At 34.7% G+C, this 72,089-nt stretch overlaps 2 protein-coding genes and 1 non-coding gene across 13 annotated transcripts; all 3 read left to right on the top strand.

The window, feature by feature from the left end:
* Positions 1–5,205: 5,205 nt before the first annotated feature.
* Positions 5,206–7,625, top strand: LOC107930127 (glycerol-3-phosphate 2-O-acyltransferase 6). The gene is made up of 2 exons (XM_041111389.1): positions 5,206–6,028; positions 6,577–7,625. Exons 1-2 carry the CDS (start codon positions 5,411–5,413, stop codon positions 7,462–7,464), a joined length of 1,506 nt encoding a protein of 501 aa, XP_040967323.1. The 5' UTR covers positions 5,206–5,410; the 3' UTR covers positions 7,465–7,625.
* A 26,887-nt stretch (positions 7,626–34,512) lies between these two features.
* Positions 34,513–39,021, top strand: LOC107930151 (formin-like protein 17). Of its 11 annotated transcripts, none has more exons than XR_005925693.1 (8): positions 34,538–34,690; positions 34,778–35,111; positions 35,300–35,355; positions 35,522–36,546; positions 36,897–37,186; positions 37,326–37,376; positions 37,451–37,532; positions 38,786–38,991. XR_005925693.1 is itself a non-coding variant. In XM_016861724.2 (6 exons), the coding sequence occupies exons 3-6, from the start codon at positions 37,103–37,105 to the stop codon at positions 39,010–39,012; spliced, it is 444 nt and encodes a 147-aa protein (XP_016717213.1). In that variant the 5' UTR covers positions 34,513–34,690; positions 34,778–36,546; positions 36,897–37,102; the 3' UTR covers positions 39,013–39,021. The 11 variants fall into 11 exon arrangements, 1 of the variants encoding a protein (XP_016717213.1); XR_001692979.2 differs by having other exon boundaries at positions 35,482–36,546; XR_005925692.1 differs by having other exon boundaries at positions 35,269–35,355.
* A 26,899-nt stretch (positions 39,022–65,920) lies between these two features.
* On the top strand, positions 65,921–66,027 carry LOC121228807 (small nucleolar RNA R71). The gene has a single exon (XR_005926382.1). It is a non-coding gene; the product is annotated as a small nucleolar RNA R71 (small nucleolar RNA).
* The last annotated feature ends 6,062 nt before the right edge of the window (positions 66,028–72,089 follow it).

Genomic DNA, 72,089 nt, shown 5'->3' with positions numbered 1-72,089 from the left:
GAATTAGAGGAGGATAGATCTAATGTTGCTGCTCTAATAATAAAGGAGATTAAAGAGAGTTAAAGGAAGTTTGCGGAAATTATAGTTAGATTTGCACCTAGATTGGCAAATCGGATGGCACATGCAATGACGGAAGAGGGAAGAGAGTTTTCGGTGCTCGCTTATTGGATTGAGGAGGTGCCGATTAGAGTTGAGGAAGAAGTTGCAAAGGATCGAAGGGAGTATAGTGTTTGCACTGATGGGGAAGGTGGAAGGGGGGTAATGGAATTATCTGAAAGGTGAAAGGTTTAGGAATTCGTTGTCTCTTTTGATGGGATAAATCTTAGGGAAGCAGGACGATCAATTGGACTGTTTTTGGTAACTGACGATCAGTTTTCTTGGCAATGGAGGCTGCTATTTAGGGATTTGAATCGTTTCTTTTTCTAATTTTTTTTTTTTTTTTTGCTTTTGCTTTGGCTTCATCGGTGTGTTTGACTGTAATTTTTTTTTTATTTCCTTTGCATTTGTTTAAGGCTTTAATTAGGGGCAGCCATTGTTTCTCTTTTCTAGTAGAAAAGAGACGGTGTACATGCATTTCAAGAATTAATTGAATAAGAAACCGCCAGTTTATGGTAAAAGAAAACATAGAATTTATCTTGTAATAATATTTGATGCATTAATAGTGTATACATTCTATATATTATTAGTAAATAATAGTATAATACTTTATTATTAAATGAAAAAAATAAAATACTTAAAAGTAATTACTAATAATTTTATTTAAACATAATTAAATATTACTTGTAACTATTATAAATAAATATTTAAGATATCTCAAATTTAATGTCCTTAAGTTTAAGGCTTAGGATATTTGATTTAATAGTTTAGGGCTTACCGTCTAGAGTTTAGGGTTATAACATTTATTTATAATGAATTGTTATTTAATGTTCAAATAAAATTATTAAGAATTATTTATATGTCCTCCACTATTTTTTATTTTATTTAGTGATAAAAATATCGTGTTATTATTTACTAATAATACATAAAACTTAAGTATTGATGGTGCATCAAATATAGACTTGATCATGAGTGGGGCCAATTGTCTAAGCCTGAAGGTTTACCTAAAATGTGGAAGGGTTTGGCAAAAATATAGGCTTGGACAAAAAATATGGCCCGTTTTCTAAACGAGTCAGACCTCGAGTAAGAATTTTTTGCCTGGGCCTGGCTCGAGTTTGGCTAAATTTTTTTTTCTGTTGTTGTTTTGCTATTATTTATTGTTGTTTTACTATTATTTTGCTATTATATTATTGTTATTGTTTGGACATTGTATAATTCATATTTTATTGTACTATTTTAGAGATCTCTGTTTGCTAAGTTACAACTATTGTATAATTATTTTTTAAATGTATTTTCAATTTACTGAGAAACATTTATTTTAATCTTTTTAATGTATTATATTTTTTAAATTTATTTTTATATGAAAAATAATATTAAAAAATTAATGAGGGCAGAATTAAACTTGACCCTACCCATCATGCAATTTAGTTATATGTACAGTAATTCTATGTTGGACAGCATTACAATTGACAATACTTGTACAATTATAATGTTTGGATCTCTTTTAGTCATTCCTTCAATTATTTATTTCACCTTTTATTTTCATAAGGCAGAAAAATGAAGATTGATCATATTTCCAAACTTCTAAGAACTTTCGTATATCATATTTCCAATTGATGAAAATAGTGGAAAAAGACAGAATAATTAAGTAGAGTTGGTTAGAGAGGTTATCGGAGATGCCAAAAAGTTTCCAACCTTTCAACAACAAAAATCCTGCCACACTCTTTGCTAATGTGGTTTTACTTGCCTTTCTTAGCTGCCAACAAGACTTTGGATTTTGGTTGATATATGCCTTCACAAATTTTTATTTTTTATTTTTATAAATTTCCTTAACTCTTTAGTTATTTATATATCCACCTTCTCATCACAAACTTTACTTAATGCTTTATATTATATTAAATTTTATAAAACTAAACCAAACATATTGTATACTCTTATATAAATTTAAGGAATTATAATAAAAATATACAAAAGATATTTATAAAATTATAATAAAATGTATAAAATAATTATGAAATTTTAAGAAATAGTCCTTAATTATACTTGAATAGCATTTGAGATTTAGTTTATGTATTTAAAATTTTTAAATTTAATTTTTTATTTTTTCAATTTAAGAATTCTTACTCAAATCATTGTTACTCTTCATCTATATAATCGCGCACTCATGCCAACTTTAAAGCAAATCATTATGAATTTAGTAAGCTCATGCACAATTGTTAAGACCGCTAAAATTAAATTTTTACTAAAAATTAAACTTGTAGATAGCAATGAGTAGGGTCAAATCTACAGTTACCAAACATAATTTTATTTTTTAATTTACAAGAAAAATAAAAATAAAGTAAGAGGGTTTAAATTTGAAAAAAAAAGGGTAAAAAGAGATTGTAAAATAAAGGATAAGAAAATTAATGTAACAAAGCTCCAACTAAAAGTAAAATATCTGTTTAATTCAAGAGTTTGATCATCATTGTAAAGATGAATTTTAGTGTTTTTTGAGTTTGGGTTGTGAAATTGGTATATTATAGGCCCAAAATGGAGTTTTATAGTTTAAGTTATGATCAAAATACCGTAGTAGTTGTGTTGAAAGTCTAATCCGTAAAAACTTATCAAAATAAATTTTAAGTTCACTTTTCTCCAATTATTCACCTAAATCAATAATAAAATAAAATATAAGTTTAAATACTATAATTAATAGCTTAAATAGCATAATTGAAGGAAAAATATTACACATAATTAAGAACTTACGCACTTATCAACACATCTCATAGTCAACAAATTGTGATAAAAATTATTACCGTTATTAGTGAATGATCTAAAATTTTTATATAAAAATGTAAAAAAAAAGGGTAATCTACAAAAATAGTCACTTTTGTTTGCCCTAGGTTACATTTTAGTCACTTATGTTTGAAATGTTACATTTTAGTCCCTTATGTTATTATTTTGTTACGAAGTGATCACTCTACCATTAAGTTCCGTTATCTCTCTAACGGTAATCCTATGTGGCAGTCCAACTAGATCTTAGGTGCTAACTTGGATTTCTAAATGAGATGAAAATAGATTTTTAATTAAAAAAATTAATTAATTAAAATTTTTAAACCTAAACTTAACTAAAAAAATTGTTCAATCTCCTATTTTTTATTTTTCTTCCGTCTCTTCTTTTTTTTAATAGTTTTTTTATTTGACTAGAAAAACTATTATTAAGATCAAAATAGTTGAAATTAAATTGACCTCTTCATAAAAATGGATTCAATGGAGGGTTCAGGTATGTCTTCTTTGCATTCCTCTATCTCTTTTATTCAATACTGAAAAACAAAAGATTAAATTTTTTATTGTTTAATGAAATCCCTAAATTAAAATTCTTGAAATTAAAAAACAATTTCTTAGATTTTTTGGTAATCCACTTGAATGCCTTCAAAAATTTTAATTTAGGGTTTTTATTAAACAATAAAAAAAACTATTCTTTTGTTTTTCAGTATTGAATAAAAGAGATACAGGAATGCAAAGAAGACATGCCTGAACCTTCCATTGAATCCATCTTTATGAAGCAGTCAATTTGATTTCAACTATTTTGAACTTAATAATAATTTTTCCAGTCAAATAAAAAAAATCATTGAAAAAAGAAGAGACGAAAGAAAAATAGAAAAGATGAGATGAACAGTTTTTTTAGTTAAGGTTTAGGTTTAAAAATTTTAATTAATTAAATTTTTTAATTAAAAATCTATTTTCATCTAGAAATCTAAGTTGGCACCTAAAATCTAGTTGGACTGCCACGTGGGATTACCGTTAGAGAGATAACGGAACTTGACGGTAGAGTGATCACTTCGTAACAAAATAATAACATAAGTGACTAAAACGTAACATTTCAAACATAAGTGACTAAAATGTAACCTGGGACAAACAAAAGTGACTATTTTTGTAGATTACCCAAAAAAATTAACTTTTTAATTGCAAAAACTATACTTTATTATTTTTATACATGTTTTAGTATATAAATTAGCAATAAATTAATTCAATTAGTAATATTTAGTCACTATTGTGCCTTAATTTTATCAAAGAGAAAGAAATAATTTATTTTAAAAAAGTCATATTTTTTACTAGAATTTTTATTTATTTTCAAAATTTAAATTTAAATTTATAATAAGCAAACTAGGCATAAATATTTACAAAAATACAAAAAGTGACATTCTATTAAATATAAGGGGAGGGGTGGGATAAAGCCGCTCAAGAATCTGATTCAAATAATAATAATAATAATAATAATAATAATAATAATAGCCTATTAAGATTAAGGCAGAAGCCAATAATTTTGGATATTTTGCCATCCTACTACAAAAGTTGCGGAAAGTGAAGCCAAAATATAAAGCCCTTGAGCTACCTCCACCTGGTTCAACTGCATTACCCTTATCCCACCCGTTTTGAATTCAATGTTTTACACTCAAAATTAGCTATATATTAGTATACTTTTTCTTTTATCCTTACAGGCCTGGTTCCTTTTTTTTTTTTTTTTAGGATTAATGGCCACATGCTACCTATTTTTTGGTCACTTTCACTAGACAAAACTCTCATGCTAAATCAACAAATAATTATCATTGAATTAAATATTATATGACCCAAAAATTCGACGACAGACGGCTATCTTTCTAACCTAATTTCGGTAGAATTTATGCTTGGATTAAGCAATTGGGAATTTTTTTTATAGACTTGTCTGCGCAAGTAAAACAAGTAATTTACAACAAATTTGGCTGCTTCTTGTTGAAGTTATAGTAAAATACTAATACCCAAGAAATATGTAACAGGATACATTTTATTTTTGAGGTCGATTGAATGAAAAGTAAAAAGTGATATTTACATATCATTTATTAAATAAAATTGTTGATAAAACTTAAATCTTGATATTTATCGAATTTATCGGGACTTTTTACTCTTGAGAAAAAAAGAGAGGGTGTTTTAATAAGCGGCGTGGCCGGCGCCTGGAAACTAAAAAAGTAGGCTAATTGAATGAAATGATGGTGTTGGTGTCCACCTCCAACTACTCCGACCCCTCTTCACAACTGCCCAGGTTTATACGCAAAATACATGTATATATTTGTGTTGGTAAACGTTAATTACTCTATTTATTGATAACGTTTTTTTTTTATCAATGAGAAACTATTGGTTTTCCTTATGCTTTTCTTGGTCTCGACCACGGTTTTCTCATGCTACATAAAGCCAGCGAATCGCTTCAACAATATCATTGCCATTGTCTCTTACACTCCTTTATTTCTAAAAGGGAAAAAACCATTAACCCTCTTCTTCCTGCTTTGCTCTTCCCATAGTCATGGGGGCTCACCCTTGTTTTCAACCTGTTTCGAAATGTATCAGCGAGGGAAGATCAAATCAGACGGTGGCTGCTGATTTAGATGGAACCCTTCTTGTGTCACGTAGTGCTTTCCCTTACTACATGCTTATTGCCCTCGAAGCTGGCAGCCTGTTAAGAGCACTGCTTCTCTTACTATCCGTTCCAGTCGTGTATTTTACCTACTTGTTCATCTCTGAATCTTTCGCCATTAATACCTTCATTTTCATCTCCTTTGCCGGGTTAAAGATAAGAGACATTGAGCTGGTTTCCAGGTCTGTGTTGCCAAAGTTTTATGCAGACGATGTTCACCCCGAGACTTGGAGAGTTTTCAGCTCCTTTGGTAAAAGATACATTATTACCGCAAATCCTAGAATAATGGTGGAACCTTTTGCCAAGATATTTCTAGGAGCTGACAAGGTTATTGGAACGGAGCTGCAAGTGACAAAAACAGGCAGGGCAACTGGGTTTACAATTAAACCAGGAGTTCTCGTCGGAGAACACAAAAGGGCTGCCATCTTGAAGGAATTTGGCACTGAATTACCAGATTTAGGCCTGGGAGACAGAGAAACTGACCATTATTTCATGTCATTATGCAAGGTTCTTAATCACATAACAAACCCTTCCCTTTTCTTTACCGTCATAATAATTGAACTTTTCAAGCTGTTTCCTAAATTAGTATAGGTTCTTAAAACAGATTCCTCAAACATAATTATTAACTATGTGTTTACAAAAAGGTTGGTGAGAGTATTTATGCTCCATAAAGTTTTGTTTGATATTTCTCCTGATGTCTTTCTCAGCCTTTAGATAGCTGCTGGCTTTTTATAGTTACAACTTAAATTTCTAATGGTCCACATGGTCCCCTACTAATCTCTTCAATTTCGTTATACCATGATTAATGACTCGTGAAACTGAGATTGTCAACTTCAACATGCAATTTAATTTTCACATTTTCAGGCCATTGTTACTCCAATCCTATCCTTGTGATGTTCAATATGTAGTTGTAGCCATAGATATTGAAACTAATGATTCTAATCTTCGATTTAACTCTGTTTTTGTTATAAAACAAACTACCCCATATACATGACGCTAGCTAGTTTTAATTATGCATGGTCTAGCTCTTAAGTTGATGTGTTGTGTGTGTGCAGGAAGGATACATGGTGCCAAGAAGCAAATGCGAGCCATTACCAAAAACCAAGCTTCTAAGCTCTGTTATATTTCATGAAGGACGGCTGGTCCAAAGACCAACCCCATTGGCTGCCCTCTTGACCTTCCTATGGCTTCCTATTGGCTTCATCCTCTCCCTACTAAGGGTCTATCTCAACATCCCTTTGCCTGAGAGAATTGCTCGGTACAATTACATGATCCTAGGAATCAAATTGATTGTTAAGGGTACCCCACCACCTGCACCTAAGAAAGGCCAAAGTGGAGTCCTCTTTGTTTGCAACCATAGAACAGTTTTAGACCCAGTTGTGACAGCCGTTGCCCTAGGCCGAAAAATTAGTTGCGTTACTTATAGTATTAGCAAATTCACTGAAATTATTTCCCCGATTAAAGCTGTTGCTTTATCAAGGGAAAGAGAGAAAGATGCAGCTGACATCAAGCGCCTTCTCGAAGAAGGTGACTTGGTCATATGCCCCGAAGGGACTACCTGCCGAGAACCGTTTCTGCTGAGATTCAGCGCATTGTTTGCTGAACTCACTGACAGAATCGTGCCGGTGGCGATCAATGCAAGACAAACAGTTTTTCACGGAACAACGGTTAGGGGATACAAATTGTTGGATCCTTACTTCGTTTTCATGAATCCAATGCCAACTTATGAGATCACCTTCTTGAACCAGCTGCCTGCAGAGCTCACTTGCAATGGTGGAAAGCCAGCCATTGAAGTTGCAAACTACATACAAAGGGTGCTGGCTGGAACATTGGGGTTCGAATGCACTAACTTGACAAGGAAGGACAAGTATGTTATGCTTGCAGGAACAGATGGTCGTGTTCCATCCAAGAAGGAAAAAGAACAAGAAAAGCAAAAGGCTTAAGGGGATAAATAAAAAGGAGGATCAGTATTCAGAGCTAAATTAATTTATATTGTTTTGTCTATTGTTTTCCATTATGTTAAAAACTGTCTTGACAAATAAAAAATGATTGTGATGCTAATTATAAATAGAATAGCAATGTATAATTTGCTTCTGTTTTGATACATACAAATGTTGAATGTGTTAAGCCAAATGCCTAACAATATGACACCGGTATATGCGACCCTATCTGCATTCTGATTCTTTCAGGATTTGGGATATCACCATTGTTTCAAAAGAAAGGAAATTGAATGATGATCATTAAGTTAAAGATGAACAGTCATTAATAACTTCTTTAAAATTAGCTCAGTGTCGGTGATTTTTGTGGAAATCTTCCCATTTCTTCTTAATATCTCCCATTGAATTTAACAAATGAGCAATATGACCAAGGCTACAACCTACAAGCAATCTGGATTTGGTTAACTTCAAAGCAGTAAAGAACATAAGCAATTCACGAAACAATAAATCCACCATAATTGTATCTAATAAAGTATTAGAAAATTCAGTGGACTGGTTAGGATTTGAGTGGTCCATCTTGGCAAAGGTGACCATTGACCATTGACCATTGACCAATGACCGATCCCCATCTTCCTTCCTTGAAACAGCTGGATTTCTTACATCCCAGCCTCACAATTCAACTTATACTCCTGGCTGTGGAAGAAAGAGCATTGAAGTTGATACAACACTCTGTAGTTGCTTCAAATGCGGCAGTATGTTAAACACCCTGTCGGGTGTCAGACAGCCCCACAATTGCAGCACCTCTTAAATTTTGTCTGTTTAATGTAAGGGCCGAGCATTTATTATATTGTTATCTTAGTAAAACTCTGATATTTTCTTACTGATCAGTATATTGTTCAGTCTTAGAATATCCTTTTTGACGTGTGTATGGATGTGTGATCCTACTTATATTCTATTAAAAACATTTGATAGGCAAAAAGGGTTGCTTCAAACTTCCAAGTTCCATTACTTGGTCGTAAAGAAAGAAAATTGGAGGTTGCAATGTATACAACTCATGGAATCCAATCCAACTACTTCACCATTAGGCTATGGACAAGTTGCGATCCTTGTAGGAAAGCTTATGGGCCAGTTTGTCAACATGAGACACCTAAACGTGATATGGATTCAGATTCCATTCATCCAATAAAATATAAAAAGAGACCATGGCAAAGACAGCACCCCCAACAAAGGAAAAAATGGTCCATTTGATAGAACTGTTCGTGGGTTATTATAGCCCAATGGGCAAGCCTCGTTTAAGGATGCCAATATTTGAACTGGGTACATTTTTCGCCATAAATTCACCATGTTGATTGATGTTATCTTTAAACAACTTTTAGCTTCCATATATTATATATGCTGACTATTGTTGTTGGTTGTTATCCCCGTTAATGCATGGTATAGCTCTTACCTTCTCCGGTGCGTATAATTCTTATGTTATATGGCAGATGATGCCATACCTCATTGATGTGTGGAAGCTTAATTTCACGTATGTTGCTGCAATCGGCAATGTTTGGCTGTGTTTGATGTCCACGCTGCCAATTTGAATGTTATATATTTCTGATACTGTGCAGGCAAGTTTTGGAAGATCTTGCTGTCTAGTGTGGCCTGTAGTACATTAAGATGTTACTTAACATGAATGTTTAAATTTACATTTAGACATTTTTTTATATAGTGATACAACAAGTGAGGGATACAGAGGAGAGGAGAGTGATTGTTGTGGGTGCCGGTTCACCCTATCCAACGGAGAGCTAGAGGTTATGAAAAGTGATGATGGAGAGAACTTGAAGGTTTAGGGCTAAAAGGGTGTTCGCAGGATGTAAGCTTAGTACTCTTGAAGGATTTATCTCTCTTCATCATTTTTTGAGGTATTTATATGCAAGGATCTTGTGTGATATGGTGTTAACGTGTTAGACTTCCCATCTAGCCATCATTACAGAGTGCGTGGTAGGGATGTGTTCGATAGGACGAGGATATCTGTGATAGGATAGACCTTGTTATTCATTCTAACTCTGATGGGATAAAGCAATTTAGCCCACTTGATTTTTGATAACCAACAATTTCATGTTTCCAATGAAGATTAGGCCATCCATTGCTCGAGTAGTCATCTAGGGAGGGTTGTTGGATTTGGTGCATTGATTGTAGTATATTCATTTGTAAACTTGTAATTTTTTCGAATATATTGGTTAATAAAACAAATTCATTGATTACATTAATATACTTTGTATAATTGTACTCAAATGTTTTTTGCATGCAAAGCAAAATGGAAGCAAATTTTGTTCGTTGGTTTTCTAATTGTTTAACTAATACTAAGTGGTATTACGTGGTTAGATCGTAGTACGAAGAGACAACTTGTATTATTAGACGAACCTAAACATGTCATTAGTCTAATCCGAAATAAGTAAATTGATTAAAAGACTAATATGTCATCTATCAAGTCCAATTAAGAAGATTTCTTGTCTTGGGAGAGCGGATAACTCCCAGAAGATAGAGTCATAGATGTGACTAACTAGATTGACAGTACATCGGATATGACCCAAGCAAAATAGATCTTGAGCTGTTTATGAATTTATTCACTTGTGAAATTCATAGTGTGACATATCTAAATTCTGAGTGGATGTGGACTATGTAAGCGTGACTCGTATACTTTGATGTAAGTAAAAGCCTGAGTTTAAATAGATAAGGAACCAAAAGCTAGTGTGTTGTGTGTATGGCTTCTGTAATATGTAGCATTATTCACAACAGTAGAATTCATAGCCCAAAACATTAGTAAATAATATTCTCTCATTTGCATTACATGGTTGATGAAAAGTAAGCATGGCCACGAGATGTCTGTCTTTGTGATGAATGGCTTGATCACTATTTGATAATGATTGACTTTTCATGAAGGAAGATATAATGGTTACTATGAGTTAAAATAGGATCATATTGGGAGGACATATATTATCCCAAAGAGATCAAGGATGTCCTATAAAGGCAACGCATTGATGACAAGGTCAATAGACGAGTACTGAGTAGTTGCGTTCGTAATGGTATGTCGTTGGGGAGAGCTCAGTCACAATACTATAGTGGAATGACTTTGTGATTAAATGAGTTTATGATTAATAGGTGAAAAACCAGAACTTAATTATAAATCATTTGAACCTCAACTACATATGTCTAATCCATCCTTTCGCTAGCTTGTTGAAACTAGAAATGAATTGCGTGTTTGAATAGAAATGAACAGAATGAATAGAAAAAAAGAAATGAGAAACATTCAGTAATGATTATAGTTTTCATTGAAATGGAGAAATAGAATCATTTGGAAATGAATTTAGGTTTCCAAAAATCGAAATGGAAATGATTCATTTGCAATCCTATATAGATTACTTAAAAAATGATCGAAAGAATGAGTTTATGTTTTTGGATTGTTTTGAAGCCCGAAAATGAAAATAAATCATTCGTTTATAGTGAACATGTTAAGTTGTGAAATATTGAATATATTTTCTTAAAATTTTACCAGGAGTAAAATTGTCAAAATTTCATCAATGGTAAAATAGGGATGAGAAAATTGTTTAATATATAAATATTAAAGTTTATTTTGGAAAATATAAAAATAGAATCAGGTTGAATCACATTTTAGAGTTCTGGGCTAAAAAGGCCTAGAAAGTACTGGTAATTAGACCCGATGTGAGAGAGATGCAAAAACCCCTTATGGACGTGAAGGGGGCCAACAACTTTAGTAGGAATGGTAGGGTGTGTCGTCCACCTTAGTCCTATTCTAAGTAGGATGTTATTTTTCTAATTTAAATAAACCATTACAACTCAATAACAGTTCTATCTTCTCTTTCTATAAATAGTTGGCACTGATATAGCTATTAACACAATTTTGAAAGATTGTTATTTTGCCGAAAAATAGAGAGAATTTATTCTCAACTATTACATATATTTTTTCGGAATAACAATTCTACAGGTTTCTATTAAAAAGAGAGAATTTTTGTTTTCACCGAAAAAAAGATTTTTTTTTTAAATTTTGTGTTTCGATTCAATTGGTTCGAGCCCACACTCGAAGTAGTTCGTGGTACTATAATAGTGGAGAAGATTGTTTGGTTTGAAAGCCAGGAACAACGAAGGTCCATTAAGCCAAAAACACATGAACGTATTCGATTAAGGTTTATTGCTATAAATATCACAAACTGGGTCGATTTTTAAAATTTTTATTTTTCGTTGTGCGAGAAAATCATTTTCAAATCGGGATTTTTCCAATAATTGGTATCAAAACGCTAGGTTGTGCTATATTTATGGTGTAAACTAAGACCAAAGCTCTCTTCTTATCTTGTTTGATTAATATTTGATAAGATGTGACATTCTTATAATTATTCGAATATTTAGGGGATGTATGTGAATGAATGCAATATTATATATTTGTTATATAATTATTATTTTTCCAAGGTTGTGGTTCTTAGGAAATAGACTATGGACTATTATCTCCACGTAGGATTAATTTTTATTTATAGAATTCTTATGAGCCGGAAACAGACATAGAACATAAATTTAATTTTTTTCAAAAAGGAGTCCATGATGAGGAGAAAATGGAGCGAAGACAGTCGAAGACACAAGGAATTCCTTGTGGCAAAAAACTATATAATTTTTTTTTTCATTTACTTTCTTGAAATAGAACCATCAAAACCTTGACTGACAATTTAATTTTATTACCTATCACTTTATATGTTATTTAATAATTTATGATATAATTGTGATATATATGTATGAGATTATCCACGGTTGATCTATTAAAGATAAGATGTGTGGTAATGAGAAAATATATGTGTTGTATTGTTCCATTCACTTGTTTAGGTTATTTTGTAATTATGATAAGTGTATGTCTATTGGATCTAACAAGGAAAGACTTGGTTTTTAAGTGGTCAAATATGAGTCACCTTACTTTCCTAGGAACCTAACTGGTGCACGGTTCATATTTACTTTTTCGATTTTTCTCTTAAAAGAAAAACTATGGAGAATCAAAATTGTTTGATTGATTTTGTAAATAATTGAATGTGAATATCATAAAATTGCAATAGCATGTCATGCATATATGAGATAAGCATGCCATATAGTTTAGGAAAGAATGTTGCATGTACTTGTCTTGCATATATTGATTATACATGATTGAAACAAAAAAAATTATAAAAACCTTGCATGGAGAAGGTCCCTAAACAAGACCTATGACCTCCATCAATGGTCTCTTATGATGGTATGACAAGTGCACTACCCTATGGTAGGATTGTTATGTGGATTTTACAGAGAAAATTTCCTAAAAGTAAGAAGAATTCTCTTGTGATCAAATGATAATTAGATTGGTCATTGTGGGAGGCATTATAATGTAACAAGTCACGAAATTCTATCTTCAAAAGAGGACAACTAGTCAAAGCATGCTACTCGGTGAGATTATCCCATGATGACTCATTTGTGGTACATGATGTGATAGGTGTTGAGTTGATGGTTATACACTCAAGATTTTCTAGTTAAGCAACTTCCTACAGAGCTCTATTTAAGTTAAAATGATGGCCAAACATTACATGATTATTGGTACATGTGAATGTTTAAGGAATTAGGTTCATGTATTAATTGGATGAAAATCCATGTTCTTACTAGTTAATCATGATCACCCCACGGTGGCTTGATTCAATGGGTGTGGGAATTATCGTTGCAACGACTTACAAATGTTTTCAAGGTTTAATGTAAGACGTATACATCATATTAATGCATATTGTAATGTTGCAAAACGTTTTCAAACATTTTCTTAATTCAAAGATATTAACATATGAATGTTTTTATTTTTAGTTCGAAAATGGAACCAACTCCCTTATGAACATACTCATTGAAAATAAACTGAACGCAAACAACGATAAGCAACTAGAGAGCTGTAAGACTACTAAAGAAATTCTAGATAAGCTAGAAGACATGTTTGAAGGCCAAGTTGCATTGGCTCGATAGTTTGCTATAACTAGCTTAATGAATGCCCAACAAAAACCCGAAACTTCAATCAAAGACCATATGATCACTCTTATGGGCTTCTTTGCCGAGGCTGCGGACAATGTGGCTAATTTGGACCAAAACACCCAAATAGATATGGTGTTCAAAAGCTTGTTCAATGATTTTGCTGGTTTTCAAGCCACATATAACCTTAGCAATAAAAACCTGACACTTATACAACTCATAAAGGAGTTACAATCCTATGAGTTGATGTTGAATGGCAGTTAGCTGGTCTAAAGAGTAGAAGTGAATATAGTGGCTGCTTTTTCCTTAAAAGGGGAGGGAAAGTGCACTAGAAAAGGTAAAACTAAGGTCTATGGGTCATCACAAGTGGAAATAAATAAAACCAGAAAGCCAAAAGACTTATCTAAGTTAAAATGCTTCTTCTGTAGCAAGAAAGGGCACTTCAAGGCAAACTATAAAGAGTGAAAAAAACACCTAGATACTAAAGGAAAATGTATGGAATTCTTGATGATAAAAGCTTGTTTAGTGGAAGACTCAATAGACCACTAGATCATTAATTCAGGAGCTACTAATCATGTATTTATTTCTCTACAAGGTTTTGATGAGATGAAAGATCTTAGAGATAAAAGCTTTTCGTTGCGAACTAGGAACAAGACAAGTGTGGCAGCTAAAGTTGGGAGAGATGTACATATTTATTTAGATAATTTTAGGAAGATTATTTTAAAAGACGTTTTATATGTACCAAGTTTCAAAAGAAACTTAATTTTTGTTGCATGTTTATACGGAGATGACTTAATCGTGACTTTTAATAATGGAATTGTAATATTTAGAAATTGCAATCTTATCAGTAATGGATGAATGTCAAATAATCTCTATTTTATCAAACCAAAGATGTATACACTGCTTGAGACTAAAATATCTAATAAAAGGCTTAAAACTTCTCACTCTAATGTGGCATACTTTGGCATTTGAGACTTGGTCATATTAATAAAGAAAGAATTATTAGACTTATGAAAGACAACATCTTAAGTTTGCTTAATAAAGTTGATCTTCTACAATGTGAATCGTACTTGGAGGGTAAGATGACTAAGTGTTCTTTTAATGCAAAAAGAACGAGGGCTAAAAAACCCTTAGAACTTGTGCACACTGACATATGTGGCCCAATGAGCGTTAGTGCAAAAGGTAGTTACGAGTATTATGTAACCTTTATTGATGATTATTCCATATATGAGTATGTATACCCGATGCATCGAAAAAGTGAAACCTTTCACAAAATCAAAGAGTTTCATGTGGAAGTGGAGAAACAACTAGGATTACCCATAAAGGCATTTTGGTCTAATCGAGGTAGAGAATATTTATTTGATGAGTTCTTAGGGTACCTAACAGAGAATGTGATTCTATCCTAGTTAACCACACTGAGCATTTCACAACAAAATGGCACGGCAGAGAGAAGAAATTAAATGTTGTTAGACATGGTTCATTCGATATTAAGTTATTCGAAGCTATCAATCTCTTTTTGATGATACGTTGTCCAAATAACTTGTTATATTTTGAATAATGTGCCAACTAAGGCAGTATTAAAAACCCCATATGAATTGGGGCATGGTAGGAAGTTGAATCTTAATCATTTTAGGATTTGGGGATGCCTAACCCACATATTGGATAAAGATGGAAGGAAGTTGGACTCATGGACAGAATTATGCTTGCTTGTAAGATATCCAAAAGGAATAAAGGGTGGTTTGTTTTATTACCTGAAAGAGAAAACTGTTATAGTCTCAACTCATGCTGCTTTCCTTAAATAAAGTTATATGAATGACTTCAAACCTTGGAGTAAAGAGGTACTCGAGGAGCTTTCGAGAAATATAGAAAACCTTATGGAAACAGTTCCAGAACCAACTCCTAATAGTAGATCTGTAAATGATCAGCAGCATAGGGAGCTTCGTCGTAGTGGGAGGGTCTTTTGTAGGCCTGAGTTCTTCCAATCTGGTGGAAGTGTTTTTAACACTGAATTTGGTGAACAGGAAGATGATGACCCACTCACATATGACGAAGTAATGTAGAGTGTTGATTCCAAGCTTTGGGAGATAACTATGAAAGCTGAGATGAACTCTATGTATTCCAACTCAGTGTGGGAACTTGTAGACTTAATGAAAGGGATAAGACCCATAGGATGTAAGTGGATCTACAAGAAGAAAAGAAATAAGGATGGAAAAGTGGAAACTTATAATATCAGACTTGTAACAAAAGGTTATACTCAAAAAGAAAGTATCAATTATGAAGAAACCTGCTCTTTAGTTGTCATGAAAAAGTCAATCCGCATATTACTATCCATTGTGATGACTCTCAATTAAGAGATCTGAAAAATGGATGTCAAGATAATACTTTTGAATGATTGTCTTGAAGAGAGCATCTACATGATGCAACCTACTAGATATATAGCTAAAGTAAATGAGCATAAAGTTTGCAAACTGCTTAGATCCATATATGAACTTAAGCAAGCGTCCTGCTCATGGAATCTAAGATTCGATCAAGTGATAAAGACTTTTGGATTTGAGCAAAACGTAGATGAGGCTTATGTTTATAAACGTTTAGGGGATGGAAAGGTGGTTTTTCTCGTTCTATATATTGATGATATCCTACTTGTTGGGAATGATGTAGGGAAATCAACCCTCCATATCGGGATTTCATCTCTCTTTAGAAGCCTATCTTGAGATAGTGGAAGAAAGTAAAAAAATGGGAAATGTTCATTATGCTTTGGCAGTAGGAAGTCTCATGTATGTTAAGTTATTCACAAGCCCAAATATCTATTTTGTAGTGGGTTTGGTAAGTCAATATCAGGAGAATCCAAGACTAAGGCACTGGTAAGCAGTTAAGCATATACCTAAGTATTTATGGAGAACAATGGATTATATGCGTGTGTATTCCAAAGAGACCTTACTTCTATTAGATGTATTCAATAGAATAGCTTAGCCAAGATTTTTCTTTATATGTCGAACTACTCGAAAAGTAACTTCTAAATGATATTTCTTTGGTCTGTGCATGAATTGGCTTAAGTGTTGAACCGCAAAAGATATGTCTGGTCGTGTGTTGGTCAAATAGAGGAATCTTTCTAGAAGTCATTGATATACTGTAATATCTGAAACCAGCTCATCACCATTGATAGTTGGTTGTATAGTTTCATCATATTCAATTGAAGTAAGTTTTTGATTTTGTTCAAGAGGTGTACTTGTTGGTTTTGCTTCTCCTAACTGAACATCGACTATCAATTCCAACGCATACTTCCTTTGGCTTAACACAATACCTTTACTTGACCTCATAACCTCTATACCAAGAAAATTTTTTAGTGCACTTAAGTCCTTCATCTTAAAGTTCTGATGTAGAACCATTTTAAGCTCATTGATCATACCAACGTCACTTCCTATGATTAACAGATCATCAACATAGACAAGTAGTATGACTATATTACCTCCTTGCCTTTTTGAAAATAAAGAATATTCATGTTTGCTTTGTGTGTAACCTCCTTGCAACAATGTCTCAATAAGCTTCAAATTCCACTATCGAAAAGCTTGCTCCAACTCGTACAATGATTTGAGTAAATGACACACCTTATACTCCCCCTGTTTGCGAAAACCTTTTGAGATATCCATATAAACCTCCTCATGTAGATTACCTTACAAGACAGCATTGTAGAAATCCATTTGGAAAAGAGGTCAGTCACTCATGGTAGCCACACTAATGACTGTCCTAACAGTAACATATTGACCATAAGAGAAAAAGATTCCTGAAAATCAATACCAGCTTGCTGGTTGTATCCTTTCCCCACCACCTGAGCTTTAAATCGCTTAACAAAACCATCAGAATTGTATTTGATCTTATCAACCCATTTGTACTCGATAGGAACCACACCAAATGGTAAAGAAACAACCTCTCACGTACCATTGTCTTCCAAAGCACAAATTTCTTGTTGTATGTCATTGACCCATCATGGATATAAGACAGCCTTGGTATATGTTTGGGGTTTAAACATGGAAGAAATATGGGTTGCAAATGAATGAATATGAACAGGGAAATGCAAAGTAGAATACACATGAGAAATGTGGTATGTACCTGAAGCAAAGGAAGTGGAAGATTGGTTGGAGCAAACATAATTCCTCATCCATGCGGGTTGTTTGATAGACTATATGGTGCATCGTAATGGGATTGAAGTGGAAGAGGTTAGTTGAACAAACGGGGAAAATGATGGCTTAGGAAAAGTATAAGACTGACTCGGTGAAATATTATCAGGTGTTAGGATTGGTGAGGAAGAGCCTGCTGGTAAAATGGATGATGTCGGAAGTATATGAATGGAAGGCATGGGCTCAAGATCAAGGAAATGAGAACTATTTGTAACAGCCCGATTTTGGGCTTAGTTGGAATAGTGGTTTTGAAACCACTAACATGAGGTCGGAGAAATTATTTTTAATATTATTTTATGTGTTATAGCATGTTTATATGAATGCATGAAAATTTTGGTGAAATAATTTTAGCGATTGCATGCTCAATTGCGAAAAGGGACTAAATCGCATAAAGAGGAAAAAAATAGTTCTTCTAACAAATGGTGTTAAATAGCTAAAGAATCATACTTAGGGGTCTTTAAAGGGTAAATAGACCCATTTCAATAGGGTGGCCGGCCATACAGACAAATAGGAGTAGAAAAGTCAAAATTAGGTGAAGTTAGTAACTTAATTTTGACTAGATTTAAACAAAAAGAAAAGGGTTGTCATCTTTTTCATCTCTTGTCCATACCACCAAAAATATCAGGCATTTTAGGGGTTTTGGAGCTTCAAAATTTCAGCCACTCTTTACCTTTATAAGTAAGTGATTTTGATGGCCTTTATTGATAATTTTTGTACTTTTAGGACCCTTGTAGCATAATCTAGCTATTGAGGGGATTATTTTGCAAAATTTTTGAAAGTCTAGGGTTTTACCATGAGAGTTTTCATGTTGTTTGTTGAATTTTTTATGGAAGAAAATAAATCTTAGTTTTAAAACAAAGAACTTTTGTGAAGTAGTTTTCATGAAAACCCTAATTAAGGACCATTTTACATAAGTTATAAATCATGTGGTAAATGTGTGAAATAATGAGAATTGTGGGCTTCTTCTAGTATAAAAAGAATTTGGCTAGGCTTGGTTAGTGAGAAAATTTGATAAAAATCAATTTACGAGCCTAGGGGTAAAATAGTAATTTTATGAAAGTCTACGGGCAAAATGGTCATTTTGCCAAAATATGATTTTATGAAATGCATTGATTAATATGATGATTAAATTAATGAATTTTTATCATTTTAGATCAAGAAATACAAAATCCGGACCTAGACCATGGGAAAGCCAAACAAGTAGATTAAATCCAATTAGTCGCCACTTTTTGTATACCGAGGTTAGTTGTACGTAAGTAAGGAAACTTTATTGTTATTATGTGTTGAATGATTAATTTTGCGTAATATGGTTGAAATTTTCTTATGAATAATGCATGATGAAATTTAATATAGTAAAGTCCCGATTGAACCTAAGAATAGATTGGATATCCATGCCATGACATTTGGGTGATATGTGTGCTAGTGTAAGACCATGTCTGGGACATGAAATCGAACACGATATGAGAGCCAGTGTAAGACCATGTTTGGAACATGGCATCGGCAATGTAACGAGAGCTAGTGCAAGACCATGTCTAGGACATGGCATCGGCATTGATATGTGCGCTAGTGTAAGACCATGTCTGGGACATGACATCGGCCACGATATGAAAGCCAGTGTAAGACCATGTTTGGAAAATGGCATCGGCTTTAATATGAGAGCTAGTGTAAGACCATGTATGGGATATGTCATCGGCCTCGACAAGTGAGCTAGTGTAAGACCATGTTTGGAACATGGCATTGGCAATTCAGCCTCTTGTGCAAAGCTTGTCAGATATCCTTTAGTTTTCCAAATGGTTTCACGGGTTATTTTAAAGCTTATGACAATGATATGGAATGATATAATTGTGTTGTGAGTGACACAGGTTCTTATTCGAAACTCAAGAGATATGAGTCTAGTTATGTTGCCTTGATTGTAAGAATGACATGAGTAAGCTCTAACTATAAAAATGATTTTGGGACGATATTGTAATTGTTAGCCTAAACTTGTGATATTAAGTATGTAGTGATATTTACCTTTATTCATTCAAGAATGTTGTGTTGAATTATAATATGCATGATTGATGTTGTTACTCATTTATATGCAACTTACTAAGCTTTATGCTTACTCCTTCTCTTTTCTATCTTCTTATAGTGCTGCCAAGCTAGTATCGAGGATCCAGGGACATCGGAGGCATTGATCACACTATCACCTGAAGCTTTTGGTATAGCTAGTTTAAATGTTTTGATTGTGACATGTATAAGGACTTGAATCTTTTATTTAGTGTTTTGTTAGTTTAGCCACAAGTGTTGGCTCATATGATGGATGTGATATTCATTTTGTATAGGCCATTAATGTTGGCTAATATTGATTACTATTAAATACATTGATGCAAATTTCTCATGGTTGTGGTTGATTTGGTTATATATGTTATGCTTGGATTGATTTTGGTTGATATTTTGTAGATTGGTACAAGTAAGGGTAGCAAAGAGGCTTGGTAAATAGCTTTATTTTATTCACACGGGCATGTGTCTAGGCTATGTGTGACACACAATTTACCCCACGGGCATGTAGTCCGGCTGTGTATCCCATGAACCTCAATTTTACAAGTTAGTATGCATGGTAGTAAACACACGGGTAGAGACACGACCACGTGTCTCAGCCGTGTGGAGGATACGACCTAACACACAGGCGTATGCCTTGGCCGTGTGCCCTTAAGGAGTTGTTGACGTCAGAAACAGAATGTCAAGGATTTTGTACCTGGGCTGAGACATAAGCGTGTCTTGGCCATGTGTGGGACATGGGCGTATGTCAAGCTGTGTGAAAACCTCTGTAGGTTCGGATCGAAAAATAAAGTCGCATGGGCTAGGGACATAGGCGTGTCCCGATATGCTCTGGCCGTGCGAGTCATACGGGCCTTCAACATGGCCATGTTAAATAGGCACATGGGCGTGTCGCCCTTCCACACGGGCGTGTGCCCCTGTCTGCTTGAAATTTTACAAAGATTTCTAGAGTGCACAGATTAGTCCCGAATCAATTCCAAAGTGTGTTTGGGGCTTCGAAGGCCCATGGTAAGGACATTAAAGTATTGTGAAAAGTTTTAAATTGGAGCAAAATTTCATAACTAAGAAATGTATGTTTATATGTGTTTAAGTCCGGTAACACCTCGTATTCCTGTTCCAGTGTCAAACTCGGGTAAGGGGTGTTACATTTAGTGGTATCATTGCTATGGTTTAGTCGATTCTCAGACTAACTTAGCATGAGTACGAGTCTAGCTATCCATGCCATAAATATATTGTGATAGTGTGACGACTCCTGACAAATTTAAATTGTGTTTTCATTTAGTAAATAGATCCCGACAGATCAATGGCGGACTATGTAGAGAGTAACACACCTGCTCCTGCTAAAGGGACCGTGCCACTAGAGAGTGGGCTCGTAATAATGAGTCACGGCTGAGGGGCTAGAGAAGCCTACTCCATATGATGGATGCTTGGTACTCGGAGTTCGTTCATGCAAATCCGAACACTCTTCCTCCCCCACCTCCTCCGATTTCTCAGCCTGCCCATATGGCTCCCCAAGGAGTAGAATTGGTTAGGAGAGAAAAACCTTCAGTAGATAGAATTAGGAAGCAAGGGGCCGAAGAATTTAGAGCGAACATAGATGATGACCTCGAGAGGGCAGAGTTCTGGCTAAAAAATACCATTAGGATATTCGATGAGTTATCTTGCACACCTGAAGAGTGCATGAAATGTATTGTGTCACTTCTGCGATACTCGGCCTACCAGTGGTGGAACACCTTTGTGTCGGTTATGCCCAGGGAAAGGATTACATGGGAGTTCTTCCAAGAGGAATTCTGAAAGAAGTAAATTAGTCAGAGGTTTATAGATCAGAAGAGGAAGGAATTTCTAGAATTAAAACAAGGCTGAATGACAGTAACAGAATATGAGCGTGAGTTCGTAAGGCTCAATAAATACGCTAGGGAGTGTATATCTACCGAAGCCATCATGTGCAATAGATTTGAAGACGAATTGAACTAAGACATCCGATTATTGGTTGGCATCTTAGAGTTAAGGGAGTTTGTGATGCTGGTTGAAAGAGCTTGCAAGGCACAAGAATTGACCAAAGAAAAGAGAAAAGTTTATATTGAGTCTCGTGACTTAAGGAAAAGATAGATGGGGAAATCACACCAGTCCTCATCTAAGAGATCGAGAGAATTTATTACTCGATTGAATACTTCAATGGGATTTTTGAGTAGAAATAAGAATAAGCAGTACACAGTGTCTAAGGCTCAGACCACTTCTATCGCGAGTGTTGGTAGTGCTCGACCGAACAGACCAGAGTGTTCACAGTATGGTAGTTGCCATTTTGGTGAGTGTCAAGGGAATTAAAGAAGCTGTTTCAAATGTAGGTCGTTCGACCATTTCATCTGGAACTGCCCTAAAATGGGTGAGAAAGATGAAAAGCAAGAGGTGAGAGCGAGTAATGCTCCTTCGAGGGGTAGACCATAGAAGAATTTGGGAAGAGGGACTACCAGCAGAGGTGCGCCTAGAGATTCCGCCGTGAGGTTCGAGGGCCGAGCACCTGTAAGAAATTATGCCATTCATGCTCACGAAGAGGCATCATCACCGGAAGTGATTACAGGTACTTTTTCTCTTCATGATATTTCTGTTGTTGCTTTGATAGATCCAAGGTCTACCTATTCGTATGCTTGTGTGAAATTGGTGTCTAGCATGAATATGCCTGTCGAGTCTATAGAATTTGTGGTAAATGTGTCAAACCCATTAGGCAAGCATGTATTAGTTGACCAAGTATATAGAAATTGTCCCTTGACAATTAGAGGTCATTGTTTTCCGGCTAACCCCATGTTATTGCCGTTTGATGAATTTGACATTATCCTTGGTATGGACTGGTTGTCTACCCATGATGTCATAGTAAATTGTGGGAAGAAATTCATTGAACTTCTTCGGGTTGAATTAGGTGAACCGGATAGCTTACCTGTAGTGATTTCTTCTTTGACTGCTGAAAAATATATGAGAAAGGGGTATGAGTCTTATCTGGCATTTTTGTTGAATACCCAAGCGTCGGAACTGAAGATTGAATCAGTGCCAGTGGTATGTGAGTTTTCGGATGTGTTTCTAGAGGAGTTGCCTGGACTGCCTTCAGTTAGAGAAGTCAAATTTGGTATTGAGTTAGTCCCTAGTATTGCACCTATATTGATTGCCCCGTATAGGATGGCACCGTTGGAGTTAAAAGAGTTAAAGGCTCAGCTACAAGAATTAACGGGTAAGGGTTTTGCTAGACCGAGCTATTCTCCGTGGGGTGCTCCGGTACTTTTTGTGAAAAAGAAAAACGGGTCGATGAGGCTGTGTATAGACTACAGACAGCTCAACAAGGTGAGGTGAAGAACAAGTATCCCTTGCCAAGGATCAACAATTTATTTGACCAATTGAAAGGAGCCACAGTGTTCTCTAAGATAGACTTAAGATCTAGCTACTACCAACTAAGAGTTAAGGAATAAGATGTACCGAAAATCGCATTTCAGACAAGGTATGGGCACTATGAATTCCTTGTCATGCCCTTTGGCTTAACAAATGCTCCCACCGTGTTTATGGACTTGATGAACCGTATTTTCCGGTCATACTTGGATAAATTTGTTGTAGTTTTTATCAATGATATATTAATTTATTCTCGTGATGAGAGTGATCATGCGAAGCATTTGAGAACTGTTTTGCAGACTTTAAGAGATAAGCAGTTGTATGCCAAGTTTAGTAAAAGTGAGTTTTGGCTCCGAGAGGTTGGATTACTAGGACACATCATGTTGGGTGATGGGATTAGAGTTGACCCAAGTAAGATCTCGACTATTGTTGAGTGGAAACTGCCGAAGAATATATCAGAGATTAGAAGCTTTCTAAGCTTAGTGGGCTACTACAGACTATTCGTTAAAGGATTCTCCATGATTGCTACTCCGATGACAAGGTTGCTGTAGAAAGATGTCAAGGTCGAATGGACAGAAAAATGCCAACAGAGTTTTGAGAAACTAAAGACGTTGTTGACTGAAGCTCCAATTTTAGTACAACCAGAACCGGGAAAAGAATTCGTAGTGTATAGTGATGCATCCTTGAATGGATTAAGATGCGTGCTCATGCAAGAAGGTAAGGTGATAGAGTATGCCTCGACACAGCTAAAGCCGCATGAGAAAAACTATCTGACTCACGACTTAGAGTTAGCCGCCATAGTGTTTGCACTGAAGATTTGGAGACACCATTTATATGGCGAGAAATGCAGGGTATACACTGACCATGAAAGCCTAAAATACTTGATGACTCAAAAGGATTTAAATCTATGACAACAAAGGTGGCTAGAGTTGATTAAAGATTATGAGTTAGTAATCGACTATCACCCGAGAAAGGCGAACGTGGTCATTGATGCATTAAGTAGGAAGTCATTGTTTGCTTTGAGAGCTATGAATACTTAGTTTTCCATAATTGAGGATGATTCGATTCTAGCAGAGTTAAGAGCTAGACCTATGTTTCTTCAAGATATTTGTGAAGCTTAGAAGAGTGATAAAGATTTGCAAGCCAAGATGACTCAGTGTGAGACAATTGACGAATCAGATTTTTAGATTAGTATCGATGATTGTTTGATGTTCCGAGATAGGGTCTGTGTACCTAAAAATGATGAGCTTATTGAGAAAATTTTTCACGAGGCACATAGTAGTTGTATGTCAATCCATCCGGGTAGTACTAAGATGTATAGTGACTTGAAGAGATTTTATTGGTGGCCGGGTATGAAAAGAGACATCTCAGAGTTTGTAACGAGATGTTTGATTTGTCAGCAAGTGAAAGCCGAGCACCAAGTACCTTTGGGTATACTTCATCTTGTGATGGTTCCCTAGTGGAAATATGACCAGATTACTATAGACTTCGTGACGGGATTGCCGTTGTCACCAAGGAAGAAAGATGTTGTTTGAGTCACAGTCGATCGGCTAACGAAATCCGCTCATTTTATTCCGGTGCGTACCGACTATTCGCTTAATAAACTAGCCGAGTTGTATGTTTCTAAAATTGTAAGACTTCACGGAGTACCCTTGTTGATTATTTCAGATAGAGATCCAAGGTTTACTTCACGGTTTTAGAAAAAGTTACAAAAAGCTTTGGGGACAAAGTTAAATTTTAGCACGGTTTTCCATTTGCAAACTGACGGCCAGTCGGAGAGAGTAATTCAGATTCTTAAAGACATGTTGCGGTGTTGTGTTCTTGAATTCCGATGTAGCTGGGAAAAGTATTTACCTCTTGTAGAGTTTGCCTGCAACAATAGCTATCAGTCGAGTTTGAAAATGGCGCCTTACAAGGCTTTATACGGGCGTAATTGCCGAACACCCTTGTTTTGGGCTGAACTCAGAGAAAGTCAGATTCACGGGGTTGGCTTAGTCAAAGAAATGGAAGAGAAAGTGAAGGTAATTTGTGATTGTTTGAAGGCCTCTTCGAATAGACAGAAATCCTATGCGGATTTGAAACGAAAGGAAATTGAGTTTCAAGTGGGTGATAAGGTGTTTTTGAAAGTGTCCTCGTGGAAGAAAGTTCTCAGATTCGGTAAGAAAGGAAAATTAAGTCCCCGTTTTATTGGACCTTATGAGGTGACTGAGAAAATTGGACCGATAGCTTATTGATTAGCCTTGCCATCAGAGTTAGAGAAGATCCACAATGTTTCCCATGTGTTGATGTTGTGTCGTTACCGTTCTGACCTTTCACACGTTCTTTCGCCAATAGAGGTTGAGATTCGATCAGACATGACTTATGGCAAAGAGCCGGTTAAAATCTTAGCCTGAGAGGTCAAGCAATTGAGAAATAAAAGTATAGCACTCGTGAAAGTACTGTGGCATCGACATGGGGTTGAAGAGGCCACATGGGAACCCGAGAAGATTACGAGAGATCAATACCCTAACCTTTTTATTGGTAAGATTTTCGAGGACGAAAATCCCTAAGGGGGGAGAATTGTAACAACCCGATTTTGGGCTTAGTTGGAATAGTGGTTTTGAAACCACTAACATGGGGTCGAAGAAATTATTTTTAATATTATTTTATGTGTTATAGCATGTTTATTGAATGCATGAAAATTTTGGTGAAATAATTTTAGCGATTGCATGCTCAATTGCGAAAAAGGACTAAATCGCATAAAGGGGAAAAAATTATTCTTCTAACAAATGGTGTTAAATAGCTAAAGAATCATACTTAGGGGTCTTTAAAGGGTAAATAGACCAATTTCAATAGGGTGGCTGGCCATAGAGACAAATAGGAGTAGAAAAGTCAAAATTAGGTAAAGTTAGTAACTTAATTTTGACTAGAAATAAACAAAAAGAAAAGGGTTGTCATCTTTTTCATCTTTTGTCCATACCACCGAAAATATCAGCCATTTTAGGGGTTTTGGAGCTTCAAAATTTCAGTCACTCTTTACCTTTACAAGTAAGTGATTTTGATGGCCTTTCTTGATAATTTTTGTACTTTTAGGACCATTGTAGCATAATCTAGCTAATAAGGGGATTATTTTGCAAAATTGTTGAAAGTCTAGGGTTTTACCATGAGAGTTTTCATGTTGTTTGCTGAATTTTTTATGGAAGAAAATAAATCTTGGTTTTAAAACAAAGAACTTTTGTGAAGTAGTTTTCATGAAAACCCTAATTAAGGACCATTTTACATAAGTTATAAATCATGTGGTAAATGTGTGAAATAATGAGAATTGTGGGCTTATTCTAGTATAAAAATAATTTGGCTAGGCTTGGTTAGTGAGACAATTTGATAAAAATCGATTTACGAGCCTAGGGGTAAAATAGTAATTTTGTGAAAGTCTAGGGGCAAAATGGTCATTTTGCCAAAATATGATTTATGAAATGCATTGATTAATATGATGATTAAATTAGTGAATTTTTATCATTTTAGATCAAGAAATACAAAATTCGGACCTAGACTAGAGGAAGGCCAAACAAGTAGATTAAATCCAATTAGTCGCTACTTTTTGTATATCGAGGTAAGTTGTACGTAAGAAAGACAACTTTATTGTTATTATGTGTTGAATGATTAATTTTGCGTAATATGGTTGAAATTTGCTTATGAATAATGCACGATGAAATTTAATGTAGTGGAGTCCCGATTGAACCTAGGAATAGATTGGATATCCATGCCATGACATTTGGGTGATATGTGTGCTAGTGTAAGACCATGTCTGGGACATGGTATCAACCATGATATGAAAGCCAGTGTAAGACCATGTTTGGAACATGGCATCAGCAATATAATAAGAGCTAGTGCAAGACCATGTCTGGGACATGGCATCGGCATTGATATGTGCGCTAGTGTAAGACCATGTCTGGGACATGGCATCGACCACGATATGAAAGCCAGTGTAAGACCATGTTTGGAACATGGCATTGACATTGAGACGAGAGCTAGTGTAAGACCATGTATGGGACATGGCATCTGTCTCGACATGTAAGCCAATGTAAGACCATGTTTGGAACATGGCATCAGTAATTCACCCTCTTGTGCAAAGCTTGTCAGATATCCTTTAGTATTCCAAATGGTTTCACGGGTTATTTTAAAGCTTATGACAATGATATGGAATGATATAATCGTGTTGTAAGTGACACTGGTTCTTATTCGAAACTCATGAGATATGAGTTTAGTTTTGTTGCCTTGATGGTAAGAATGACATGAGTAAGTTCTAGCTATAAAAATGATTTTGGGATGATATTGTAATTGTTGGACTAAACTTGTGATATATAAGTATGTAGTGATATTTAACTTTGTTCACTCAAGAATGTTGTGTTGAATTATAATATGCATGGTTGATGTTGTTACTCATTTATATGCAACTTACTAAGCTTTATGTTTACTCTTTCTTTTTCCCATCTTCTTATAGTGCCACCAAGCTAGTATCGAGGATCCAAGGACGTCGGAGGCATCGATCACACTATCACCTGAAGCTTCTGGTATAGCTAGTTTTTAATGTTTTGATTGTGGCATGTATAGGGACTTGAATCATTTGTTTAGTGTCTTGTTAGTTTAGCCACAAGTGTTGGCTCATATGATGGATGTGATATTCATTTTGTGTAGGCCATTAATGTTGGCTAATATTGATTATTATTAAATGCATTGGTGCTAATTTTTCATGGTTGTGGTTGATTTGGTTATATATGTTATGCTTGGATTGGTTTTGGTTGATATTGTGTAGGTTGGTCCAAGTAAGGGTGGCAAAGAGGCTTGGTAAATAGCCTTATTTTGTCCACACAAGCAGACACACGGGCGTGTGTCTAGGCCGTGTGTGACACACGATTTTCCCCACAGGCGTGTAGTCCGGCCGTGTGTCCCCTGCACCTCAATTTTACAACTCAATATGCATGGTAGTAAACACACTGGTAGAGACACGGTCGTGTGTCTCAGCCGTGTGGAGGACACTGCCTAACACACGAGCGTGTGCCTTGGCTGTGTGCCCTTAAGGAGTTGCTGACGTTAGAAACAGAATTTCAAGCTTTTTGCACCCGGGCTAAGACACGGTCGTGTCCTAGCTGTGTGTGGGACACGGGTCATGGACACGGGCATGTGTCAAGTCGTGTGAAAACCCCTGTAGGTTCAAATCGAAAAATAAATTCGCAAGGGCTAGGGACACGGACGTGTCCTGAAATGCTCAGGCTGTGTGAGTCACACGGGCCTTCAACACGGCCATGTTAAATAGGCACATGAGCGTGTCGCCCTTCCACATGGGCGTGTGCCTTTGTCTCCTTGAAATTCTACAAAGATTTCTAGAGTGTACAGATTAGGCCCGAATCAATTCCAAAGTGTGTTTGGGGCCTCGAAGGCTCATGGTGAGGACATTAAGTTATTGTGAAAAGTTTTAAATTGGAGCAAAATTTCATAACTAGGAAATGTATGTTTGTATGTGTTTAAGTCCGGTAACCACTCGTATTCTTGTTCCGGCATCGAACTCGGGTAAGGGGTGTTACACAATCAGTTGTAGGGGAAAACAAAAATCTTTTTTGGGAAATGTAAAAGGAAACACAGTCTCATGAAATATAACATCTCGATTAACAAAAAAACTTTTAGTTTCAAGATTGAATAATAAACAGTCTTTTTGAACATTAGAATATCCCATAAAGACAGAAAGAACAACCTTTGGAGAAAATTTATCTCAATAATTAGGTGTGGTAGCATAGCAAAGACATCCAAACACATGCATACGAGAAAGATAAGGAGGTTTACTATATAAGACTTCAAAAGGACTCATCCAATGCAAGAGAGGAGTAGGTAGGCAATTCATAAAAAAATAAAAGCAATTAAGACACATTCACCTCAAAATTTACTAGGCATATTAGACTGAAATTTAAGAGATCTAGCAACTTCAAACAAATGTCGATGCTTACGTACGACAACCCCGTTTTGCTGAGGAGTATAAGCACATGAGCTTTGATGCACAATTCCCATCATACTAAAATATTCATGGCACTCATTTTAAAAAAATTCATATCCATTATCATTACGAACATATTTGATGTTGATGGAAGATTGATTTTTGATCAACGCGAAGAATTGTTTAAGGGATACAAGAGCATCACTTTTGGATTGCAACAAATACATCCTTGTCATTCTCGTGTAATCATCAACAATAGTTAAAAAATGCCTATGATCACTATGAGTAGAAATTCAATAGCCCCCCCACAAATCTATGTGAATAAGAGAAAAAATAGCATCAACACGAGTTATGCTTATGGGAAATGATAATCTAGTTTATTTAGCAATGGGACATGCTAGACACTGTTGGATACTATCATTATTCGAAACTGTGCAAGGAAGATTAAACACCTTATTCAATCTTGAAATAGAAGCATGACCAAGTCTAGCATGCCAAAAGAAAGATGGTTCAACATTTGCTAAAAGAGATGTAATAGGTGGAGTTACAGCCACTTTAGTCTGTCGAGAGGGTTGCAGGATATAAAGACCACCTTGCTCCCTACCAATTCCCCTCATCTTTCCACTTAAGAGGTCCTAAATAAGACAAAATTTAGGATAAAATGAAACAAAGCATTGGAGATCATTAGTAAGTTTAGAAATGGAGAGAATGTTATAATTGAAATTCGAAACATAAAGAACTTTGGTAAGCTTAAGGTCAGGTTGAATAGTGCAAGTGCCAATGTGGGTAATTGAAACAGAGGAACCACTCAGAAGTTGAACACAAGGAGAATTCGATATACATGCAACATGAAATTCTAAGAATTGGAAATTAGATAACATGTGGTCACTAGCTCTACTATCTATAATCCAACTGTTAGACACATCGGCCATACCTGCTAAGCTCGCAGCAACTTCAGTAGTAGGCTCCTTGTTCAACAAGCTTAAGATTTTTTGATATTGTGTTTGAGTAAACATAGGCGCTTGTGGACCAGGCACAATACCAATATCACGAGCCACTTCACCATTACTAGCAGAATCATTGACTGAAGCATTGTTCACCGTAGACCTTGAAACATTATTTGTCTTCTTCTTAGTGAACTTAAAATCAGCTGGGTAGCCAATTATCCTATAACAATTATCTCTTTTATGCCTTTAATCTTGCAATGATCACAGATTCCATTAAACCGCTTCTTTTGAATAACATGTACTGAGTGTAAAGAAACTGGATCTGAACTTACAACACTCGAACTATGCTGCCTTTTAGATTCCTTTTGTACACGCATGGAGTAAGCTTGATTTAAAGTTGGTAATGGGTTCATCAACAATATTTGACTACGCTTCGCATTATACGACTCACTTAACCCCATCAGAAATTGAAATAGGCGATGTTCCAACACATGTTCAACTTTTTGCCTTGACTGATCACAACCACAGGAAGAAAAAGGTACAAGAGCGTCGTATTCATCCCAAAACAGTCTTAGCTTAGTGAAGTACACAGATATAGAATTAGTACCTTAAAGATGCGAAGCAATTTCTTGATGCAAAAAATAAACCCTAGAGCCATCAGCCTTATGAAAACATTCTCCAATATCATTCCATATGGCTACTACGTTAGAGGCAAAAACGATTCCTGCTGAGAGCTCCAGACTAACAGTATTCAGAATCCAAGATAATACAATAACATTACACTTCTCCCATTGATATCCCAACTCATTTGGTAACGACTCTTTAGAACGAGTACCATCCACAAACCCCAATTTGTTTTTGGCTAACAACGCAATCTTCATTGATCGACTCCAGACATTATAATTGTCAACTCCAAGCAACTGATGAGATAGCAGCAAGGCAGCTAGAGTATCTGACGAATGCAAGTAAAGAGGGTAATTAAAATCAATAACCAAATTAGAAGGATTCACTATGATTGCTAACCAACTAGTATTGAAACAGAGAAGTTTGTCAATCAAGAACAATACAAACAAGAGAAACCCCTACAAGCAAAAAAAACCCTAAATTAACAACTAGACCATACAAAATGGACCATGCCTACCTTTAAATGTAATTGGGCCACCAGAAAAACAAGAAAAAAATACTTAGCTTTCAACCTTCATAACCCAAAACGAAGTAACAACGAATCAGCAAACCGAGCAAACTTTATGACTGGACTTTGGTGACCTTCGTTAGCAATTGCTGGAGCTTTGACACCATGTTGAAAAACAGATCATGAATGAAGAAAAATACTCTTTGATATCAGTAAGTACAATAAATGTCTTACACCATAATTACAAACTTATTGACCTTTTATAAATTATTTGCTAACAGACTAACTATATTAACAATAAAGCTAACTACTCTAACTAATTATCAACTTACTTCAGAATAGGTTCTAATACACCTTAAATAGGAGTGAACAATTATTACTGGAAGCAGTAATGGTTTCAATTAACCTTGTTTTTTTTTTTTACAGTTTGCTAGTACAACGATTCATCGGAATTCGAAAGTCATGAATCCTCGGACTTTAGTGAAACATTACAAGAAATTGCCTATAAAGATCCAAAAGCATCATATTATGATTAAAGATGTGTAGTTGTTAATTACTTTGTTAATGTTTCTTCTTTTCTTTAGAAATAATAAAAATAAGGTAAAAAAAGTCTAGAATATTTAGATTTAGAATTAGAATTTGGCCCATGAAATCTCAAATCAATTTAAGGTTGTGTTTGGTTTTAGGAAAGAAAGGTAAGTTAAAAATTTTGAAAATAAATTAAAAAAATAAAAATATGTGAATCTAGAGAATAAAAAAAATATGTTTTCATTATTTTTTATATAAATGTTTCGAAAGATGAAAAAAGTTGAAAACAAATAATATTTTTAAGTTTTATTTTAAATTTATCCTAATTTGAATCCTTTAGAAGCAATCTTTTATTTTATAACCTTTAAATTTTTTTATTTAATTATATTTTATTTTATTATTATAATACATTTTTAATAAATTATATTTTAATTGAATTATTTCATTATTTTTATTCACTTTTATTTTAAAAAATACATACCAAACACGTTTTCACTATTTTCATATTAAAAACAAATTTCTATTTTCATCTACCAAACATATTTTTTAATTTTCAAAAACTAGAAAATAAAAATGAAAATAAAACAGAGAAGCTTGTTTGAAACTAAATACACCCTAATATTTCATATATATATATAAATATATATAGGTTTTTTATTAAAACTATAGATTCTATCACACGCATGCAGGAAAATAGGGCTTTAGCGGCGTTTTATCAAAAAAAGTCGCAAAAATTGTAAAACAATAGCAATAGCGGCGTTTTTTACAAAAACGCCGCTAAAGATATAGCATTAGCGGCGCTTTTGGCAAAACGCCGCTAAAGACCAGAGCATTAGCGGCGCTTATGGAAAAACGCCGCTAATGACCAGAGCATTAGCGGCGCTTATGGAAAAACGCCGCTAATGACCAGAGCATTAGTGGCGCTTTTGGCAAGACGCAGTTAAAGACAAGAGCATTAGCGGCGCTTTTGTAGAAACGCCGCTAAAGACCAGAGCACTAGCGGCGCTTTTGTAAAAACGCCGCTAAAGATTAGAGCATTAGCGGCGCTTTTAGAAAACGCCGCTAAAAGTCATATAACCCGTAAACCTCAAAAAACCATAAACACTAATCTATAACCCCTAAAATAATAATTATTAAAATTTATGGTTATACAATATATTAAATATTTTCTTATATAATCGTAAAAGAGATAGTATTGAATTTAAAACATTGAATTAATTATCATTATAGTTTATGGTTTATGATTTAAGATATATGGTTTAGGGTTTAAGGTTTATGAGTTAACTATGGTTTAAGATATATGGTTTAGGGTTTAAGGTTTAGGAGTTAACTAGTATTTGAAGGTTTATGATGAATTATGAGTTTAGGGATTATGATTTAGGGTTTAGGGGTTAGGGTTAGAGTTTAAGGTGTAAGGGTTCGGGGTTAAGGGTTTAGAGTTTAGTGTTTATGGGATAGGGGTTAAGAGGTTTAGGGTTTAGATTAATTAGTATTTTTTAATTTATTTATTAAATGATTTCTTATATAATTGTAAAAGAGAATCTTAATTTGAATATATTAAACTTATGATTATAGTTTAAATTATTTAAGAGATAATAGATAAACTTTATATATATTAAATGGTTTAAGATTTAATCTAAAAATATTTTGATATATTAAAAATAATTCAATTCAAATTAATTCCTCTACACTTAATTTATTTAAGTGAAATTTAAACTTAAAATTTAGTCCTTATATTTTAATTTGATTAGTTTTAGTCCCTGTATTTTTCAAATCGATCAAATTTATCTTTTGTACTTTTCAAAATTTAAAATTTTAGTCATGATCACTCAAATGATAGCAATTATATATGTTTGGTTAAATTCTGCTATTAGTCTTGATATTGTGCGTAAAGTTGTAGGTTGAGTTCATGTTATCCAATTAGATCATTCTTGGTCCCTATACTTCTCGACTTTTGAAATTTTAATTTTGACACAAATGACAGCCATTAAATCCGTAACTGGCTTTTTGTGAGTAATATGTTTGTTACATTAGATTTTAGAAATAGCAAAACTTAATGAATTTAATAGCTACCATTTAATTAATACTACAACTTCAAAATTTCAAAATTACAATGACTAAAAAATAACAAAATTAAAGTAAAATGACTAAATCCACAACTTACATATAATTCAATGACTAATAGAAAAATAATAATAATTAAAAATATTTAACTTGTTTATATTTAAAAAATTAATAAATATCAAATGAAAATAACATGTATATATTTATAAAAAAAAATTAAAACAATATCATTAGGTTTAAGTAATTTTACGTTAAGTATTTATAAATTTAATTGGAAATTTAACTTAAACGGGGTTGTTTTCCTTTTTGAAATGTTTTCTTTTTCTCATGCCCGACACTAAAACCCTTAATTTTTAAAGTCATTGAATATATATTAATAAAAAAACATAATTGTTTAACTTAAACATGATTGTGCTTTAAGCATGATATTAATATATTTTATTTTTATTCAAGTCTCACTTCATTCAATATATGAGCCTAAAATTTTATCTAAGTATGCCCATATTAATAAAAGGCTTAACCTAAACCCAATTTAATATATATTTATATTATTTTTAATTTAATATTTAATATCCTATATATGTAATTGTATTAAAATTTTTAATTTATATTTATTAAAATTTTATATGTAATTGTATTAGCATTTTTTAATGTTGACATTGTAGTAATATATAATATTATTGTAAATTTAATTTTTATGTATTATAAATTTTATAATCCATAAGAATTACATAATATACAAAACATTATAAAAATTATATTTTTACAGTTTGTGCATATAATATACGATGCAATTTTTTAATCCATTTACATTTTATGCAAATTTTTAATCCATTTACATAATATACGCCAGTAATATCCATTTACATTTTTCGCCAAAACCCTAGCATTTGCCTTAATACATTTTTATCGCCTCACACTCTCTGTTTTCACTTAGTTTCTGATTCTTCACTTTCATTACTTCAAACTCTCGCAGCGATGAGACCTCCAAGAGGTAAGTAACCAACGTCTCTTACGTTTCCTATCATTTTTAGTTACAGACTCTCGTTATGGCATTCCTAATGGTTTAATCATGTTTCAGGCCGTGGTGGTGGTGGGTTTAGGGGCAGAGGTGATGCTGGAAGAGGGAGAGGAAGAGGAGGTGGTGGAAGAGGTGGTGATAGGGGCGGTAGTGCCATGAAATCCCGCGGCAGACTAGTGTTTGATTGTTTCTGTTTTCTTATAGTTCGATGGAACAAAAAGATTCTCCAACTTTAGTTGACAAAAACTTTCCTCTTTCCTCTTTTCTCTTGTCACTGTGAAATCATTCTTTCGCTAGATCCATAGAAGTTGTTTATTAACTAGAACTTGGTTTTCTGTATTCTTGTTTACAATTATGGCTATCGGTTCTTGCTGTAATGTTATAGAGGAAAAAGGTAGGTTCTATTTTATCTATTTTCTTCATTGTGTTAAACCAGAAATATTATAAGGAATGCAGGATGAAATATTATCTACTGAAGTAATAAAATAGAGTTCATTAGTTTTCATTCTTATTGAGAATCAAATATGTGAGTTGAATCCTAATGCTTTCAGGTTGTGAATTATGTTGTGTAAATTATACTAGGGTTCCAAGTTCCAACACCAGAAGTCCAATGTTGCTGTTGTTGATTTGTAGAGGAGGTAAATTGGTCCTTTCATACACATTTAATATTCTTTATAGGGATAGACACAGTGGTATTCCCAGTCTGACTTTGTTTAGTGGGAGAAAATATGATGATTAGCACTCCGTCTACATTTAAACAACAGCTTTTCTAATTATGCTGGAAATGGCAATGGCAATGACAAGGAAAATGTTGCTGGGGTTTTGGAGACCAATGGGGATCTTAAACCCAAATTCCAAGGGGAAAAACGAGCTATACAGGTGCATCAATTCTCTTTGATATAATTTTAGCCCTTTGTGCTTAAATCTTGTACTATTTCAACTTTAATTTGTGTTATGATTATTGTTCTTTTAATTTCTAACTATTTTCCTTTCTCTTCCTCCGTAGCCATAGAATTTGCTATTTTCTGTTGGTTTTGGGATGAAGTAGAAGCTCTCTTTAAAAACCATTCTCTGTCTGACTCACGTTATCTCCCGAGATATTTATCTATGATTTTATATTATATTTTAGTTCTTGATATTAATTCAGTTGAAAAATGATTAAAAATCATTTTTTTACAAAATATCAAATGCCATATAGAGTGTCTTTTTATCTTTGAACTTAAAGTATAACTTCAATTAAAGTTTTTTTTTCCGTAATGTTTTGTTTTGTAAATATAATTTATATATTGAAATTGCGAGATCTTATATAATATAATGAACAAAAAACTATTGCAGGCTGTAATAAAATATATTAAAAGTTTATATATTACTAGTACTTAAATTATATCTTCTTTTTTTCTGTCTTTAAACTTTTCTAGATAAATTATATTTAAGGTTATAAAACTATTAATAAATTTATACTTAATTTAAAGTTGAAACTATTTAAAAAATTTCATGAAAGTTATTATTTAAATAAGTTTTTTTCTTTCAACAACAGCAACATTGGACTTTTGGTGTTAGATGTTAATTTGGGATCACCATTGTGTTGACATTAACATTCAAACATGAGAATGAGACAGCTATATTTGAGATGAACCTGCATGATATGTCGTCATTCCTTTGCAACCTTCATCTTTAAATAAATATACATCCACACACGCATAAACACATATATTTTTTCAGTTTGAATTCATATAACTTATGTAGAGAATTGGGAGAACCCTGTCATGTTGGATGCTCCCGTCTCTAGAGGTGTTGTAGCTGCTGAAGCTGGTTCACTTACTTTCATGGTACGAATTCATTTTTGATCACCTTCTTTTTCTAGAGTTGACCTATTATATATTGTTTTCCATTGAATGTATATGGACACTCATTAAACTTCTTCCCAACCTTCTTTAGTTCTTCCCCAGGATAGGAGTCTACTAGTAAATATTTTTCCAATTATTTTAACCTTGTTCGTGAGTTTACTGTTTAGTATCAATTTCATTGCAAGATATTATAATTTTTACTTTATATTTTCAATGATGCATGTAAGATTAGTTGCCACAGAAGTCTGGTATTTTAGAAACACAAATGATATTAGGTTGGCAACACTTTTAGGTAGTATTAAACTTATGATAAAAAATGCCATGTGATCCAGGTTGGTGGCTCTGAAGATGTGTATCTTGCTGCCAAATCCTTACTCCTCTCGATGGGAAAAGAGGAACTGCAAGAGGCTATTGATTTTATATCTCTGTTCGGGTAAAATGGGCTTTGTGCTTCAGTCAGAGCTGCCTTGGTTCTTAGTGGTAGTATGGGTTCTATCTAATTCAAAAATGAGAAAGAAAAGGAAAGAATGGGCAGATAATGTATCTTTCAAAAATGATGAAAGTGCCACGAGTAGAGTCAAAACTAAGAGTGTTTTGTTTCAAGATTCAGTTCCGAACTCAGGTTTGGTGGTATCTCCATAGTAAATCTGATTTGATAAATTTACAATATTATTCAATAATTAATCTCCTTCTTGTTTCTCCTTTTTCTTTTATTGAATCACTTGTTTATCCTCTGTTCTTACATTTTTTACCACCTGTAGGTTTCTGAATTTAAAAGGAGCTTAAATACTGTAAATTCTGCATGTAATGAGGTATATCATTAATGTTGTTGATGACGGCAGTGTTTATTCGTTCTTATCTTACAACTTTTGTATTGGTTATATAGGTACAAAATTTCCTTAAATTGAAGGATCTCATGAAGAAAATTCTCTATCTGGGAAATACATTGAACCAAGGAACTGCAAGGGGTAAGTGACATTCAATTTCTCCTTTTGGCTTCAGTCTTTGGTGCTACAATTGCAGCTTGTAAAAAGATTATGCAGAGAAAATATTACTAGCTAAACCACATGTAATGTATTACTAAAACCAATTAAGGTTCACCTGTCCAGTCCTTGCATTATCTAAGAATTGGGTAATATTCAAACCGATCAAAAACTAGTTATTTATTGAACAGGTAAAAAACCAATTATTTTTTTTCCCTTTTTCTTAAATTAAAGACCATGCCATTAAGGTAAATGCTTATTATTGTTAACTATTAATTATATTAACTATTTATTTTACATTAAATTAATGTTTAAACATAAAAAATAAAATAAGAAACAATCAAACCAATTGGTTTAACCTGTGGTCCAGTTTCTTTAACATTGGCATTTATGTCCTTTAATGTCGAACTTCTACATTTATGTCTTTCATTTTGAATTTTTAGATGATAGTAGTGTCAATCAATTCTTTGTCCCTTGTTATGCTATTAGTTCCTTTGTTTTGCATTTTCTTTTTTTCTTTTTTTGCCAAAGTCACTTGTCCCAGGTGTCAATGTTTTTTTATGCAACTTTAAATTTAAAGTTGAACTCAGGGAAGAAATAAAGATAAAAACAACTAACATAGTGGATCAGGAAAATGCTTTGCCATGAGCTGCTTTCTGTTTGACTTGTTTACGTATCTAAATAATAGATTGTTTGAGGATAGGCCATGGATTTGGTGATATTTTTTATTTAAACTATGCAGGTTTTAGATGCAACGCCTGTAAATGCAAAGGCACATGATTAATAACATGATCAATGATTTTTGTCGAAACAAATTCTAATTCTTGCATATATGATTAATAACATGATTAATAACATGATTAATGGTTCTTCAAATTTTCCAAATGTGTCTTTAAGGTGCTCGAAAATGTCATATTAATGTTGTCCATATATGATTTGAATGCTGGAAATTTACAGCATTTAGTTTCCTGCTTGAAGTTGATTAAACCATGCTGTAAATGCAAACATTTATATGCTGTTCACATGCTAAATTAACCATTAGTGAGCTTAAAATTGATCTATTCGAATGTGTTAAATTCATTGTTCAATGTGATGTTATTTCTGCTAATGTATTGAGTATATTAAGTTGTGCAATTTGATGTTATATGTGGCGTTAATATTGACTTGTTAATTGCATATTTTATTATTAATTCGATGTTATATGTGTCTTTCATTAACTTTTTTTTCTTTTTTCTCAGGTTTGAGTTTTTGTTGGATACATGGTCCAGGATTAGCTGAATTCATGCATAGTGACGACTTGTTTAAGCTAACTGTTTATCTTAAAGTGTGCATTCTATCGTTATTTTGTTCTATTTGTATTTTGTTAGATTTCTGGTGTAGTATGATAAGTGCGGTATTTTGTTTGGCGGGATGTATTTATATCATAGATTATTCTTCTTCTCAATATTTTGATAATGAATTTTAATTTTTTTTATATTTTTCAGGACTTTTTTATAATATTTTATTTTTTTTTTAATTTTTATGACCTTTAGCGGCGTTTGTGGGAAAAGCGCCGCTAAAGGTCCTGACCTATAGTGGCGTTTGTGAGAAAAGTGGTGCTAAAGGTCCTGATCTTTAGCGTCGTTTTTTCAAATAAACGCCGTAAAATTTTGCGGCGCCGTCTATAGCGACGTTTTTGCGGCGCTTGCAAAAACGTCGCGAATAGTTTTAGTAGCGTTTAAGGCGCCGCTAAAGGCCTAAAAAAAGGCCGCTAAAAATCAGTTTTGCTGTAGTGATGTATGTATCGAAACTATATATTTTGAGTATAGATATGTGTTTAAAAATAGCATATAATAAATAATGATATGTATGGTTTGAAACTAATTAAAAATAACATATGAAATATGTACAATATTAAAATAAAAAATACATTAATTGTAAGGAAAATGAAATTTAAATATATAAATACATTATATTAATAATATTAAATAAATACATCAATCCTATGTTGGTAGTAAAAAATATGTAAAATAATGTATATAGTTTTTTTAAGGTAAACGCTTATTTATATAGAATATAAAATATAAAATTAGGTTTGATAGATATTGGTCGTTGATAACTAGACACTATAAAGAGAAGCTTAAAGGTATGAAATGTTAGTATCTTGTTAAAGGTATTACAAGAGATAGAGAATTGAGTAGCTTCTTATGACGCATAACTGGCACATAACTCTATTGGCATGATGCCAATCCTATACTAAATCTGAAATTTTGTTTAGTGATAAAACAATTTCATTTAATTATCGTTTAATATAATAATATTTATTATATATAAATAAAATAAACATAAATTTACTGTAGATACATGAGAAAACATTGTATGAAACTATGATTTTACGTCATCTTTATTTCTTTCCAATAAGAGAACAATAAATCAGATTTTTCCTTCTAATTTTTAATATTTTTAGCTGAAAATTAGTAGGTAAAATATGATTTGTTATTCTCCTTCTAGAAAAAAATAATTAAAAATAACGTAGAATAACAGTTTCATACAATTTCTTCTCGTTGATACAATAGGGGGTTAATTACTTGTTCTCTATAGCTTGAACGCTTGTAACTGGGATGGGTGTATAGAGCAAGGTTGAATTTGTAGTTTAAGATATCATTTTCATTTTTTTAATTTTAAGTATTTTTTAAATATTGTGTTAATGATATTTGTAATCTTGATTAAATTTAGTAAAAAATTTATGTTATGCTTGTATGATTATAATTACTCGACTTAGAGGATAATATTTTTTAATTATGTTTATGTGTATTTTTTAATTTTGTACCTACAATATTTATTTGGCCTTTTATAATATGTGAAGCTTGGGCAAGTAAGTTGGTATGTTATGAGTTTTTCTTCATTTTCCATAACTTCAATAAAAAAAACAAAAACGCATATTTGCATGTAGTCCAAATGGGAGCTCTCAAACCCTCCAACTTTCATGTTTCTTGACATTTGTAAACCGCTTGACACCAAACTAAATCATGAACAAAGGAGAAAGAGGAGGTTACCTTCTATATCAATGTTTACAACATTTCTCACCCACTACAGCACTTCCATAAAAGAACAAAATGATTTTTACCCAGGAAAGCATCACACTACTTTACCAACTAGAAAACTGAACACCCTCACTCTTTTAGTTTCCTTTAAATCTCCGGGAAGCTTTGATTGGTAGCTTCTTTCTCTGCTATCTCGGGCATGGGATTGCAAGGCTTCAAATCGTCGACATCGATGACAGATTTTCTAGCAGAGTGTGGTCAATTCTAATTGTTTATCGTATTATGCTATAGCAGTCCAAAACGTACGTGCAGAACTAAAAAAAATCGGCTACATGCATGCATCTTTTACGTGCACATCATCGTTTCACTTGATGTGTCTCATCAGGTGGGTACGACTACTCTATCATGGATTATTTACATTTCTCTACAATGAGGCCAAGCTTTCTTTCAACACGCGAATGAGGAATTTTGTCGAGACAACACAGTCGTTTTCCTCTGTTTATCCAGTAAATCTATCGTATACTTGGATGTCAAAAGCAAGAAATTCTAAAAATTTCTAAAAAAAAATATTTTTTTTCTAAAAATATAGTCTTTTTAATATTATTATTTTTTAAATTATAAAAACGCCCCAAAATATAGAAATTAATTGTAAGAAATAACTTAAGTTTTGATGCTTTAGTTGTTAAAGCATTCTTTAGAGATCTTAGGTTCAAGTTACTCCTTATTTATTTCTTTATTTTTAATTTTCAGCAAACTTAGATGAAAGTTACAATAAAATAAGTATTATTTGGAGTAAAAATTAAATAAGAAATGGGTGCCGGTTACCATACTACTTTCTTTTTGTTTTCTCAAATTTGAGCCATTTTACTCCCAAAATTATTTTTTCTTTTAATTTTTGGCCCAAAATTTTGGATTATTTACAGTTGTCGCCTCTAGGATTTCAAATCCTAACTATTTAACCATCCTTTTCCTATTAGAATTAGGTTTATTTCTTCTAAAATTTTAGTTAAATTCCTTTCCATTCTCTCTTTATATTTCTTTTTTCTTTTCCTTTTCTTTCCCTTTTCTTTACATCAAAATTTTCATCTAAGTTCTAAAAACTATTTTCCTATCTGAAATCAAACCGTTCACCATTTTAACTTTTTTCCATTGGCTTGTAATTAAAGTCAATAACACCATTAATTTTGCAGAAAATTGGTAAGTACATCTGAACCCTAATGAAAAAATCCAGATTTTTTATAGAATTTATATTCAACGATAATCTTTCAACTCAATTAAACAATTTTTTTTAGTTCTTGACAAATCTCTCGATAATCTTAACAAATTTTGAAATCAATATTTAACTCATATATAAATATCGCTTGAAGCACCCGTTTTAGGTACATTGGATCAATTTGAATGTGAGGGACACCGTTTGGGCTTCCAATGAAAGGCAGGGGTGTGCATTCAGTTGAATCGAATGAAAAAATTTCAAGTAATCGAGTTGGTTGAGTTGACGAATCCTATTTTATCATCCCGACTCGATTTGAAATTTTCTCGACTCGAGTCGAGTGAGATGGAATTCAAATCGAATATATTTGTTCAAGTTAAATTAAAGAAAATGACTTTGGGTTATTACAACAACTATCACCCACCGTAATCAAATTTGTTATTAACTTTCATCCCCTCATAATTTATTTATTAATTTTTTATATACGGGTTAGCTTCTTTTCTTGCTTAGTTGTTTCAATTATCTTTTGATTTTTTTCACTATGTATTTTGAAATTTAAAAAATATATTAAATGTAAAAAACATGATTTTTAATAAAAGTTATTTTAAAGTTAAAATGTGAAATTGATGGCAATATATAATTTTAACACGGATATTTTATGGCATCATCAATAATTTAATTTTAACAAAAATTTATAAAGATTCAATATAATTAAATAATTAAATAATATAAATAGTAAAAATGTGTAATTTAATTTAATAATATAAATAGTAGATATAAATAAAATTATTACTATTTAGGTTTAAGGAATGGTTTTGATTTTTGGTTTGGAGGTAAAAAGTGAGAACTAAAAGTTTTGGGGAGTAAAATTTGGGGGGGGGGATTCAAAAAGAAACCTTGAGGGGAAATGGGTTTGGGCCTTAGGGTAGACGGATGGAGGGATGAGAGTAAAAGTTTTGGGGGGAAAGTGGGAGAGAGTAAAAGTTTTGAGAGAAAGTAAAAATATTTGGGAGTTTAGGGTAAAAATGTAAAATATTATAGTTTTGTATTCAGTTTATCCGAAATATTCGATTTATTCAAATTCGAAAACTCAACTCTATTCGAACTCAAAAAAAAAAAAATTGAATTGACTCGAATAACTTGATTAACTCAGATAAGTCGATTCGTTTATCTCGAAATTTAAATTTTTTTCAATTTTTTTGAGTTAATCGAATTTTCTCACCCCTAGTGAAACGTGTGTGTTTTTTTACAAGTAATTTGGGGTAAACTATGCCTAAGATTAGGGCCACACGGGCGTGTGGACCACATTGCCATGTGCCTTGGAAACCCTAGTGTAGTTCGTGAACCACACGACCTAGACCTCTCTACATGGCTTTATAAAGCCATGTCTCCCCTGTAGGTTATTTTTGCATTTGCCACACAGCCACAGCCTGTTACACGGCCTTGCCACACAGCTGTGTAACCCTTCTAGTTTTCTTAAAAAATTATGATACGTTCAATTTAGTCCCTATATATGCCCTGAATGGTTATTAAAAGTTTTAATTTGTTCAATTAAGTCCCTGATACTGTGTTACTCTGAATTTTGTGATTTAATGATTGACGTATTATGGTTATATTGTATGTGAAGTGTATATCATATATTATTGACCTTGTGAAATAGATAAACTGTTGGTGTTAATATTGTCACCACCTTATTGAATACCTATTAAAGCATGTTAATTGCTACTGATGAATTGAATACATGTTAAGCATTATTATTGCCTATAACACTCCAAAAATTATAGGGCTAGAATTTTTAAAATTAGCATAAAATGAGTTTTGGTATTTATGGTTAAAAGATTAGTAGAATGCCTAGAGAACCAAGGTTTAAACCCCACTCCTTGTATTTTTTATTTTTCAACAACTAAGGTTGAAAGCTAAATTAGTATAAGAAATAAATGTGGTAGAAAATGTTCAAGAATTGTAAAATAGCACAATGGCTAAGTCACTCCATCTCTCTAGTGTTCCAAGTTCTATTCATGCAAATTCCCTTGCATTTGTTTTAATTTGTGACAGGAGGGTTTATTTGCAAAAAAGCCCTTAAAATTTGCATAACTTAACTTTTAACTTCTTTCCTAATCATATTAGGATTTTGATTTCTCTAAATAACCCTAATTAAAATTTCTTTCCCTATTTCTCTTCTATTCTTTTTTCATCCTTTCTTTTGCAAAAAATTTCTCTACATTGCTGGAAATTTTACTATGATCTCGAGCCTAAGATCAATCTTGATCAATCCATTTTCGTGTCATTTTAGAGTCAAATCCATTCTATCGTGCCAAGATTGGTAAGAAAAATTTGTTTGCTAATTTTGTAGAACCCTAGGAATCTGTTCAAGCATCATTCCTGATAACTTTTTTAAAATCAATTTTGAATCTTTAATGAGTTTTCCCAAAAATCTTGTTAAAACCTGATAAATCTTGAAAGTAGATATTAATTCTTTCATTTTTTTCAATTGAAAGACTCGTGTAGGTGACTTGGATCAAATTTGGACATGAGGATTGTCGTATGAGACCCCGAAAGTTAGGTGTGTGTTATTTTACGAGAAAACAAAGACAAAATCGAAATAGCCCAATGCACACGACCTACCATATGGGCATGTGGCCCGCCAGTGTGGCTTGCACAGCCTCCCACATGGCCATGTCTGCCATGAAATCCTAAAACTGCATTTCTCACATGGCCTAGGATGTCCCACACGACCTGTCATAAGGCTTAGGGCTCTCCACATGGTCCAGGGTTTTCCACACAACCCAAGGCCTCGAAATTATAGTTTTGACCTAGAATTTTTTTTTTGATCAGATTAGCTCCTAAATAGGTTTCAAATTATTTTTAGTGAACTAAATTATGCAATTAAGCCTCTATTAATTTGAAGTATGCTAGAATCTATGAATAATCGAATTAATATAATATTTATTTTTTATTTTGAATGTATGCATGAACTTCAAAAAGTATATATTAACGTATGAATATTTATTTGTTGTGACCGTATGAACGTTATCATGCTTTCTACTTAAATTTCCATATGTTAAAACATTAAATGCTTTGATATATGACTAAATTTAGTCGATTAGATTGCATTGCATGGGTTGGTTGATATATACAAAGGAAGAACCGAAAAAATTTCTACATTTAAAAATTCGTTGTGTACCTACAGTGTAACAACCCAATTTCGGTGAAATCGGAACAGTGGTTTCAGGACCACAAATTTGAGCTGAAAAATAAAATTTATTTTATTTTTATTTTATGGTTCGTAATATGATAGAAATGTCATGTGAAAATTTTGATAAGAAAATTTTACCTATTATGTGTTTAATTACGGGAAGGACCAAATAGCATAAAATGAAAAAGTTGAATTCTAGTAGCTAGAAGAATCAAATAGCTATGGAATTCAAAACTTAAGGTCCTCATATGGTAATTAGACCATTAATAAAAGTTAGTAGATATTTTTGGATGATTCATCCATGGAAAATTAGAAAAAGGCTAAAGACTTAATTGGAAATCAAAATTATTAAAGATTATAAATTAATTAAATAGAAATAAAAATCATTTTTATCATCTTCTTCCCCAAAATATTCCATAGAAACCCTAGGAGAGAGAGAAAAAACTTTCTTGGCCAAATTGGGTAAGTTTTTGTCTCATTTTTAGTACTTTTGATATTTTTGAAACTGAGATAGCTTAATCTATCTATTTGGGGGATCAATTTGAAGAGTTATCAAAGTATTGAAATTAGGTCATGGATGCATATGCTAAAAATTTGAAATTTATGGTAGAAGATGAAAGGTTGTTGATAGATAAACAACTTTTACAAAGTGATTTTTGATGAAAACATGATTTAGGGACTAAAATGTAAATTTATGAAAATTGAAGAAAAATTATGAATTTTATAGAATATATGTGCTGTAATTTTTAAGGTGAAATTTTTTTTAGGCTTGGAATAGGGACTAAATTGCATAAATTTTATTTTTCGAGCCTAGGGACAAAATGGGAATTTATGGAAAAGTTAGGGGATGTAAATTGAGTTCACTTGAATATGAAATGTGATAAATTGATGTAAACTTTACTTATATAGATCCAGATAGACCAAATTCAGAGCTAGAACGAGGAAAAAGGGAAAATGATGGATTAGTAGATTTTACGTACACGAACACATTTGTCGAGGTAAGTTCGTGTAACTAATTTTTGTATGTTTATATGCTTGAATTAAATGTTGCATTGTGAATTGTATAAATATCATATATATATGTGACATTGAAATTGTATATGACAAATCCCGATCAACGATAATGCTCGGAAAATGGTAAATGATAAAAATGTTACTTTTATGCTTGAAATGAATGTGGAATGTGTTTGTTTGAATTATATGAATGTTATGGATGTATGAAATAATCACATGCTCGATAATCTTGAAAAGTGTTTAAATACCGGTTGAATAAATGGAAAATCGATGGATATGTGATTTCCCGAAATGAATGAGATCCTGAATTTGTTGCTGACAGGATTTAGCCTAAACGGGTAATCCTAATATAAGTCCTCTCGAGCATATGTTATGGATTGGATTTAGCCTGAATGGGTAATCTAGATCAAGTTCCTTAGAGCATATGTAATAGAAAGAATTTAGCCTGGACTGGTAATCCTGTTGTATACATGGCTCGAGAGTGTACTCTCTGAAATAGTACCTTATGGGTACCGTTGAATATGAATTGACGGATCTTGATTTGTACACCTTGAATGTAACATCTCGAATTAGGGCCTAGTCGGAACAGTGATTTCAAAACCATAAATCTGAAGTAGAAATAATTATCTTATTATTAATAGGAGGTCTATGATATGATTGCATACTTGTGTGAAAATTTCATGAAGAAATTTCATTGATAAAGTGTCTAATTTGACATTTAGGACAAAATTGTAAAAGTTGCAAAATGTGAGTTCTAGAAGTCTTAAGCATGAAATTGCCATAGACTATTAATTAGAGGTTCTTAAATAACAATTTTCCCAATTTCTATTTTTATGGAAAAAAAGGGTATGAATAGGAAAAATTTGAAAGAAAGGCTTTAAGGGCACTTTTGTCATTTGGTTAATAAAAGAATAAAAAGGGAAAAATAAGTCTCTCCCACCTTGGCTGAAAATCTCAAGGGTTCCATAGCTAGGGTTTCTTCAACTTTCAAGCTCAATAGTAAGTGCATCCTAGCCCTGTTTTTAATGCTTTTTACATTTTTGAAACCCTCGTAACCCGATTTACCTATTTCTAGCCATATTTTTTTAGTAGGGTTCATGTTTGAAATTTGACCCATGCATGACATGCATGTGTTTTGATGTTTAATGGAGGAATATGAATGTTTGATGTGTGATAAACATTTCATTTTACGAGCCTGGGGGCTAATTTGTAATTATGTGAAAGTTTAGGGGTAAAATTATAATTTTTCTAAAGTGTGATTTATGGACTATTTTGAACAATATGATAATTAAATAAGCAAAATTTTCTATTATAGATCAAGAAAAACAGGGTCTGGACCTAAACCGAGAAAAGAGCAAGGTTGTGGACTAAATCGAATAGTAGCCATATTTTGAGTACCGAGGTAAGTTCGTGTGTAAATAATGCAACATTATATTATTATGTTTTTAATGCTTTAATATTGCATGAATTGTGTAATTGTATCTGTGGATTTAATTAACGAAGAGTCGATGACGATTCGATGAGTTCGATCCCTCAAAATCTCAGTTGAACTTTAGGAATAATTTGGATACAAATGTCATGACATTAGGGTTATGTGTGATCCTATGTAAGACCATGTCTGGGACATGGCATTGGCATCGTTATGAGATCCCATGTAAGACCATGTCTGGGACATGACATTGGTATCATTATAAGATCCTATGTATGACCATGTCTGGGACATGGCATTGGCATTGACGTGTGATCCCATGTAAGACCATATCTGGGATATGGCATTGGCATCGATATGAGACATTGTGTAAGACCATAGCTGGGCTATCAGCTTCGATTTGTGATCCCATGTAAGTCCATATCTGGGATATGGCATTGGCATCTTACTATGTTTATAAGAATTCCCGAGTATCCTTTAGTACTCCAAGTGGTTCAATGGGTAATCTGAAGATTATGTCAAAGAGATGACAAGGTATGATCATGTTGAAAGGGTACAAGTACGTACACAAAGCTCATAAATATTGAGATTATGAATCAATGAGACCTCGGTAAGATGTGAATGAATGAATTATGATCATGAGTCTTATTGTACATTATGCAAATGGCATGACTTAAAATGTACCTATGATAATTGATGACATTTTGATAAATATTATTATGTTATGTGTATAATAATGTATGGTTAATGTTGTTAATTATTTACATGCAAACTTACTAAGCTTTATGCTTACTCCCTTTTCTTTTCCATTTTTCTTATAGTATCACCAAGTTAGCTCGGGGATCAAAGGACGTAGGAGTTCGATTCACACTATCAAACTAATCTTTTGGGTATAGTGAATTTATGTATTTTGACTATGGCATGTATAGGAACTTGGTCTTTTTGTTATATGTCATATTTGTGTAGCCAAATGTGTTTGCTTATAATGATTTGATGATTCATTTTGTATATGGCCATGATATATGACCCATATTAATTATGGGGATGTAATCCTATTCATACATGCATACTTGTGCTACGGTCACTCATGTTGTGGTTAAATTCATTTGGCATGGATGAATTGTGGATATGATCATGAATGTTTTATTTTGGAATTCTGAGTAAATGACATAATAACAACTAAGGCATGAATGTATGAAATGGAATTCAATTGATGTTTTATATTGCATGTGATTTGGTAAGCTTGGTTTAAATATAATATGAAGTCTTAATCAAGTATAAATTGATAAGAAGTTGTTATGTATGAGCCATATTTATGAATGTGTAAGTACTCATTTATGTCATGTAGGATGTCATTGAGATATATAAGTGTGCATGTGTTATTGGGGGTGACAAAAGGCTTGGACAATAGCCTCAAATTTGTCTACACAGGTAGGCACACGGGCGTGTCTCTAGACCGTGTGTGACACACGGTCTACTCCATGGGCATGTGATCCGGCTGTGTGTCCCCTGCACCTTAATTAGGTAAAACAGAATGCCCAGTAGTAAACACACGGACAGAGACACAGCCGTGTGTAGGGCACGGCCTCAGGACATGGGCGTGTGCCCAAGCCGTGTGAAGTCTGCACTTAATTATTGAATTTAATTCCCCACATGGCCTAAGCACACGGGCGTGTGACCTTAATTGTGTTGATGATGTCATAAATAGAGAGTTACACGGGCTGAGGACACGGACGTGTCCCAAGCCACATTGGCGTGTGTTACTACGGCCTACCCACAAGGGCGTGTGACCCTGTTTCATAAAAATTTTTCTAAGCTTTCCCAAAGTTTTCTAAAGTTTTTGGTTTAGTCCCGAACTACCCCCGATGTATGTTTTGGGCCTCATAAGCCCATATAAGGGACAATTTGAATATGTATGAATGAATTTGATTTGAACTAAATTTTATGGCTCGATTTTGTATGTTTACTCATGTTTAAGTTTGGTAATGCCTCGTATCCTGTCCCGGTGTCAGACACGGGTAAGTGGTGTTACATTGAGTGTACCACCTGTGTATCCATTGATATTCAAATAAATTCAGCAGGTGACAATCCAAACATGAGAAGATATGAATAAGAAAATGAGTCATTACACGTATCTGTTTGAAATACAAGAAAATGATGATACATGACAAGTGCTATATGAAAGTATAAGATGATGATATTTGTATATGGAAATTATTTGATGAGAATGTTCATCTTTGATTATAGACTTGTACACCTTGAGTGTACTACTACTCGTGTGACCTTGATATTTCGAATGATATGATTAAAGTTCTAACATGAAATAATATGAACTCGAGATGAACTATTATGAAATTTTACTTGTAATATAAAGAGATGATTTATACATGTTAAATGAATACATGTTGTGGAAAGCGTATGTGTATGGAAATTTGATTATTGTTGAGTGATCGCGAGGTTTCGTGATAGGTTTTAAATATTTATAATTACTCGTTCTTAAACTAACTATTATTGTGATGTAGGCAAGTGTACCTGTCGAACAGTAGTATAGTTTTAGCAAGACTGGATTGTCGAACCCAAAGGAACTAAAAGTACTAGTAATGACTGTCTTTTTATTATCTAGCCTAAGAATAAAAGGGGTTTTTGTTTTAATTAACTAATTATCTAAACTAAGAACGCACGGAAAAAGGAATTGGGGAATTGCTTTTAGGAATTGTTATTCTGGCTCCAAATCGGACCATTTATTCATTCAACTTGTTCCGTAGAGATTCCTAAGTTATGTTATTATCCCTATTCAAGACTAATAACGTCTAATCCCTAGATTGCATAACCAAGACTTTTCTCTAATTAACACTCTACGGTTGCATTAACTCGATCTATGGATCCCCTTATTAGGTTTCAGCCTAATCCGACAAAATCTTGTCACTCTATTTTTAGGCGCACAATCAACTCCGCTTAATTATGACAAAAGTACTCTTAGACAGGGTCTATTACTCCTCTAAATAAGAGCATGTCTTGAATCAGTATCCTGGGATATCAAAACAAGAATTAAGAACACATAATTAAGAACAAGTTAAATATTTATCATACGATTCAGAAAATAATAACAAGATTCGTCTTAGGTTTCATTCCCCTTAGGTATTTAGGGGTTTTAGTTCATAACTAAATAAGAAAACATCTCAGAAGAATAAAGAATACAAAACATAAAGAAAACCCAAAATTCTTGACGCGAAATTGAGGAGAGATCTTCAGTCTTAATGATGAATCCGGCTTCTGAGATGGAACAATCGGCTTCCTTGGAGTAATTCCTTACCCCTTATTCTCCGTCTCCCTTTTTCTCCTCTTCTAGGGTGTATTTATAGGCTTTGGAATTGCTAGAAGCCCTCAAAAGTGGCCTTTTCCGAATTGGACTTAACTTGGGCTCGGCACGGACACGCCCGTGTGCAATTACTTTAGGCCGTGTTCGAGCCTGTTAGAATGGCACGGGTGTGTGCTATACCCGTGTGAGTCTTGCTCCAATTCTTCCAGATTTACACGGCAGTGTGGTCTGCCCATGTGAGGAGGTCCAGGCCGTGTTGATTTTGTACTTTGGCCCATTTTCTCCGTTTTTGGCCCATTTCTAGTTCCTTTCGCTCTCCTACGCTCTCCTAAGTATAAAACATGAAATTAAAGCATTAGGAGCATCGAATTCACAAATTCTAATGAGAAATCATCCATAAAATGCATTAAACATGGGGTAAAAATATGTATAATTTACGGTTTATCAAATACCCCCACACTTAAGCATTTGCTTGTCCTCAAGCAAAATTCTCAACTCATAATCAAAATAAATTCTTCTCAACTTATAATTTCTATCGATAATATTTGACATTAATCCATAAGTAACCATACATTGAGAATTCAACTAAAAGAACATAAAAGTTTCAAACATTCCAAGTTGAGTATTTATTCATGCAAACTTAGGTGCTTCCCTTTGTGTAACGCCCCAATTTTCGAGAATTCTGTGAATGTTGGCAAAATTTCATGCTTTAATTTTGTCATTTGTGAGTGAAATTATGAAATAGGACCTATGTGAAAATTTTTGAAAATGCTATAGGCTAAATTGAAGTGACCAAATAAATAGGAGTGCAAAATAGGAGGATTTGAATGACAAACCTCCCATTTTACATGAAGTGGCCAGCCATCATGTTGTTGTAGACAAAATGTGCACTTGATATCCATAATTTATGGTACAAATTGATACAAATTGATAATAGGTTAGGTAAATGTTCCATGATAATAGGTTAGGTAAATGTTCCATGATAATGGGTTAGGTAAATGTTTCATGATAAGAATTTAATGTCTTTTGTATTAAAGAATTAAATGGATGAAATATGAAGTTTTATTAAAAGAAAAAGGGGTGAAAAGAACAAAGTTTTGTCCATCTTTGTTCATCATAGCTAAAAGTTAGAGAAGAGAAAGGAGATAAGAAAGCTCTTGAGTATTCGGTCATTAGGAGGAGGAAAATTGAAGGTAAGTTCTTGGTACCTTGCTTCTATTTTGAGGTTCATGAGTTCTTCTTGATTCTACCTTAACTCTTGAAGTATATTTTGATTTTTAGTTGTGTTGTGAGCATTTAGTCATGAATTAAAATGAAGGAAATGGTTGTTGTTTCATGTTCTTTTGATGAAAAATGGAAGATAGGTGAAGTTGAGCCAAACAAATGAGCATGCATGTGCCTTAGATGTTAAAGGGAAAAATCAGCTAACATGTTGTGCTTTAAAATGATGAAATGGAGATTATACTTAAGTAAAATCATAGATATGTGATGATTGATTGGTGATATACATGTTTAAATAACATGCATGCAAGGTATGTGTGAAGGAGTGATTTGGTAATAAATCTGCTTAGGACAGCAGCAGTAACGTGACTTTGGAAAATCACCATAAATTGTGGGAGAATAATTAGAAGCTGAATAAATTATGTAATTAAAACTTATTGAGTCTAGTTTCTAATGAAATAAACAAGAACATATTTTGAATTCTGTACAATGAGAAATTTGATTCGTAAAGAAGGGTGGTCAGATTAGTCAAACAGTGAAACATGGGAAACTTTGAGAAAAATCTGTTATTGATTGGCCAAACAAAAAATTCAGAAAATTTTATGAATAGAAGATATATGAGTCTATTTTCAGGAAAAATTAAAGGCACTTGATTTGGAGTTTCGTAGCTCCAGTTATAAATGATTTAGTGACTGTCGCTCAGGAAGACAACTTGCAGTGAAATTATGATTATGTGGTAAACATTGACAAAAATTTGTTAATGAGTTGCTTATTGTTTTCTTATAAGCTTACTATGATCTGTAGGTGTGGTTGGCCGAATATTGTAAGGGGTTAATACGTAGTTCGTATTTGAATAGTTAGATTAATGTGTTAGTAATCCAATTGTAGGCGGTTCGTGTGTGGATCTCGTCAGCATATCGTCGCAAACAGGTGTGTAACGAACACCCTCTTTCTTAGTCTAGATCGGCAAAAGCCGAAAAGCCGAAATGCCGAAAACCAGTATTTTGTAGATTTGCGAGTGTGCGAATGCTCGTGAGGTAAATCGATTAATGTTTTTGGTAAGCTGCAATGTTTGGACTGCAAAGTGCATGATTTTTGTGCCCTCGATATTTTTAGGCTTAATGGACCAAAATTGGAATGATGGGCCAACGGGCCCAATTCGGTAAGAACCCTCGGTAGTGATTCTGTTAGTACGTGAAAGGTAGGAATATGCATGAAAAACCCTAAAATAGATAAATTACTGAAATATCTTTAAAAGTGGAAAATTTACAGTTTTACCCCTAGGAGATAAATTACCGAAACACCCCTAGGGTTAAATTGACCTAAATGCATGTTTGACTGTTGTTATTTACTGCATGCCATGTTGTTATTATCTGATGCATGGGACTGGGATATTGACGGAGGAAGTACTGAAAGTGGCTTGTCCACGTACTGGAGGCTTTGCCTCAATTTACTGTTAACTGAGCAGCAAGGCTGCAACTGTGGAGTGTTGGGCTGGGTGGGTTGAGCTATTCCCCACATGGAGTGTATGGCTGGTACGGGTGGAGTGTAGTGGTTGGTGGGTTGAGTAGTCTCCCCAAATGGGCTTGCATATGTTTACTGATGTTGCATGTATTTTGAAATGGGCCTATGGGCCATACTGTTATCTGAATAAGGGGCTAAGGCCCAGTTTATTGTAATCTGAAAAGGGCTTTGGTCCAGTACCACTGTTACCTGAATGGGCTTAGGCCCAATAGGCTTAAGCTGATTTGGGCTTTGAATGGGTTTTCCTTACACACTGAGTTTCCCCAAACTCACCCCTTTTATTTTTATCCACGCAGGAAATCCCCAACCATAGTGGGCTTGGAGCTGTGAGGGAATTCGGAGTGGCCACCCGTTCTGAAAGTTTGGTTTTCTTCTGGTGAACTGGACATCCTATTATTTACGTTGAGGTTTGGTTTTTAAATGTAATAAGGCTGCTTAATTATTTTTTTTATGGTTTTAATATGTATTACTAAGATAGGTATTACTTATTTTAACTGTTGAAATTGGATAGCTTTAGGGCTCGTTTTCAAAAACAACAGTTGATTTCAAAATATCACGACAACAAGCAAAGCTTCCGCAATGAAGGTATTTTCCAAAATTAACCACTTTTCCTAAAAATGACTTAATCAAATCGGTTTCCTAGAAATATCCATGACGTTAAGGTGTGGTAATGGCGGTATGCATGTCTAGGATTGGATCGGAAGGGAGCTTGGTACTTAAGCAGTCCGATGGACTCACCACCTCTTTTTCAGTTTCCTACCTGGTGCACAGCTTCCATTCACTTTAACCCTTAATGAATTAATCTTTTGAACATCAAGTACGGTTTTATGGACTTAGAATGGAAAATTTTTTTTAACGTTTTTGATATGGCATGCCTGATCCGGCCATAACTTCTGGGCCGGGTTTAGAGTGTTACATTTAGTGGTATCAGAGCCTAGGTTGCAACAACTCGGCTGTGGAATGGGTTTACAAAAACAAAAATTTTTGAAAACGAAAATTTTATAAAGAATGCGAAAAACTTGATTTTCAAAATTTAGATATTTAGAAGGTGGCATTTCGAATCTCCGGCTCAAACCTGTAAGTATTGCTCTGAACTCTTCTGAATATTTTTCTGATTTATCTATCTGTACTGAAATCCTGCTAGGATACTCTAGATAGGATGATACTGAAACCATAGGAAAATCTGATAAGAGACTGAAACTGTAGCTAGACTTCGATTCTGTGAAAACAAACTCTAAACTACTGTCTGATTCATAAAACATCTGTAATAAACACTGGAATATTAATTGATGCATAAAAATTCGTAATCAAGATAATACGATATGAGTACAAGAGGCCGTGGACGAAGCCGAGGAAGTGCTCGAGCGAGATCTTCGTCTTCGAGAAATATACCGGCTGTGGATGCACCGGTACCACCTGCAACAGAGGTAGAGTCTCATGACCGCAGTACCGGGGATGATGCCCTGTCACAGACAATGCTTCGTGTTTTGGAAAGGGTTGCCGGGACAAGTACGGGCAATGGAGTTCGGGGATTTATTTCTGAACGACTTCGGGCTAACGGAGTGGAGATCTTTAGGGGCGTGTCTGGTATCGCCTCGAATGTGGCAGAATATTGGTTGGAGGCCACAGAATAGATTATGGACAACTTGAACTGCTCTGAGGAGATTGTGAGTGGGGTATCTGTAGTAAGTCCTTTGGGTCACTCGGTTAGGGTAAACAAACTGTATAGGGATGTACCCTTAGAAACTCAAGGTAGGATTTTCCCTGAAGATCTGATGGAGTTACCTTTCGGAGAGTTTGATCTCATTTTAGGAATGGACTGGCTTGTTAAGCATAAGGCGACTCTGGATTGTGCTGCTAAATGAATGGTGTTAAGGACCACAAAGGATGAGAAGGTTATGGTGATAGGTGAGCGAAGGGATTTTTGTCCAATGTGGTGTCGGCTTTAAGAGCCGAAAAGTGGATTCGAAAAGGTTGTGAGGCCTATTTGGCATTTGTAAGTCAGTCAGAAGAGGAGGGACTGATAGTGGATAAGGTTAGGACTGTAAAGGAGTTCCAAGATGTTTTTCCGGAGGAGCTTCCAGGATTGCCTCCGAACCGAGAAGTTGAGTTTGGAATAGATTTGTTGCCTGGAACGGCGCTTGTGTCCATCACACCGTATAGGATGGCACCGAAGGAGTTAGTGGAGTTAAAGGCTCAAATTCAAGAGTTGTTTGATAGGGACTTTATTAGGCCAAGCGTGTCTCCATGGGGGCACAGATGCTATTTGTGAAAAAGAAGGATGGTAATACGGATGTGCATTGATTATCGCCAGTTGAACAAACTGACGATTAAGAATAAGTATCCACTGCCAAGGATTGACGATCTGTTCGACCAACTTAGATGAGCTTCTGTATTCTCCAAGATTGACCTTCGATCTGGATATCATCAGTTAAGGGTCAAGGAGGTAAATATCCATAAGACGGCATTCAGGACTCAGTATAGTCATTACGAGTTTCTGGTTATGCCATTTGGACTGATGAACGCTCCTGCAGCGTTTATGGATCTGATGAATCGTGTGTTCCAACCATTTTTGGATCAATTCGTAGTCGTCTTTATTGACGATATCCTGGTATATTCTGAAACTGAAACGAAACATGATGAGCATCTCCGTATAGTGCTATAAGTATTAAGGGAGAAGGAACTCTTTGCGAAGTTCAGCAAGTGTGAATTTTGGTTGAGGGAGGTAACCTTCTTAGGACATGTGGTCTCTACTGAGGGGATTACGATGGACCCTCGGAAAATTGAAGCGATTTTGGAGTGGAAGCCGCCTAGGTCAATGTCAGAAATATGGAGTTTTTTAGGACTGGCAGGATACTACAGAAGGTTTGTGGAAGGTTTTTCCATGATGGCAGCACCTTTGACAAAACACATAAGGAAAGGAGTACCGTTTGTATGGACTAAGAAACAGCAGGAAGCTTTTGAGAAGTTAAAGAAAGTTCTGACTGAAGCACTTGTGTTAATTCAGCCGGAGTCTGGGAATGATTTTACTGTGTACAGTGACGCATCACACGTGGGTTTGGGCTGCGTGTTAATGCAAGAGGTTAAGGTGGTTGCATATGCATCACGATAGCTTAAGCCTCATGAGGGAAACTATTTGACTCATGATTTAGAGTTGGCAGCAGTGATATTTGCACTTAAGATTTGGAGACATTACTTGTACGGAGAAAGGTGTATTATATACACTGACCATAAGAGTCTTAAGTATTTGTTGACTTAGAAGGAGCTGAACCTTAGGCAAAGGAGATGGATTGAGTTGCTTAAGGATTATGACTGTTCGATCAAGTATCACCCAAGCAAGGCTAATGTGGTAGCCGATGCTCTAAGTCGTAGAGCTGTATCTGATCTGAGAGCAATGTTTGCTCGTCTGAGTCTGTATGATGATGGAAGTCTGTTGGCTGAGTTGCAAGTGAGGCCAACCTGGTTGGATCAGATTAAGGAAAAATAGTTGAACGATGAGTCTTTGGTCGCTCGTTTTCAACAAGTTAAGGAAGGGGAAACTTCTGAGTTTGGGAGAAAGAAGAGACGATGCAACAGCAATACCCTCATCTGTTTGGATTAGGTAAATTTCGATGACGAAATTTCTTTAAGGAGGGTAGAGTTGTAACGCCCCAATTTTTGGGAATTCTGTGAATGTTGGCAAAATTTCATGCTTTAATTTTGTCATTTTTGAGTGAAATTATGAAATAGGACTTATGTGAAAATGTTTGAAAATGCTATAGGCTAAATTGAAGTGACCAAATAAATAGGAGTGCAAAATAGGAGGATTTGCATGACAAACCTCCCATTTTACATGAAGTGGCCAGCCATCATGTTGTTGTAGACAAAATGTGCACTTGATATCCATAATTTATGGTACAAATTGATACAAATTGATAATAGGTTAGGTAAATGTTCCATGATAATAGGTTAGGTAAATGTTCCATGATAATGGGTTAGGTAAATGTTTCATGATAAGAATTTCATGTCTTTTGTATTAAAGAATTAAATGGATGAAATATGAAGTTTTATTAAAAGAAAAAGGGGTGAAAAGAACAAAGTTTTGTCCATCTTTGTTCATCATAGCTGAAAGTTAGAGAAGAGAAAGGAGAGGAGAAAGCTCTTGAGTATTCGGTCATTAGGAGGAGGAAAATTGAAGGTAAGTTCTTGGTACCTTGCTTCTATTTTGAGGTTCATGAGTTCTTCTTGATTCTACCTTAACTCTTGAAGTATATTTTGATTTTTAGTTGTGTTGTGAGCATTTAGTCATGAATTAAAATGAAGGAAATGGTTGTTGTTTCATGTTCTTTTGATGAAAAATGGAAGATAGGTGAAGTTGAGCCAAACAAATGAGCATGCATGTGCCTTAGATGTTAAAGGGAAAAATCAGCTAACATGTTGTGCTTTAAAATGATGAAATGGAGATTATACTTAAGTAAAATCATAGATATGTGATGATTGATTGGTGATATACATGTTTAAATAACATGCATGCAAGGTATGTGTGAAGGAGTGATTTGGTAATAAATCTGCTTGGGACAGCAGCAGTAACGTGACTTTGGAAAATCACCATAAATTGTGGGAGAAGAATTAGAAGCTGAATAAATTATGTAATTTAAGCTTATTGAGTCTAGTTTCTAATGAAATAAACAAGAACATATTTTGAATTCTGTACAATGAGAAATTTGATTCATAAAGAAGGGTGGTCAGATTAGTCAAACAGTGAAACATGGGAAACTTTGAGAAAAATCTGTTATTGATTGGCCAAACAAAAAATTCTGAAAATTTTATGAATAGAAGATATATGAGTCTATTTTCAGGAAAAATTAATGGCACTTGATTTGGAGTTTCGTAGATCTAGTTATAAATGATTTAGTGACTGTCGCTCAGGAAGATAGCTTGTAGTGAAATTATGATTATGTGGTAAACATTGACAAAAATTTGTTAATGAGTTGCTTATTGTTTTCTTATAAGCTTACTATGATCTGTAGGTGTGGTTGGCCGAATATTGTAAGGGGTTAATACGTAGTTCGTATTTGAATAGTTAGATTAATGTGTTAGTAATCCAATTGTAGGCGGTTCGTGTGTGGATCTCGTCAGCATATCGTCGCAAACAGGTGTGTAACTAACACCCTCTTTCTTAGTCTAGATCGGCAAAAGCCGAAAAGCCTAAAACCAGTATTTTGTAGATTTGCGAGTGTGCGAATGCTCGTGAGGTAAATCGATTAATGTTTTTGGTAAGCTGCAATGTTTGGACTGCAAAGTGCATGATTTTTGTGCCCTCGATATTTTTGGGCTTAATGGGCCAAAATTGGAATGATGGGCCAACGGGCCCAATTCGGTAAGAACCCTCGGTAGTGATTCTGTTAGTACGTGAAAGGTAGGAATATGCATGAAAAACCCTAGAATAGATAAATTACTGAAATATCTTTAAAAGTGGAAAATTTACAGTTTTACCCCTAGGAGATAAATTACCGAAACACCCCTAGGGTTAAATTGACCTAAATGCATGTTTGACTGTTGTTATTTACTGCATGCCATGTTGTTATTATCTGATGCATGGGACTGGGATATTGACGGAGGAAGTACTGAAAGTGGCTTGTCCACGTACTAGAGGCTTTGCCTCAATTTACTGTTAACTGAGTAGCAAGGCTGCAACTATGGAGTGTCGGGCTGGGTGGGTTGAGCTATTCCCCACATGGAGTGTATGGCTGGTACGGGTGGAGTGTAGTGGTTGGTGGGTTGAGTAGTCTCCCCAAATGGGCTTGCATATGTTTACTGATGTTGCATGTATTTTGAAATGGGCCTATGGGCCATACTGTTATCTGAATAAGGGGCTAAGGCCCAGTTTATTGTAATCTGAAAAGGGCTTTTGTCCAGTACCACTGTTACCTGAATGGGCTTAGGCCCAATAGGCTTAAGCTGATTTGGGCTTTGAATGGGTTTTCCTTACACACTGAGTTTCCCCAAACTCACCCCTTTTATTTTCATCCACGCAGGAAATCCCCAACCATAGTGGGCTTGGAGCTGTGAGGGAATTCGGAGTGGCCACCCGTTCTGAAAGTTTGGTTTTCAAATGTAATAAGGCTGCTTAATTATTTTTTTATGGTTTTAATATGTATTACTAAGATAGGTATTACTTATTTTAACTGTTGAAATTGGATAGCTTTAGGGCTCGTTTTCAAAAACAACAGTTGATTTCAAAATAACACGACAACAAGCAAAGCTTCCGCAATGAAAGTACTTTCCAAAATTAATCACTTTTCCTAAAAATGACTTAATCAAATGGGTTTCTTAGAAATATCCATGACGTTAAGGTGTGGCAATGGCGGTGTGCATGTCTAGGATTGGATCCGAAGGGAGCTTGGTACTTAAGCAGTCCGATGGACTCACCACCTCTTTTCCGGTTTCCTACCTGGTGCACAGCTTCCATTCACTTGAACCCTTAACGAATTAATCTTTTGAACATCAAGTACGATTTTCTGGACTTAGAATGGAATTTTTTTTTAACATTTTTGATGTGGCATGCCGGATCCGGCCATAACTTCTGGGCCGGGTTTGGGGTGCTACACTTTGTCTAAGTAATTACCTTTGATTCAAAATATCACAGAGTTTCACATCCTCACTAAAGGTTCACTCAAATCACTCGAGGTGTTTAAGGACAATAAATGAAGCCTCAATAGTCAATAATGAAAAGTCATTACCATAGGCTTGCATGAAAATCAAATCTCCACCACTATAATTTAAGATAATACATCAATCAAAAGGTCTTTAACGGGTTGTAATGAGGCTTGGTTAGGGGGTGTGGTTACAAGCTGAAAGAAAGGGTTAGAATCGAGATTGAATTGAAAAATTTCCTAACTAGAAAAAGGGTTAATCTTCACTTGCGTACAACAGAACTTCTCTCAGAATATGAAATTACAAATATGCATACATAGTTTTTTTTTAAGAACAAGTTGCATAACATAGACTAGCTATTAAGAACAAGACATAGCTAAAAAATTTATTCAATTCAAATCTCAACAAAAATAGGGATTAATTTAGGGAATTTCAACAATAATGGGTTAAGTGTTAATATTAAGGGTAATACAAGAAATGGCTTGTTAGACTCAAGGGGGTTTACTAGGGGTTAATCGTGGAGGTAGGTTTTTCATGGCATGATTGGGTTAATCCTAAGTGCCTTAATCATTTTGATATATCAAATCAAATGGTGTGGTCTCGACATGCATAATCAAGCAAGTTCTTGAATAACAGTTCAATACTGACGCACTCAAAGCAATAATGAAAGTGAGCATGAAAGGATGAATAGATGCTCAAAAGGCTCAAAAATCTCACAAAAATTGTGGCTTTTTGATGTTTAGATTTGTGAATTCCAATTCAAAGTAATACCTAGACTTGGGGAAACAGCCTATAATTTTAAATTCTTAAAAATCAACTTATCATGCTTGATTCTTTAATGTCTTAAAGTTTAAACAATCAATGCATAAGTGCCTATGTTTTAATTCAAGATATATCAATCAAAATCATAAATCAATTAAAATTTATCCTAAATATGATATGAGAGCTTTTCAAGAGAACAAGGTAATTATTCAGGGATTTTTCTGATAATGAGATAAATACCCCCCACACTTAAGATGTACATTGCCCTCAATGTACAAAGATATATATTAGAGTATAAAAATAAGATAGGGAGAGAATTGAAACTTCCTATATGATGAATTCCTCGAACTAGAGTTTTAGAGAGTAATTGGTTCGAGAGTGGAGGAGGATACTCCGGCGGTCGTAGAGGTTCATTAGTCCATAAGTCCTGTGCCAAAAGAATATTATATCTAGTGGTAGCTATGGTCGTGGTCGAGCAGGATATGACAATCATGAGAACCTTTCTCGGTGGAGTTTTAGTTCCTATGTGATGATGAGCTTAAAAGCTCTATATAACTGTGATAAAATCAGGAACTTTTTAGGGAATATTAGGAAGAATAAGTACTCGAAAAGAAATAACCGAAATTAATAATTAAAAATAAAATTATAAAATCTAAAAGATAAAAAGTAGTTTCAATAAAAATTAAAAACATAAAACAATAAATAAATATTTCTAAACATCTTCATCGCTGGATGGTTCGCGAGGTGGGACTAGCGATGAGATGTGGAGGTGCTGACAAATCTGCTATAGAGTAGCATCAATGCTATCAAATCGTTGAAAACACTGCTGCTCGAATCGAGTGAGGCGCTCAGAGATGTCAGCATATGAAGCCGCCGCATGAACTGGACGAGAGGGTGGTGGTGGCTGAGTCGGTGGGTCCTCGTGCTGTGGGGGGACATCATCAGGAATGTCCTCGTAGGCCTCCTCCTCAGTAGATTGGGCGAGACGATACTGGGGAGGGTAGGTTCCTCGGCGCCTGTCAATCATCCTCACGCTAAGCATGCTCGAGATGCCTTGTGGAGACATCTGGCCGATGATGGTGAGGGATGATTCTTGGGCCGCAGTGTTTAGGAGCCCGAAGTGTCGTGCCAGCCTAGTCACGTAGGGGCCAATGGAGATGACCCCATTCCGATGCCGCTCCGTCTGGTGCTGAATCAAAAGGGCGATAAAATAGGCAAGGTCAATGACATGTCCTTGTGACATGCACTATAAGAAGTAGATGTCGTGGGTGTTAATGACACCAGTGCTCTCTCACCGCCCTGTAATCGTGTGAGCTAAAATACCGTGTAAGTACCTCAGGGATGGTGGGAGAACTGATGCCTTGGAGTGGCTAGAATTGTACGAGGCCGTGCTAGGGGCCAAAGTGTGCCAGCACTTTGAGGGAGAGAAATGTATGTGGTGACTGAGAGCATGTAGTTCATTCTCCTCTCAAAACTCCTCCGTATATAGGCCTAGAGCAGTACCGAACTCTGGGACGCTTAGCTGGAGGATTAATCTGCCTAGGCAATACTGGACTGTGCCGGGATCATCATACCTTGTCATTACGATCTGGAGATGGAACGTTGAGCATAGTTCCATCGTAAGCTCGAGGTATGTCTGCTCACTAATCCTGAAGAACATCTCCCAAGGGTCGGTGGTTAGGAGAACCCGAATCGCATTAACCATTAGGACTTGTTCTACGGTAGCCCAGTTGATGCAGCGGCCTGCTGCTAAAAGTCAGGCCTGAAGTATTTGGAAGAGCTCTTCTTGGGGTCCTCGTGGAAACTGTAGGAGAGGGTGACGAATTTCTACTGTTGGACCCCTGGAGGATGACGCTTCCTTCCTCTTCTTCGAGGCTGGTACGGCGGTTTTCTTTCCTCTTTACGATGACATGGTACTTGCGATTAGAATCATCAAGTCATCTTGATGAGTGGTCGAAGTAAAAGGAATACAATTTCCAACTAAAAAGCAGACTTTCAGCCACAACTAAACATAACTAATATAGTAATTTTGTGACTTTGTCATTGTATGTAGTAATGGCATGTGTAAAAGAATGAAGCTTTCCTAACAACATGAAATGTATAAGAAATAATTGAACAATGCAAATTACATGAGAGATATTGGCATGGGAATGAGAATGAGCATGGTAAAATCATGGGTATGAAGTTTCCTAATCACTTGATTTAACATGCAATGTATAATAACTAACTAAAAATGCAGACTAAATGATAAAGTAATGAACATAAATGCAAGATAGTTCAAAAGAAATGGAAATTATTGTAATAATAAGTATTAGTAATAAGTAAAATATAAGTGAAGAGAGTAAACAAACGCTAAGGGAGAGAGATTGGGCGTCAAAAACGAAGTTGAAGGCCACGCACGGGCGTGGCAGGGGGCCGTGTGGAGTTGCAGCGGCTAGGGTTAGGGTTTTTGAATGGGGAAGAAAGTGAATAGTTCAGGGTATTTATAGATTTTGGGGCACACGGCCATGACACACTCCTGTGTCCCCCAATTTCAGCCCGTGTGATTCACAAATTTCAAATTTGGGTGCGTCTGACATTTAGTACACGCGCATGTTCCTCGGGCGTATGGGTTCACACGGTCGTGTTGCATGGCCGTGTTTAGTTTCGTTCTCTTCTTCCATGCCCGTGTGTTCAAGCTCCACGCCTGTGTTAATTTAACTGGTTCGACCACGGGTGTTAGACACGGGCGTGTCGCACGCCCGTGCTAGTTTCTCAGTTTCAACCACAAGTCTTCCACATGGGCGTATTGCACGCTCGTGTTATTTTGGCAGGCTCGACCACGGCCATATCGTACGACCATGACATTTAATCATAGTCTGTTTTGGGGAAATCTTTTGCCCTATTTTTTCACAGCCTTAAGCATGCCCGTGTGCTTGGCCGTGTCTCTGTGGAAACACCTGTATTCAAGATTTCTATTAGTAAGTTAGGAGTTAAATACCAAAATTCAAAGAAATTAATATTGTTAGTGCTTGGGTTGCCTTCCGAGAAGCGCTTATTTATAATCTAAGCTCGACTTACCTCTCCGTTGTATGGTCATGGTGGTTCGAGGAGTTTATACTCCTCATTCCTGCTATCAGTCTCATCAAAATAAGGTTTTAAACGGGTGTTGTTTACCTTAAAAGTACTGAACTTGGGATGACTCACCTCCACCGTACCGAATGGAAAAATACTGAGTACCGTAAGAGGGATTTCCTCATTCGATGTGGTAGTGACAATGTGGGGATCTACGACATCTAATAAGACCTTATCACCAACCTTAAGTAAATTTGGGGAGGTATCAAACTCATTCTGGCGTAATCTTGGTTTATCGTGTGTTCTCGGTTTATGTGCTCGCCATTCATCTAGATCCTTTATCCGTAGCCTTCGTTCTTCATGAATGTGTCATCTATCGTTTCTGGAACATGGCTCGTGAGCTTCTTTTAAGCTCAATTTCTGCAAAGCCATATTGTCAGTTCTAGTAGATTGGTGTAGACCATTACCTTTAATGTTCGATGTGATGCTAGAGTTACGAGCTTGAAGGGTGATCGTTTCGTCTCCCACACGAAGTGTAAGCTCACTTGTGCCAACATCAATTATTGTTTTAGCAGTTGCTAAAAAGGGCCTCCCTAAAATCAAAGGGGTGTTATTATCCTCCTCTATGTCTAGAACAACGAAATCAACGGGAAATATGAACTTATCTACTTTCACTAGTACATCTTCAATAATACCCCTAGGAAATCTTATAGTTTTATCTGCCAATTGAATGCTCATCCTAGTTTGTTTAGGTTTCCCAAGACATAGTTGCTTAAACATTTTGTAAGGCATGACGTTAATACTAGCTCTTAAATCAGCTAATGCATGACTTATATCTAAACTACCAATTAAGCAAGGAATTGTAAAACTTCCTGGATCTTTCAATTTGTGGGGTAGCTTATTCTGTAGAATAGCTGAGCAGACTACGTTTATCTCCACATGCGACACTTCGTCCAACTTCCGCTTATTTACTAAAAGCTCTTTTAAAAATTTCATTGCATTTGGTATCTGCAACAAAGCTTCAATAAACGGTAAGTTAATATGTAATTTTTTCAAAAGTTTGAGGAATTTACCGAATTGTTCGTCTGAGTGGTCTTTCCTTGTCGCGTTAGGGTATGGGACACGAGGTCTATAGTCTTCATTCATCGTTTTGTTATGACTTACCTCACTTTTACCTTAGCTCACCATAGTTTCTTGCATCAATTTTGGCTCAGGCGCAATGAATCCTTCCTTATCTTGAGTACTAATTGTGTTGAGGTGTTCTCTTGGATTAGGTTTAGTATTACTTGGTAAGCTACCTTGTGGTCGTTCAGAGATTAGTTTGGATAGCTGGCCTATCTGAGTTTCAAGCCCTTGGATCAATGCTTGTTGATTCTTAAGTGCTGTCTCGGTATTTCGAAAACGAGTTTCTGATACTGAGATGAATTTAGAGAGCATCTTTTCAAGGTTTGGTTTCTTCTCTTATTGATAAGGTGGCTGTTGAAAACCTTGAGGATTTTGTGGCTTTTGATTCTGTTGACCACTCCAAGAGAAATTTGGGTGGTTCCTCCAACCTGCATTATAAGTATTACTGTATGGGTTATTTTGAGATCAAAAGTTATTGTTACCCATATAGTTGACTTGTTCCTCTTCGGTTGCAGGATTGAAGGATTGATATTCTGTATACACACCTCATCCACTTGAGTCACACCTCATTACTGGATGTACCTGCGTAGAACCAAGTAAACCATCAATCTTTTTATTGAAAAGTTCTACTTGATTTGACAGCATAGTAACTGAGTAGATGTTATAAATGCCGGTTGTTTTTTGTTGGCTTAGTCCTCATGACTTGCCACTGATAGTTATTCAGTGACATTTCTTCAATGAATTCATAAGCCTCTTCAGGTGTTTTGTTGTTGATGGTTCCTCCAGCAGCTGCGTCAATCATCTGTTTTGTTGAGGGATTCACACCATTGTAAAATGTTTGAACTTGCAGCCATAGAGGTAACCCATAGTGAGGCCACCTTCACAATAGATCCTTGTATCTCTCTCATGCATCGTAAAGAGTTTCTAAGTCCATCTGCACAAAAGAAGAGATATCATTACGTAACTTAGCCGTTTTAGCCGACGGAAAATATTTTAGTAGAAATTTTTCGGTCATTTGTTCCCAAGTAGTGATGGACCCTCGTGGTAACGAGTTCAACCACTGTTTAGCTTTGTTTCTCAGTGAAAAAGGGAATAACTGAAGGCGAATGGCATTATCATAAACGCCATTAATTTTGAAAGTGTCGCAAAACTCCAGAAAATTCGTCAAGTGAGTGTTGGGATCCTCATCCTGCAAACCATCAAACTGAACAAACTACTGTATCATCTGAATTGTGTTAGGTTTCAGTTCAAAATTATTCGCAGCATTAGCAGGTCTAACTATATTTGACTCAGTTCCTGTTGAAGAAGGTTTAGCATAGTCATACATAGTACGTGGAGCAGGATTTTGATTAGCCGCAATTGCAGGAGGTAGTTGATTGCCTTAGTTTTCAGCCATCTCTTCGGTTGGGGGTTGAGTATTCTCCGTGTATCTTAAACTTCGCCTTATTTCTCTTTGGTTTCTACGAACTGTGCGATCGATTTCTTCTTCAAAAAGTAATGGTCCCGACGGGTTTCTTCTAGTCATAAACTATGAAAACCTAGTAAGAGAAGGAAACAGGAAGTTAATTAGTAATAATAATAAAATTAAATTAAATTAAATTAAATTGCAAGAAAAATAAATTGCTAAAGTAATAAAGATTGAATGTTCCTAATATTTTAGTTCCCCGGCAGCGGCGCCAAAAACTTGATCGTGAGGTTTCGTGATAGGTTTTAAATATTTATAATTACTCATTCTTGAACTAACTATTATCACGATGTAGGCAAGTGTACCTATCCAACAGTAGTATAGTTTTAGCAAGACCGGATTTTTGAACCCAAAGGAACTAAAAGTACTAGTAATGACTATCTTTTTATTATCTAGCCTAAGAATAAAAGGGGATTTTGTTTTAATTAACTAATTATCTAAACAAAGAACGCACAGAGAAAATAATTGGAGAATTGCTTTTGGGAAAATCGATTGACTTGAAACAATACCTAAGGAAAAATCCACCTAGACTTTACTTGTTATTCTGGCTCCGAATTGGATGATTTATTCATTCAACTTGTTCCGTAGAGATCCCTAAGTTATGTTATTATCCCTATTCAAGACTAATAACGTCTAATCCCTAGATTGCATAACCGAGACTTTTCTCTAATTAACACTCTAGGGTTGCATTAACTCGATCTATGGATCCCCTTATTAGGTTTCAGCCTAATCCGGCAAAATCTTGTCACCCTATTTCTAGGTGCGCAATCAACTCCGCTTAATTATAACAAAAGTACTCTTAGACAGGGCCTATTCCTCCTCTGAATAAGAGCATGTCTTGAATCAGTATCCTGGGATATCAAAACAAGAATTAAGAGCACATAATTAAGAACAAGTTAAATATTTATCATACAATTCAGAAAATAATAACAAGATTCATCTTAGGTTTCATTCCCCTTAGGTATTTAGGGGTTTTAGTTCATAACTAAATAAGAAAACATCTCAAAAGAATAAAGAATACAAAACATAAAGAAAACCCAAAATTCTTGAAGGGAAATTGAGGAGAGATCTTCAGTCTTGATGATGAATTCGGCTTCTGAGATGGAACAATCGGCTTCCTTGGAGTAATTCCTTACCCCCTATTCTCCGTCTCCCTTTTTCTCCTCTTCTAGGGTGTATTTATAGGCTTTAGAATTCCTAGAAGCCCTCAAAAGTGGCCTTTTCCGAATTGGACTTAACTTGGGCTCGGCAGGGACACGCCCGTGTGCGATTACTTCAGGCCGTGTTCGAGCCTGTTAGAATGGCACGGGCGTGTGCTACACTCGTGTGACTCGTGCTCCAATTCTGCTAGATTGACACGGCCGTGTGGTCTGCCCATGTGAGGAGGTCCAAGCCGTGTTGATTTCATACTTTGGCCCATTTTCTCCATTTTTGGCCCATTTCTTGTTCCTTTCGCTCTCCTATGCTCTCCTCAGTATAAAACATGAAATTAAAGCATTAGGAGCATCGAATTCACCAATTCGAATGAGAAATCATCCATAAAATGCATTAAACATAGGGTAAAAATATGTATAATTTACAGTTTATCATTAAGCCCATATATGTTTTGATGTTATTATGGAATATATGACTAACAAGGGAAATGAGGATGTGTAACGCCCCATACCCGAGACCGTCGCCGGAGTCGAACACGAGGTGTTAACAGACTTAATTCATTACTTAAACAGCTCAAACAATTTATTTTTAAAATTTTCAGTCAAGCTAGCAATCTGCGTCACAGTCGCTTAAAAATTCATATCTCAAGTTACGAAACTCAAAATCCAATTCCGTAAATTTTCCCTGAAACTAGACTCACATATCTATTTACTAAGTTTTTTCTAGAATTTTTTTCAAGCCAATTAGTACAGTTTATTAGTTTAAGTCTCCCATTTTTCAGGGTTTGACTCCTTTGACCTCTGTATATTACGAATTAGATATCTCTCTGTACAGAATTTCAATTACTATGAATTTTGTTTCTATTAAAACTAGACTAAATAAGGAATCTTTACATATAAATCATGACTTCTAATTATTTTTTACAATTTATGATGAATTTTTAAAGTCAGAACAGGGGATCTAGAAATCACTCTGGCCCTATTTCACAAAAATTCAAATATCTCATAAAATATAATTCATATACCTGTTTTGTTCAATTCATATGAAAATAGACTCATTAAGATTCAATTTAATAACTTACTCATCATTTAATTCCATTTCTACTATTTTTAGTGATTTTTCAAATTTACATCACTGCTGCTGTCAGATTCTGTTTTATGGCAAATTTCTTTACTAAAGATTTTCATGGACTAAATAGCATTTTAAACATACATAACATCAGATATGACTTAGATTGGCCATTCCAATGGCTAATCATTTACAAACCCTTTTCTTACCAAACCATAGCCATATCATAAGATCAATTACACAAAGTGAGTGTTTTGCCATACATGCCACATTCAAAATACACAAGTCATTTTACCAATTTAAGCCTTAGGATAGTGTGAACGAGTCTTCGACCTATCCTGATTCTCAAGCCGGCTTGTCAAAACTACAATGAAAGAAAAGGAGGGAATAAGCACAAATGCTTAGTAAGTTCACATGCAAATAGCTCACACAATCTCACATAAAACATCATTTGCATAAACAACACCAAGACATTCATGTTTCATTTACATTTAATATCTTTCTACGATTTCATAATACCAAGTTTTCAACCCGAGGGTTTAAGCACATACCTGTTAAATTTTCTCATTTACCACACTTACCAACATGTCACCTTTGTTTTAGGCCTTCTCCTTATTCACTTAGGATTCACCCGTTGAACACATCGGAATATAATTTGAATACGCGGATCTCATGAACATAAGAGCCATACCCGCAGCTAGACAAACTCAATAGCCTACGGAACTTATGTAGCCAAGCTACCATGTAACCCGCCCATAAGTGAACTCGGACTCAACTCAATGAGCTCGGATGCCTAGTTACATCTCACAAACTCGGACTCAACTCAACGAGTTCGGAACTCAACCATCCTAGTGACATGTCACTTGTATTCTAATCTATTACCAAGGTTCAAATGGGCATTTTCCTCGATCACACATCTTTGCCGTCTTCCACAAAATATCGAAATCGATACTTCGGTGATAGTTCATACTCATCAAGTAATTCACATAATTATATATTATTCAACAATAACCACAAAGCATAATATTTCATGATAATAATCAGAATCATATCATATAAACAACATTAAATTTCTTAAAATGACAATTATGTTACTACATTTACACATGAACTTACCTCGGTATAAAATTATTAGCAATCGAGCCTATTCTTCATAAACTTTGTTTTTCCGTTGATCGCGACTTGAATCTCGTTTCTCTTGATCTAGAATGCCAAATTAATCTTATTTAATACATACATTCATCAAAACAGCATTTAATACGAACTTTGGCAAAATTACATTTTTACCCCTAAACTTTTACATAATTACACTTTTGCCCCTAGGCTCGGGAATTAAAATTCATCCCTTATTCTTATGTTTTATGACATGCTGATCATTTTTCCCTTCTATGGCAACGTCAAATTCACACTCTAACATGTACTTATGACTATTAGGTATTTTTACCGATTAAGCCCTTTTACTCGTTTTCGCTTAAAACCGAGTAGTACAAGTTGTCTAACATAATTTAAAACCTCATATTCTATCATAAAACACCAAAATACACAAATTTCACCTATGGGTATTTTTCCAAATATGAACCCTAGGTTGAATTATTGCTAGCATAAGCTTAATCGAGCTACCGGGATTTCAAAAACGTAAAACACATTAAAAATGGGGCTTGGAATCACTTACTATGAAGCTTGGAAGCTTGAAACAAACCTTAAATATGGAGAACCCTTGAAATTTCGACCTAATGAAGAAGATGGACAAAAATTGGCTTTTAATTTTGTTTTTAATTCATTTTAATAACTAAATGACCAAAATGCCCTTACTACTAAACTTTCCAAAAATTCCATCCATGTCCAATTTTTGTCCATAGACTTAGAAATTGGTCAAATTGCTATTTAAGACCTCCTCATTAATATTCCAAAACAATTTCATACTAAAAACTCCTAGAATGCAAGTTTTGCAAATTATTCGATTTAGTCCCTAGTTTCAATTTAAGCACTTTAGGCATAGGATTTCATCACGAAATTTTCACACAATCATGTAATCATATCATAAAAATCAAAATAATTATAAAATAATTATTTATATCTCGAATTTGTGGTCACGAAACCACTATTCCGATTAGGCCCTAATTCGGGATATTACAACTCTCCCCTCTTTAAGGATTTTTGTCCTTGAAAATCTTACCGGTAAACAGGTGTGGGTATTGGTTTCTCATAGTTTCTTCAGGTTCCGATGTAGTCTCTTCTACCCTGTGCTTTTGCCACAATACTTTCACGAGAGACACATTTATTTCTTAATTGTTTGACTTCTCGAGCTAAAATCTTAATCGGTTCTTCTTCGTAAGTCATATCCGGTCGTAGTTCAATTTCTGTCGGTGAAATTATATGTGAAGGATCCGAACGATACCAAAGTAACATAGATACGTCGAACACATCATGAATCTTCTTTAATTCAGGTTGTAATGCTAGCCGATATGCTACCGGTCCAACTTTTTCAATTATTTCATAGGGTCCAATAAAAAGCAAACTTAACTTGCCCTTCCGTCCAAATCTAAGGACTTTCTTCCATGGAGACACTTTCAAAAATACCTTATCACCAACTTGAAACTCGATTTCCCTTCGTTTCAAATCCGCATAAGATTTCTGTCTATCTAAAGCAGCTTTCAAACAATCTCGAATCACTTTCACCTTTTCTTCGGTTTCTTTTATTAGATCAACTCCATAAATCTGATTTTCCTAGAGTTCAGTCCAATACAATGGCGTCCGACATTGACGACCATACAATGCTTCATAAGGTGCCATCTTCAAACTCGTCTGATAACTATTATTATAAGCAAATTCTACCAACGGTAAGTACCTTTCCCAACTACCTTGAAATTCCAACATGCAACATCTGAGCATGTCTTCAAGAATCTGAATAACTCTCTCTGATTGTCCATCAGTTTGTGGATGAAAGGCAGTGCTAAAATTTAACTTTGTACCTAATGCCTCTTGCAACTTTTGCCAAAACCGTGAAGTAAATCTCGGATCTCTATCCAAAATGATTGACAAAGGTATTCCATGAAGTCTAACAATCTCAGGGATATACAATTCAACCAACTTATTAAGAGAATAATCCGTACGTACCGGAATAAAATGAGCCGATTTAGTTAGTCTGTCAACTATTACCCAGATGGCATTTTTCTTCCCCGGAGTTAACGACAACCCTGATATAAAATCCATAGTAATCCGATCCCATTTCCATTCAGGAACCATGATAGGTTGGAGTAATCCCGAAGGTACTTGGTGTTCAACTTTCACTTGTTGACAAACTAAGCACTTTGATACAAACTCGGAAATATCTCTTTTCA

The sequence above is a fragment of the Gossypium hirsutum genome, chromosome A04 (assembly GCF_007990345.1).
Source record: "Gossypium hirsutum isolate 1008001.06 chromosome A04, Gossypium_hirsutum_v2.1, whole genome shotgun sequence".
In the NCBI taxonomy this organism is placed as follows: Eukaryota; Viridiplantae; Streptophyta; class Magnoliopsida; order Malvales; family Malvaceae; genus Gossypium; species Gossypium hirsutum.
This window is presented reverse-complemented; position numbering and strand designations above follow the sequence as displayed.

What these genes read in the sequence shown, in the direction of transcription:
- LOC107930127 (XM_041111389.1), top strand. Translation starts at nt 5,411, where the DNA reads ATGGGGGCTCACCCTTGTTTTCAACCTGTTTCGAAATGTATCAGCGAG. An exon ending in ATTTCATGTCATTATGCAAG is followed by an intron (nt 6,029 to 6,576) that starts GTTCTTAATCAC and finishes GTGTGTGTGCAG; the next exon opens with GAAGGATACATGGTGCCAAG.
- LOC107930151 (XM_016861724.2), top strand. Translation starts at nt 37,103, where the DNA reads ATGTATCTTTCAAAAATGATGAAAGTGCCACGAGTAGAGTCAAAACTA. An exon ending in AGATTCAGTTCCGAACTCAG is followed by an intron (nt 37,187 to 37,325) that starts GTTTGGTGGTAT and finishes TACCACCTGTAG; the next exon opens with GTTTCTGAATTTAAAAGGAG. An exon ending in GAACCAAGGAACTGCAAGGG is followed by an intron (nt 37,533 to 38,785) that starts GTAAGTGACATT and finishes CTTTTTTCTCAG; the next exon opens with GTTTGAGTTTTTGTTGGATA.